The sequence below is a fragment of the Homarus americanus genome, unplaced genomic scaffold (assembly GCF_018991925.1).
Source record: "Homarus americanus isolate GMGI-L3 unplaced genomic scaffold, GMGI_Hamer_2.0 scaffold594, whole genome shotgun sequence".
NCBI lineage: Eukaryota > Metazoa > Arthropoda > Malacostraca > Decapoda > Nephropidae > Homarus > Homarus americanus.
In genome coordinates this window covers 1-51,490 of record NW_024717891.1, presented here as the reverse complement: position 1 = coordinate 51,490, position 51,490 = coordinate 1, and the positions used below count along the sequence as shown (strand labels likewise).

Here is a 51,490-nt window from a genome sequence, read left to right as displayed (position 1 = left end):
AAATAACAACATATGCTGAACAATATAATCCAATTATTATGTGTTCTAATCATATCAGTTATGTTACAGTGAAATGTTAGCCTAAGCAGATTAAGGGATTGCATTACTCTACTGTACCATATTACAATCCGTGTGGCATTAAGAAAATTATCATTCACACTTACGAGAACATTTGTCTACACATTACAATAAATTATTAGGTTACCGAAAGACTAATAAAAAGACGTTGTATATATGAATAATTTTGAGGGATGAAAATCAGCGCCTCTAGTGGTGAAGGGCGCAAACTACCACAGACCACAGTAAACACTCACCAACAATTCACTTTACCAGCTAACATTTGCTGTGTTGCGATGCTGAACAAGAACACAGTAGGTACAGGAGGTTTGTTGATACAGGACAAACTTAATGCCTTGTACTGAGAGATAGTATATTTATTTGACATATATTTACCAAGAAAACAATAGGGGATTTTTATGACCTGCCAGCAGTACCTACACGTGTTATTGATTGGTACCCCTGTTTATCATGCATGGCCTTCCCATGTAACCCAAGTTTGTTTATTTCTCTGTTGTATCATGAAGACATTCCCTAATGCAAGACCCTTTCCAATGAGGTGTATTTGACGTGTGTATGTCGAGTCGTATATTAGGGATCATACATACTGATAACACAGCTTTCTGTGTGTATATTTGTGTTATGTACTAAGTATGTTATCTGGCGAACTCTAGGTTAAATATGCTTCGGGTTCATGAGTCTGAATCTCGGGGTTTGTGGAACAGCAGGAAAGGGAATTTTGGCCACGTCTGTATATTGGTTAAACATGGGTGTTTCATACGACCGCTAGATCGTATTCCATTCAACAGTTTCATTAATTATAATAAATCAAGAATTTAACTATGAAACACATCGATGGAGAATAAGATAATTGCTACTGCCACAAACTCTGTAAAATACATCTCCTGGGTGTCTATAACTAGGAATTTAATTATATATATATATATATATATATATATATATATATATATATATATATATATATATATATATATATATATATATATATATATATATATATATATATATATATATATATATATATATATATGTACAGGATAAGACTGCTAGAATTTGTTGTTGATATTATGCCATCATGATTTTAAGGTGTAATCGTCGTATTAAGAGCAAACTTACCACGATAAGTTAGTGGAGAGAACTGATATGGATTAACCTCTGTAAGTAATAAAGAGTGCAGAGGTCTTATTGCAACTATATCTTGCGCTAGTCAGGCCGCACCTCGATTATGCGGTTCAGTTTTGGTGCCCTTATTATAGAATGGATATAAATTCACTAGAGTCGATGCAGCGAAGAATGACGAAAATGATTCCGGGACTTAGAAACCTTCCATATCAGGATAGGTTAAAGAAACTAAACTTGTATTCCCTAGAAAGACGAAGAGTGCGGGGAGATATGATGGAAGTATTCAAGTGGGTGAAAGGAATCAATAAAGGTGATATAGATAAAGTTCTTATAATATCCGAGCAGGATAGGACTCGGAACAACGGATTCAAGTGGGATAAGTTTAGGTTTAGGAGGGAGATAGGAAGGAACTGGTTTACAAATAGGGTGGTGGACGAGTGGAACAAGCTTAGCAACTTTGTAGTAAGTGCTGGAACGCTGGAAAGTTTCAAAGGGAGGCTGGATAGATTCATGGATGATAGAGAGTGGTAGTAACTCTCGACAGGAGCTGCCATGCACAGACCAACCGGCCTATTGTAGACTCCTTATTTTCTTATGTTCTTATGTTCTTAATTACACAAACCACCTGAACACCCGATCCTATCCTAACAGATAAATATGGTGTTCACTATTCTCTTATGTTCCTGGACGATCCCTAATGCCATCAACAATCATAAATACTCCTAAAATAATTTCTTCACAATCAATTTTTACGTCAGGTCAACAAATGAATCAGGTCGACAAACTGCCATAGTCTTTTCCATATTACAGTAAAATACGTTATATAAACACACACAGTTGCCAATGGTTGTGATAATATTAATATCCTTAGGTCGTCAAAAATATATATTTATGACCTGTTAAATTATGACTTTCTAAACATGTCCAATTTGTGCCAATAATTTTCCTCTAATTTATTAAATATTTATTACTTCAAAGATATATGACACCGGATAGATTTTTTTCATCCATCTATTTATATTTATTTTTTTAATATTCTTTCTTTATATACTACAGCGAAACACAAACTTGTGGTGATAAAATAAGTAAAAGGTTGAAGAATTTAGCAAGACAACGAGAGTTCCCTGAGTGTTGACCAGTCACCAGCCAGTGCCGGGCAGACGACACCATTTACTGCCTCCCACCATGAACTGATTCCCACGACAACTTTATAAAATATTGCTAGAATAATGGCGCTACAAACAATAAGATCAAACCTGTGATTAATGGCGCTACAAACATCTAAGATAAAACCTGTGGTGTGGAAAGGTGAGAAAGTGTTAAGTGTTATGCCAAGATCAACAGCTGTGATGTAAACAAACTTTTCTCAGACGTATTGAAGAATTATTGGTAAAACTATCGATAATACTGATCACTGCTTCAGTGTGTTGCGTCATAATATTTAATGAATGTTTGTGTGACTTAAGTGATTATTAGTGGTCTTGGTTAAGTGAAAATTCGTGACCTCAATCAAGTGAAGGTAATACTGGAGCAGATGGCTAACACCAGAAGGTCATGCTCGATTTCGTTCATTCTTTCCACAGATGTTCTTTCGATGATCGTAAGTAATAAAAACTATATGACAATGCACAGAACCTAATAAAACCTGACCTAACCAGTCAAAAATATCTACCTAACTTCATAGCTATGGGACCCCGCCCCTGGACCTTCGCCTTAGTAAACAGAAAGTTCATACTTTAATATCTGTTAGCAATGAAAGCAAATTTCTTGAAGCATCATGGTGTAATTTTACTTTTTTTTTTTTGGACATGAGAGTCTGTTCGGACCGAGTAGGTCGGTTGTTGCACAGAAATAAAGAGCAGACAACAACACGCGTGGAGAAGGCAGATTTTTCGGAGGAATATTTATGGTAAATAATTTATTTCTTCTTGTAAAAAGCGTATAGAGACATCATTTTCATGTCATATGATTAGATCATCACCGTGTTTTAACCATCAATTTCCTTCACCCTTCATACCCTGCCCTCTACGGGTGAGTTATGATTACAGGTAGAGAAAATCTAAAAGGAAAATACTAATATTTAAAATAAAAAGTTGCCATATCGTTTTTATTACTTGCTGTCATCCAAAAATAATCTGTGGAAAAATGAACGAAGTCGAACAACTTCTGGTGTAGACGCCTGTTCCAGAATTGCCAGTGAAAATTGGTGATCTCGGTTAAATTAAGTGAAAAATAATTAAATTATCTTTAAATGATACTTAGTGATCTCACTTAAGTGATAATTAGTGATCTCGGTTAAGTAAAAATTAATGATCTCTGTAAATGAAAATAAGTGATCTTGCTTAAATGCTTAAGTGAAAATGTTTGATCATACATAAGTGATAATTTGTGTTCTTGGTTAAATGAAAATTAGTGATATCGGTTAAGTGATAATCAGTGACCTCAAGATGACACCAGCAGCAAGACCACCAGTGAGTATTTTGACTCATTTTGGTAATATTCAAGATGTTGTTACAGCCTTAGCAGCTGCCTGACGAAATTTCTCTATAGAAGATAAAAGTTTTCTTACCTCAAGAAACAAACATAAAATGCAGGAGGAATACTTTATTGTGACATCAGTTTTGATTTATTTAATGTGCGGAGGAAGATGGCCGCCACTAATGTCAGGTTTACACTGTAGGAATGGTTCTTTTCTCAGAGTGGAATTCTAATCTATTTCGGTAGAATAAAATAGGAAATAATTGTAGTATTTTATGTGAGGTCTGGTAAGTTATGACATTACAGACTGTGAGACTATTTGGTATAAAGGTGGAGGAGAATGTTAGCTCCAGAAATCACTTATGGAATTGAACCAAAATTTCTGGAGTTAATATGTGTGTGATTCTCAACACGAAAATGGAAGAAAGAATGCACAGAACCTATTAGAACCTTACCTAACCTTACCTAATATACTTAATCTCACCTAACTTCACCCAATCTACCTAACCTCACCTAATCTACCTAACCTCAACCTATTTCCTAACATCGCCTAACTTCCTAACTTGTGCATTTTTTTTTTTTCGATTTTCTTATTGACTGTACTATCATCCAAACAACATCTCTAGAAAAAAATGATGTGTATTAAATAAGACTTTGTGGTAGAATGAGAAATCAAAGAATTTTGGACAATATGTATTCTCAGGTAATATTTTGGATTTTATATATCCGCAAGTTGAATAAATATCATAAAAAAAACATGTGTGTAAGAATGCAAGTTGGTGCTGCACATGAGGTAGAGTGTAGTGGTGGCTGATGTACAACTACCCGTCTGGCTGCCTATATTAAAAGATAAGGACGAGTTTTCCTGTCTTTTGTCTGTTCTGTGTTCAGCCTTAGCTCCAAAATGGAAGCAGTTAGATATCTGGAACTTTACTTGCTTATTACATGGGTCTCAAGGTTGTGCATCTTGGTATTACTATTGTCTATGGAGCCCCGGGTGGTCCATACAAAAGGCAAAAATGTTCCCCAACTGAAATGATTGTAGGATATGGTTACCCGCATCAGGGAGGCCAAACTGTGACTGTCAAGGTTTGGTTTGGTTAGGTTGAGGTGGTTTACCGGTGTCAGGAAGGTTAAGTTAGATTATGTTAGGTTAGGTAAGGTTATGCTTGGTTAGATTAGGTTGAGTTGGTTACCCATGTTAGGAAGGTTAAGTTAGGTTAGGTTGAGGTTGTTACCTGTGTAAGGGAGAGGAAATTATGATGGTCAAGGTGAATCAGTATATACAATACCTTCCCCTAGTCGAATATTTTTGCTTCTTATTTTGTAGGTCTATCATTTGCATTAATAGTTGCCTGTTAATTTATGTAAATATTTGATATAACAATACAAAGCTATGATCACTAAATACTTTCTCAATTCAATTAGTGTACTTGTAATGCTATAGAAAATCAAACTATATTTAAGCAGTGTGTTACATTTGTACATAAACTGTAGTGCTTAGCTAAGAAATAACAGTGTTGAATGGCACTATGTTTAATTAAAGCAAATTATCATTGATCTAACTTTGGGAGTAATGAACCATAATTGATAAAGTCATAATATCAGCGTTGATGGCAATGATCAGTGGTCCCTTCCTGCTAGAATCACTTTTTTTTCTAGAATGTCACCAGCACGTCGCCAGTGGTATAGGAGGAAAGGGAAAGAACATTGAGGGTTTGTTACATTAATTGGAGTCGTTGAAGGTTCCACTGAGATAAATCAAGGCTTGTAACACTGTTAGCTTTGATTTTATGTTAGGTTAGGTAACAATGCATAAGTTTAATTAAAAGTATAAGTAATACTTTCAATGAGGCTTATAAAGGTAGCTTAGTGGGGTTTTTCCTTGAAATGGAGGTAATATTCCATTTCTCATTTCATCAGCCGAATGTTTTTTTTTTTCGTAGACACAAATGTGAGGTTTTCTCGGTTTAGCACGAAAGAAAAAATAGTGTTCTTTTTGTAAGCTCAACACAGATGTATAATAATTACAGTATAATCCTCAGCTCAAAGAGGTAATCCTGTGACAGCCATGTACTAACTTTCTCAAAACAACACCTGTAGTTTTTATGATCAATACAAATAGTTAAAAATATATGCTTGAAAATTTTAGCCCCTCTTCAGGGTTTGCGCATCGATTAACAACGAACACAATACTGGTCCTGAGCACTGTCAGGGTTAAGTCTTAAAACACATTAGAATTTCTTACAACATAACGACGAGTTTTTTTTTGTATGACTTTTTGGAAGTTAGTACATATGAAGTAAGACTGACAATGTATTTTATTCAAGACATCCTATGCAGATCTTCATCAGTGTACCGAAGTCCACAGAATTTTGCCAGCTTCACCTCAGTCTACAGTATAACCTTATGTATGTTAAGCTGAGGTTTAGAGGAAAATCAAGTTATAACAAAATTATGTTCGGATGTGTATCATCAGTTTAATCTAGTCTCGAGCAGAACTTATTTAGGCTCTAGAAATTCTGAGGTTTTCAACTGGTCTCCCAAAGGTTCACATCAGTTCTGCAAGTCCTCGTTGGTTCTGTAGGTCCTCGTCACTTTCAGAAGTTCTTGTCGGTTCAACCAGTCCTCATTGGTTGATAAATTGCTTGACTTTTCATTAAGAGTTTCGAACTCAGTTGCTCCAGCGACTTGATGCCAACAATGGGTTTTCTTGTTGTTGTGGTTTTAAGTCATTCTCAAGCCAGTCCTATAAAATAAGAGTTGATATTTTCGTTCTTGTGCTTCTTCAATACTCATACATTTTTCTTCCATATAATTACAACATTATACTGTTACGAAGACTTGAAATATTTCTGTACTAGTCATGAACAAATCTTATAAGATATGTAGCCTCAACATAAAGACCGAGGTAATATGTTATCTTTACTCTTAAAACAATCCTTATAGGGGGTCCTTAGTTTTTTTTTTTTTTTTATAGGGATTAACCCACCCGGGCACAGGTCACTGACCTACATCAGGGCCTGGGGGGCGAAAATATGATGATAATAATAATAATAATTGAAAATTAAAATAAATAAAATATTGATAATAATAAAAATAACAACCATAAATAATACAAAAATATAAATTAAATCAAGAGTGTGTTATGGACAGTAAAAGAAACAACCGAGACCCTACAATTGTGTGTAAATGAGGCAGAAAATCAGATCAGCAACCTGGAACTTGGTCACAATTTTCGTGATGCCTATGGCAGCAGGGTCTACCATTAGACAACACATTATGCTTCCAATATCTTCCCAGGCGGTAGTACTTCCCTGTTTGATAGCTGCCGACTACCTAGTTGGCATGATCCCTGGAATAATACTTTCTTGGACCTTATATGCCGTATGTGTTTTAATAAAAAGTCATATATATATGTCAAGCATTAGATGGTATTGATTTCATGTAGTTATTTTGTTTTAAGTACAAGATGAAGACAGTAGTTCCCGGTTGTTTTGTGTAGTGGAGGTGGGAGGCACATGCCGGAACTCAAGGGGAGGGAGGTGCATGTTGATTCTTGTAGCTTGTGAGGCTTCCTCTTAAGTCCCAGATCCCGGCCGTCCACAACCGGTGAGTCAACTTAGCCTGGCAGCAGGTGAGACAGCCGAATCTGACAGCCGGTGGGTCAGCTTAGCCTGAGAGTTGGTGGATCAGTTTTGACTGGCAGCATGTGAGTCAGCTGAGCCTGACAGCTGGCGGGTCAGCTTAGCCTGACAGCCGGTGAGTCAGCTGAGCCCGACAGCCGGTGGGTCAGTTGATCCTGACAGTGGATGGGTCCACCATGTCAAGTTTTCTCTATTACGGTGCGTCAGTCACACCTCCTTTATTAGCCATACGATGTACTGCCATTTCCTTGTCCTAGTAAGAAGCACTACCGTCACAAGCATAAAGCTGAGGAGTTGAACCACTTATTGATATGTCTGGCTTCCTCAGGCACTCCCATCCTCTATGACTTCGTTAGTAAGACGTATCTCCCGTATGAACTTAAACTAATAGGATTTAAGCAGTTTCTCTCATTGCGGTCTAGGTAACTAAACAAGAATTCCATACTGACGGCTTTGGTTTGGACGCGGAAAATATTAAACTTCAACACCAAGAGGAATTAATGGTGTATGTCGTTGAAGTGATACTCGTACACCTGAAGGGAGGCGATAATGGGTAGAGGTGTTCTTACTGCTGATGATGTACAGGACGTAAGTATGCGTCAAATACCAGAAAGAGAGAGAGCCTTGTTGTGGGCCACTCCTTAAGATTGCCACTTGCCTGTATCGTAGGGCTTCAGCAGACGTGCCAACCTCCGCGACACTCTCCTCACAATGAGTCTGTTCAAGAAGAAACCAAAGAACTAGTTGAGGGCCTGCACAGGCACGGAGACGGGGCAATTGCTCGTTATTTCTGTGTGTTGAAGGATTACCCGCGATCTTAACACACCTATCGTCATTCAATAGTAAGTTGTGATTAACAGATTAGTTTTCATGTTAACATTGGCTGTGTAATTGAATTTACAGAGGTGTGGGTTTCAGTGTTCGTTTTTTTTTCATGATTTCAGTTTTCTACTACTTACATTAACGTTATATAAATGACGTTTTATTCAACTCAACTTATTAACGTCAGTAATAAAGTAACTGTTAGAATAAATATGTAAATGAGAGTAAACAGCGGCGCTTGGTGATGACCGAGACAGAACGACACATATCGACCCATTAACATACACTTCACCCTAAACACACTCACTCTAGTGACCATTAATTATCATATGTATGTAACTCACAAACTGACGATCCAACAGATATATTTCTTTGCTCCTCGGTACTACAGTTACTTCCGTATATGTGGTAAATATAGTCATTCATTCATCAACGCTGGTGGATGATACAGTGAAATACTCGTGTGTAAACCTGTAGTGTATATTGTATACTTGCTTTGTCTATATACATGCTAAACCAATGTAAACTTATCTACATCTTGATATAGCAAATGTTATCCCAGTTACCGGGAACATGTAGTCCACAGTACATACCTGAGTATAGCTGTAGACGCAGGGGTTAAGTCAGAGGATGTTGCAACCTCCGCCTCTGCTTAAACTCCCCTCCCACCTTGTCCCTCCTACCCTACCCTATCTGTCATAACCTTATCCACCCCCTACCCCACCCAATATCCCCCACCTACCCACCCACCTTCCCCCACCCACCCCTTACCCACATACCCACCCACCATACCCCACCCCCTACCCACCCCACCACACCCCAGCCAGACACAAATATGCGTGCCTTGTTGACCGGGGTGTCAGGGTCAAACTGTTGTGGATCCCCTCTCACATAGGCCTCATAAAACATGACAGAGTTGATGCCTCGCCAAACTCGCGTCTAACAAAGACACCGTTGAATACAATTTGGGTCTGTCAAAAGAACCCTTAAAACTGTAATTAGGAAAGAACTTATTGATGAGTTTGACGCAAGTAGACAAGTGCAAACAGGCACTAGTCGATCCATAGTTTACCATGATGAGATGTATCAAGTGAAACATGTATATGGAGCAAGTAACAAGATCACTAGATTACAAGATGTTGTAACCGCTAGATTAAGGTTAGGATATAAGTACCTTTGGCAGTATGTTCCTCAAGCAGATGTAAACAAAACTAAATGTAAAGTGTGTGGCCATACATATGGCCACACTTGAACACTACGTCCTCGACCTGTGTGAAGATAGAACCTTTTAGGGACAGGTCCAAGCACACTGTGTGTGAAATGGCACAACACTTCATCTCTAATGGCAAGATAGCCGACATATTAAGATTGTATCCACTTTTTTGCACTTAGTAACTATATCAATTCTCATGTACAGAACCAAATACGCAATGTGCTTGAATACCTCCCACGTAAATGTGAATAACAAAGTGTGAGGCCAGACATACTGCCTCACACGCCTGTTCTCACGCATTTGTGAATAAGTTACCCTTTATGTATAGAACTAAACAAATAATGTAAATGAAATACTGTGTAACTTTCAGTGCCATAATATCCTGACAACCGGGGTTAATTATTATGACCCTTTGTAAACCCTACTCTGTAATCCTTTTGCGCTACCGCTCACAGGATGAGTGTGGGGTGCACAATAAAGTAGCCGCTGCAAGCGGCAAAATAAAAAATCAAAATCAACCCCAGCATTATGTCAGAATTATGTCAGCATTGTGTCATCATTTTTATTTAGCATTGTGCCAGCATTTTGTTAGCATTGTGTCATCATTGCGTCAGCATTGTATCAAAAGTGTGTCAGCATTGTGTTAGCAAGTGCTTAGTATTGTGTCATCATTGGGTGAATATTGTATCAGCATTTTATTTAGCATTGTATCGGCATTGTCAGATTTGTGTCAGCATTGTGATTGTGTCATCATTGTATCAGCATTGTGTCAGACAGTGTATATACATCATACACACAGTGGTTAAAACATAAAGGTCCAGTAATCAAGTCTCTCTCAAGGTGTTCGAAATCAGTGTGTCTTAATTTTGTTGCAAGATCAATAATAAAAAAAAACAATATTGACCGTACGCCGTGAAATGTTACCCATCCTATCAACAGTGAGTAAAGGCTAAGGGGATACTACTGTTGAGGTGAGTGAGGTGATGTGTGTGTGTTTACTCTTGTGTTTTTTTGTGTGTATGTGTTTGCTGTTTGTGTATACTTGATGATGTCACTTTCACATGTCTGTAGTTCATGTGTGCAGAAACGTACGAGCAATTTTGACAATGGTACAATTTAACAGTCAGGGAATAACATGTTTTTGCTAGACACAGGATAATTATGAATCCTTTCAAAAAAATTCATCACAGCACAATTTCAGGATTTTTTTTATACATACATTAAAGTTTATTACAATTATGGTTTACATGTAATTTATCAATGAGGATTAAGAAACTGCATTAATATAACTGATTAAACACAGTAACTAAGGTGAATCTCATACTGTAGAGGAAATGAGGCAGACTGCATCTACGTGGGCGTGGGTGTGCGTGGTGTTGGTACTGTGTGGGCGGTGGGCGGCGGGTGGGTGTGTGGCTGAGGGCGACACCACCGTCCACAGGTCACAGGGAGACGCTGTCATCACCCAGCTGTTGCCCCTCCACCACGGACCACAGTGTGACCAGGTCAGTATCACAACTACCACCTGCCTTGTTAACCTCGTCAGGAGTTCTATTGTGGTATATTTTTAACATCGATCTTACCTCCTTAACCCCAGGGCGATAATCAGTGACCTGCGTAGTGCCTCTCTACACTGTCTTCATCAATCAATTAAAGTAACTATCGACTCTTGTGCGATGGTTCATGAACAATGGCTCCTTTACCCATCAATATAGTCACCATACTGGATCTAACGAGGGTCCCCGAACCAGCTACAGTTAGGACAGAGGGCGAGTGTTGTGTACAAGTGACGCCCTGAAACTGGAGAGTAAGGAAATGGTTTGTCTACGTGTGTATCTGAGGTACGAAGGACTCCATAGCGTAAGTCCTGTTGCTAACGACACTTTCTTTGGCATTTTGGCTGTAAGAATGTAAGTAGAATCTTGATGATAATAAAACTGACTTTAAACAATCATGAAAAATTTCCCTTCACAGGCAACCCTCGTGGGATGCCGGATAAAATAGCACAAGCTTCCTTAATCGAAATGTATTGAAAATTTATAATAAAAGGACTAATATGTTCGTCTCAATTGTGTAAAACTAGTTATTATACAATGTAATTATAATCTGATAAAGTGGTTTCCTGCAGCTGGGGCTGACGGAGGTGCAAGTGTTGGAGGCGACCAAGATGGCCGTCCAAAGAGTCAACAAACTGGGCCTCATCCCCGGCGTTACGCTAGGTGAGCATCTCTCTCTGTCTCTCTCCCTCTCCCTCTCTTACACATGTATTATGAAAGGCTATCACTTAAGGTGAAGATGTAGCCTGTAATGTGTCTCGGGAAATGGAATCAGCATCTTTGCGCATCATCAGTGGATTAAGATCAGCTTAGGTTAATATTGTATCAGATTAGGATTGGATTAGGTCAGAATTACGTCAAGTTTATATTACATCGGATTAGGATTGAATTAAGTTAGAATATAACAAGGTTAGGATTAGGGCCCATTTGATGAGTGACCAAAGTAAAACACAGGTAAATGGCCCACAGGTTTACGGGTGGTGGACACTTGTTCCAACCCTCACCTCACCCTCACCAAGGCTCTCTCTGCCTGGGCCGATGACGCCTACCACTGTCCCGAGCCTGCCTTCACCCTCGGCTACCTCGGTGAGTTATTGTGGAGTAGTGAGTATTGAGGGAATCGGTTATCATACTTCACATATGACCTTATTAACCGCTGAGTTAAATAAGAACTACTACAGAGAATATAATAAGGGAAAGTGGTTTGTGATAATTCAGGAACAAGGACAAGTACTATAGCAAGAGGCTGTACTTCCACTCGAAACTAATACATATACAAACCTAATCAAGTATTTTCTCAAAACCTTAACAAAACCATTTGTATTGAGAGATTGAGAGGTGAAGCTCATATTTTCATCGTAATTATTATCTGCTTTTGGTAATATTAATGTGACTGTCCACGGTACAGGTCCGGGAGACACAGCAGCAGCAACAGCAGTGGGAAGTGCAACACAGTCCCTGGGTACACCAGTGGTGGCTTATACTCCCCGTCTTGCACGTGCCCCTCACACAGTTGACTTTCTAACTCCTGCACCACAACGCTCAGCTCAGGTATTAAGAACTTGTGTGTGTGTGATTTTTTAAACATTAAGCTTAGTATTCAGTAACTAGTTAACACATTTTCACCAATGAACTTAGTTTTCAAAAATCTTCCTCTCCTTGCAGGCAGCAGTGCATGTGCTGAGTGGGGTCGGTGTGGATGCCATTAATATCGTGCATACAGCAGACATAGAAGGTGTGACTCTCACTGAACACTTCATAACAGCGGCTGAGTATGTTTATATTTGTGTAGAGAAGGTGTTAGAGGAAGGAGACACCGTGGGGCTGACCCAGGTGCTGGAGGATGGCCCTGGTACACTGGTCATCCTTGGCACCAGACACAAAGTGCAGAGCCTGGCTTTGGCGTTGGGCACTGTTGACGGCCCTGTTGATCTCCTGCTACTGGTAGAGAGCGGAGGTCCTGTTCCTCAGGTGGAACTGGCTGGTCTGGAGGTACCTGCTCTTATCATGACACGCATCGTCCCAAGTCTTTCCGAGTTTGTTTCTTTCTTAGAGCGGGACCTGGAGAGTGATGATGACCCTCGAAGGCACTACTTGGCCGCCCTCTCTGAGTGTGAGTCCTGTGGTGAAGTAAGCTTTGGTTACGTGGCTGATGCCAATTCTGCTATTGCCTCAGTGTTGGTGTATGCTGAGGCATTAAAGGAGGCACAAGACGCACACTGCGGGGGTGAGGCAGGACTGTGTCACGAGGTGAAAACTTTAGACATTTCTACATGGAATGAATTACTGTCCTCTGCCTCCTTGGTAACGTCAGCAACTAAAGCCTTCCCTGGTCTACTGAACGACAACCTTGCACCTGGCAGTGAGGACAAACCTCGCTACACCGTCCAAGTTCTGGCACATGGCAGCCTCACTCAAGTCAGTACTGTACACACCTTTCTAAGTCACCAGTGTATAAGTGTACATATATCACACACTTTAATACTTTTTCATTTGTTTTCCTGTCAGTGTAACTTATTCTTAACATTCGCCAATAACATTACACATCAAAAGGTGGTGTCTGTGATAGTGTCCACGCTTCTGACCCATACATCAGTCCTTGCCACATAAAGCCTTTCAGCAGCTTCTTTCTCCAATTGAAGTTAATGTCCCTTTTCATTAGAGCTTTTAGATTATTAGACGCTGTTTTTGCTTGCTCTAATCTTGGTATAATTTCTTTCCCACTCCGACCATCACAGCGTATGTCACTTCCCAAATACACAAAATTTTCCACCTGTTGCCTACATAAATTTTTATTTTAGGATTTATTTTCGATTTGGAAGCACCCATTACTTTCGTCTTTATCCGTAAATGTAAAATAAAACTCGCAAATTTTCACATGTTGAGTGAACTACAAGTGACAGAACAGGTTTTGAGTGGGCTGAGTGATATAGAGTGAAATATTGAGGTTGTAAAATAAACGTCGAATAAAACAGTGGTGGTCTCATTGTGCAGGTGGGCCAGGCAGAGGAGTCTTCGGCAGTGCTGGGGATGCTCGAGTTGCCGGAGCCCAACTGTGGTACTCAATGCCCCTGTAGCCTCCCGCCTCCAGCCCTCACGCTACCTCCTGTCCGCAACGTCACACACGCATCTTCAGGTGAGGGATAATATTACTGTCTTCAAGTTACTAGTTGTCCCCACCACCGTGTTGTTCTCACCACCGTGTTGTTCTACTCACCGTGTTGTCCTCACCACCGTGTTGTCCTCACCACCAGGGTTCGACATCATGGGTGGAGCCGAGTGGTGGAACTGGGAGGCGCCTAACCCAGGTAAGATGAGCAAGAGGGAACTGGCTGTTTATTTCACCGCCTTCACCCTCCTAGTCCTCATCTTCATCACTTCCTGTGGGGTCTGCCTTTACAGTTTAAACAAGACTCCCAGCAGAAGTTAAGCCGTGTCATCTGGGGGCAAAAGATAAGAAACCAGTGTGTTTCTAATATGATCTACCATGAACAAGTAACTTAAATTACTTGTTGCAGAAGGTATTCATATTTTGGTAAAGATATGATCATGTAATTGGTTGTACATGTACAGTTGCGGACATAATTTCCTGGACACTTGAGGATCCTGAAGTGAGGTGTGATTGGAATTCTAACATAATTTTTCAAATTCTATTCGCATTAAGGATTATTTTATCCATTTTGTGATTCCTGCATAATATGTAATGAATAAGCAACGCTATTAGACATAAATTAATTAAATACAGTTTATAAAGCTGAAGTAGATGCCAGATATTGACAACTGTCCTGGGAATTTTGTCCGTAACTGTACATTAACTTGTATTTTTTTTTATTATGCTTTTATTATTTTATCAAAGTGTATAGATTTTTATATATATACAAGATCCACAAATTACAACGTAGGAAATCTCTCCAGTTTTTCAGCATAAACAGACGACTTTCCTGATGTAATGATTATCGAAATGTGGGGTGTTTAGGTACAAGAATCCAAATTTAATGTCACAAACCTATTTTCTCTTTCAAAATGGCACATATATCACTATAGGCATTTTCACGTATTATAAACAGCTAAATGTGATGTTTTTTTTTAAGGGGGGGGGGCTGTAAGTGCTGGTTGTTAAGTAAAGGCTACAAGAGGTGCTACTCTGAGGTATTGATTAAAGATTTACTGTTATCTTAAGACTCTTGCCTTCAACCTTACCTGTGTCGTGTCTGTGGTGTGTTTGATGTCTTTACTTACCGTTGCTATCTGTGTGTCTGTCTGTCTGTCTGTCTGTCTGTCTGTCTGTTGTTTAAGAGAATCCATATATTGTGTTTTTGGTCAAGTTTATATTTTTTTTTTCATTTTTTTTTTTTAGATTTTTTCCCTCAGAATTTAGTTAATTTTATTTAGCTCATCGTCATTCTACTTGTCTTTATTCACCTTATTATTTACTTCTTTCTGTCTCGTCTTGACATTCTTATCACATTTCTATCTCAACTTTAAGTGTGGATCTCTTTAATACATTCCTCTTTACTTGAATGTTTATCTGGTCAGTATAATTCCTTTGTTTTTTTGTTCGAGTTAACTTTTATTGTGTCACCCAGATGAATATTTCACGAACTTGTTTTAATTCATCATATAATGTGACGTCACAATAGAGGGGTTCATTATTTTAACAAGTTACCATCACTGATACACGTAATTCAATCCTTTTTCTACGTCTTTTTCTTTAATACTTCTATGTAAAATTCTTAATCTGTTTTTAATTATCTTTTCCTGAACCTTATAATCCTTTGTCTCATCTGTTTTTCTTAGCATCATAGACACTTGGTCAATCCTGCTCAAGTCTTCCTCCTGGCCAGACATTACTGACAGTTTTCAATATTTGTCTTGTGATTTTTTTTTTTTACGATTTTTCCATAAGACAAATATACCATAAAAAAGCTTAAACCTTGTTCTTTTCATTATCATAAATCACAGCCAAATCATATAAAAAATAACAAGTTTTTATAGATAGATTATATGAAAAACTATTACACAAAGATCCATTTTATTATATTTCAAAATTACATGACTACAATTGACAAGTTACTTTCAGATAACATATTTAACGTTAGAACAAAAGTAGGAATAGTTAGTGAACAGTTTATGAAGTATTATACCGTCAGATAAAATGAGAAATATATTTTACTACATCCCAAACGGTAAACAATATTGCAATTTAGTGAGCATGAAATTAATTACAGGAAATGGGGTGAGGATTTTGTGTACACCGGCTTTGTACATTTTATACCTACACTCTATATACTGTACTGTACACTCTCAATTAATGTACAGTTGCATGGTGATTTTTCTTTATTATATATGTACATCCAACTCTACCTCTTCCACCCTCCTTAAAATAGAGTTAAGTATTTGTCCGGTCACGAATCTTTACTTGTTTCTGTTGATATTACCGTCACACACTGATACTTCACCGCCAGACCGTTTTACGTCCCCTAATACTCTCCAGACTCTCCCATTCCCACTTATACTCTCCTTATATACTTATCTTCCTGGGCACGATTATCCGTAATTCACCCAATCCGAACTCTTTTATGTTGTCTTTGTACTCAAGATTGATTTAGTTACTGGTAAAGAAATGACTCGTTTTCTATGAAACTTAAATCACAAAAAACGACTAAATATATGGTAAACTAAAAATATTCTTAAGTAATGAAGGCTATAGTGATTTATGGTAGGTTCAGTAAAAGTAATTTATAAATAATTACCGCTAATGACACATAAATTATTAGTAATTCTTATTTCCTCTTTAGTCCTTATGACATAGTTCAAAAGGACTGATGGCAACAAGGTGAAAGAAATAGGATACAACAGACCATCAAGTATATCTGTCTGTATTGGCGTACGTGTGTATGTACACAGTATATTTGAGTTTATGTTTGTTAGGTAACCTGAAGTTCTCGAACCATTGTGATTAGAAAGTAAATCAAGCTATTAAGCTTCCTCGTTTGGGTTCTGTCACCCCGTCTGGTCCCCAGAGATATTTTAGACTGTCAATCGACTGAAAAATTCGAAGGAAGGCCACCAGACTGGTGCCTCCACTATGGCACCTCAGTTACTCCGATATTTTGGAACACCTGCAGTTGCATGGCTTATACTACAGACGAGTAGGGGTTAATTAATAGAAGTCTATAAACATCTCGGAGAACATTACACAGTCGAGTGTTCATACTTGGAACTGAGGGGTGCCCGTCCCACTTGGAGTCACAGCTTAAGATTGAAGAAGCCACAAGTTCAGAATTCTTGGAACCGCCTGCCAGAGAACTCAATCAAGACCTGACGTAGGTATACATGCCAATACATGGGCAGTACTTGCCAACAGTGCGTAACCGACAGACCAAGCGGCTAACGTAAAGTAAAGAATCGCCAAGAATAGTTTACTGGGAGTAAGTTTTTTAATAATAGTTAGCCCAAATAGTTTTGTTTTCTGTTTTGTCTTTTAGTAATAATAGAAAACGAAGTTTATGGGTAACAAGGCTAATACATATAAACCAATTTCTCATAAGCTCCCAATATTAACTCGTGATTAGTTTTATTGTTTATGGGTTTTTATTTACGCCCCTCATTTAGGGACGGCTGTCCTCTGTAGACTGCTCGTGGGTGTAAGTTATTACCAAGGAATGAAACAGTGGAGTAGAGGTTCTATAGGGGGGCAGGTATTTTCATATGGTATGAAATATAGATACAGCGGTAGTGTGTCCAAGATATTGGCGATTAAGATGAATTTACAGACTTCGTAAAAGGATTTGTTTGGTGGCAGTAAGAAACAAATTGGCTGACACTCGGAATATTGTGTTTCCTATTTTCACAACAATTCGACATTGAGTAAGATCAAAGGAATGCTTTCTCAAGAATACCCAACATGGCCCACAGAGTGTTGCGACGGCACCGAGTGTGGGCTCATTGAAGACCAGACTTGACCAACACTGGAGCAGGTACAGATACATTCTGGAGCCAATACATGCCCATTACTTGCCAACAGTGTATGACAGAGACGTAACGTAACCGACCGCCCAAACGGCAAACGAGCCGATCCATGGTGAAGAGGATAAAGTAAAGGCAGTAGCCAAGTCTGATCCTGGCGGCAACTGCTTCACTGAGCCGAGTTCATTTGTTCCGGCCATATTGATATTTTGTCACAGTATTTAACTTAGTGGCTAACACTGGCACCTCGCTGTTCACTACGTTCTTCCTTTATGGTATGAGGAGCGTCTCGACTCGACCAACATTTCTAAGGTTACCGAGGGTGGAGGCGGATTTGGCGAGGTACTCTACGTAGTCGTGTTTGTAAACTTGTGATAACGAAATAACAAAATCAATGGTACGGCCATAATAGCAGATACCTAGAATTAATTGCCTGACGATATGCTTATAAATTTCACTTATTATCGTTATCTCACATTACTGATGCGGAAATTTCTAAACAAAACATTCGTTGTCATTGGTAAAAATGGATAGAATTACTGAATATTTCCTCACTAAATACTGCAGATAATTGGCTGTGGGGTTATAGTTCAGTTTTGAGAATTATTTTTATTTTTTAGGGGGGGGGGGGGTTCACGCGTTTTGACAATTTATGAGAGACTGTAGGAGAATAAATAGGGTTTAGTCAGTAGTTTGTTTCAATGATATCTAGACGTCTGTTTCTTCTCAAATATTGTTTCAAAAATGTCAGTTTGTTTCACTATCGTCTTCGTTCTGAAGTGTTGTTAGTGACGAGGCTTCACCAGGAAGTCGATTATCTACCTCGTATATATGGGTGAAGGGGCCGGGCTGCCTCCTCTTCATGCTGTAGTCACCTTGGAAAGTTCGTGTCCTCGGCAATCAGAATGAACTACTGGGGTGAACCCTGTGAGTCCTCTGGTTCAGTGCTCTTTAAGAAAGTCTCCTAACAGTTGGAGCACATCACGCCTGGCGACTTTATACATAAGCTCTTTAACTATATTTATATGTTCCTCACTGGATATAATTTTATTACAACAATACCTTTTTTTTTGTCTAATCCACAACATTATTACACTGTGTAGTCATACCAGTCTTTGTGTTGCTACTGACGTCATTTATTTTCTTATTTGAGGTGTGTATACAAGCAACGCCATCTGTGGGTAACCTGAGACAATATCAAGGCCCCTTTAGTTTAAAACCTCGTAGCCAGAGGGCAGACAGTCGGCCGTAGTTCCAAGGCTCGGTTTCGGATTCAGAATCAACAGTTCACAATGTTTATATCATAGAGGCACCGCGGCTACACTGAGGGCTGGACCGTCGGATACTGCTGGCTTATGGCTCAGTCCCGACAGAATAGGTAATGATCTCTTTTTCTTTAAGTTAAATTCCAAATACCTCATAGTATATATTAATGTTTACATATACAGGTGCTTTTACCGTAACTTAAACACACAGACGCCAACCATGTGCTGGGGAGAAGTTCCACACCTTCACTAAATACTGTGTGTGTGTGTGTGATGGTTTTCTTGTTTGTTTGGTTGATGTCTAGGAATCACACTTAACCTAACCTAACCATTAACACCAAGGACCCTAACCTAACCTATCCCAACAACACTGGAATCCCACATGACTCGAGAACCCCCAAATGAAACCAGATTATAATAAGTTAATCCCCCCAGATCTTTTTAATCTCTCTCCCATGATGAACTTAAATCCTGATAAACAAAAAACAAAAATAGATCCCCCTAAAAAATCATCTGGTGTACCTATCCTGCCGATATTCTTTCCTGTATCGCCATAAAGTTTTCCGATATCCCGCCACCAAACTAAATTTATTTTCCAATACCTCACTAGTTTCTGTCTTCTGCTTCCTACATGACCATATTTACTGGAGAATATTTTTGTTTTATTTTATTTGCCAATTTATCATTATTTTTTTTACAATAGCTGGAAAATAGTTGTCCTGTGGTTGAAACGTGTGAGTGTGTTTTTTTTTTAATGGGGGAGGAGTTATTTCTGGGTCAAAGGTCAAAGGTTAAATATGGTATAATCTATAACCACCTGATATTACTGTATTGGTCATATATTTGTTATGCCACCCATTGCTTATTAAGAAGGGGGTTAATAGTGATCTGATCTTGTTCCGTTTGTTTATCTGTACCAATCGTCCCTTATTTGTGTTTGTTAGTAGTATGGTATAGTTACTCTCAACCCCAAACACACACACACACACACACACACTATACAGACACACATTATACATACAGAGATACAGACAGAAGAACACACGCACGCACGCACGCAGAAGAAGGACAGTAGACCAGATCACTGTCAAGAAATATGTGGTTACTTTAGTGTGACAAAACAGAACCTCTGAAGTATTGACGTCGTCCTGACCAGTGTGACACCTCTCTCTCTCTCTCTCTCTCTCTCTCTCTCTCTCTCTCTCTCTCTCTCTCTCTCCAAGAAAAATATTCAGTAAAGCAAATCATAAAATATTCACAGTACGACTCTGATAATACTGTAAAGGGGATGTGGTCATAGGGCAACACACACACACAAACAAACACACACACACACACACACACACACACATGCTACGCCCTAACAGGTGACTACCGAATGTTCCTCAGTCTTTGTAGGTTACGGTCTTAATAGGTCACGGTCTTAATAGGTCAAAGTCGTAATAGGTCACACACAGTCTTAATAGGTCACAGTCTTAATGGGTCACAGTCTTAATGGGTCACAGTCTTAATAGGTAACAGCCTCATTCTAAAAACCAATTAGAGCCATAATGGTCCCTGGTCTATGTTGGCCTCACCGTCTAAATTGGGAACTAGACCGAATAGGAACCACCCAATCCATATGAGGTCCCAATCGTAATGAACACTGTGGTTGGTGGTTCAATTGGGTTAAGGCACGGAAGGAATTAGAGCCTATTATAATTTACGGTCCATTAGGCATTGACCTATTACAATACTCAGTGTTTCAGTGAACGACAAGTAACAGGTACATTTACGATAACATGAATCTGTCTAAGTAACAAGATACCTACAAGTAAAAGAACATTTACAAGTAACAAGATACCTACAAGTGACAAGAACATGTACAAGTAACAAGAATATTTACAAGTAACAAAAATTTATATCAGTAACAAGAGTAGCTACAAGTAACAGGAACATTAACAACTATTATTATGTTTACGATGTGATCGGGTCAGGGGTGCAGTGTCCAGCTTGTGGCGTGAGCGGGTCAGGGGTGCAGTGTCCAGCTTGTGGCGTGAGCGGGTCAGGGGTGCAGTGTCCAGCTTGTGGCGTGAGCGGGTCAGGGGTGCAGTGTTCAGCTTGTGGCGTGAGCGGGTCAGGGGTGCAGTGTCCAGCTTGTGGCGTGAGCGGGTCAGGGGTGCAGTGTCCAGCTTGTGGCGTGAGCGGGTCAGGGGTGCAGTGTTCAGCTTGTGGCGTGAGCGGGTCAGGGGTGCAGTGTTCAGCTTGTGGCGTGAGCGGGTCAGGGGTGCAGTGTCCAGCTTGTGGCGTGAGCGGGTCAGGGGTGCAGTGTCCAGCTTGTGGCGTGAGCGGGTCAGATACACGGGAGAGTCAGGGAAAACAAGTGGTAAGGCTGAACTGAGAAAAAGTAAACGACCAATCAACAGAGTAAGGAAAAATCTCTCTCAGTCTGTCAGTCAGTTGATGATCGGTGAAGGTCTGCATTTTGGAGATCTACGAAACAAGATGGCCGTCGTATTGTTTATCACCAAGAGAGGCAATGAGGGCAGAATGGCTCTCTCTCTCTCTCTCTCTCTCTCTCTCTCTCTCTCTCTCTCTCTCTCTCGACAATTCACCTGCGAGTTTCCCTTCCCATCTCTCTATATTTGTTTAACTTTCTTTTTCTATTCCTTCTCTCTGTCTGTCTCTCTCTCACATTTACAGATGCAAATTCAATTACAAACTAACTCGAAAGGTCAACTGTCCCCTCCAAACCTTTTATCTCTCTCTCTCTCTCTCTCTCTCTCTCTCTCTCTCTAACAAGTGGAACAATAATCCTACAGTAACTAGAAAAATATTAACAATGTACAAAGTAAGAAAAATAATAGCCTTTGATCATGTAATTACGTATGACAGGATAATGGTAGAAATATTAATGGGTAAGACTAAGGGTAGACAGGCAAAGGAAAGTAGACATTGTGATAGATAGTTGAACTTCAAAGCTGAGTGTCAAGTGATGTGCAAAATCTGGGAGTGCAAAATCTGGTAGTGCAAAATCTGGGAGTGCAAAATCTGGGAGTGCAAAATCTGGGAGTGCAAAATCTGGTAGTGCAAAATCTGGGTTGGTTGACGACCACGGAGCCCTAACATTATTGAAGCTGTAGTATACGTTTTCTGTTATGCTTTAAGAACAAAGCTTCAAACCAGAATTAATGAAGCTCTTTGTAAACATTATTAGTTGACTAGTTTACCAAAGTTTACTGTTAATATTAATGGTAAATATTTTAAACAAAGATAAATGGGACTACCTGAAGAGTTAGGCACCTCAGCTTGCTTTACCTGAAGAGTAAACACCCGGTTAGGTTAGGTTAGGTTAGGTTAGGTTAGGTTAGGTTAGGTTAGGTTAGGTTAGGTTAGGTTAGGTTAGGGTGTTGAATTATATATCAGGTGAAAGGAGCTAGGTGCCTAATGATCACGTTATGCATATAGTATTCAGATTAACCTGAACAGCACTTTATACATTATATTAATAATCTATACAACATTTCCTCATACAACAACACCATCGTTCACAGTATTCAAATAACCTGTCTCCGTGTCCATGCATTAATACTTAACTGAATTATTTAAATGCTTTATAAATAATAGTCATTTATTCTATAACTTGAATCTAAGGAGTTTTTTTTTTTAATTAACCACTGTTTGTGTGAACGTCAATGGTTGTTAATTATCAGGTGATATAAACTTAATGGCCTATGATCGGTGATAGGTTGGGTTAGTGTTGTGGCGTCTCCTGGTGAGAACGGAAGGACGTACGGGTTATTTTCTGGCAACCTATTAGAATCTTTTCGCCCCCTTAGGCTTACGGCCATAGTTTTTATCATCCTGTTTTGTTACCGTAAGTCATCCTGTCGGCAACCATAGTTTTAAACGCCCGCACTCCAACGTTTGATGGGGAGGTGGCGGCGAAAAATCGAACTACTGTAATAATATTGGAATTTGAAGAGGTGACAAGTATATCCTCATCTTCACCCCTATTGTATTTGTTTTATTAATTTTATTGGATCTTTATAATAAATACGATTACTGAACAAAGTCAAGCGTAATAGTAATTTCACTTCTTTTTTTTTTCTTCTTCTTTACGTTAGTGTTTTCTGGTCTTGTTGGGGTCGTCATCCAGCCAGCATGTTATTGAAGTGTCTCTACAAATATGGCGATATATTTTATAATAGTAATAATATTCAGAAAATCGTCATACAGGTTTACAATTGGCTTAGCATGTATAGAGAGAACACATGTATATAGAAAATTTTGTATCATTTGGATCTTTACCTGATACTAAAAGAGAACTGTGAATACAAGACTTTAGTCACGTCGAGAGATTTTATAGCAGTTTTTTAAGTGAGTTTTCATCTGAACGGTATTAGCTGATAAGTAAGGCGTGAGCGTCTGTAAGCAAATGCATCTTCGTCATACCAACCACACGAGTCAAACGATCCATAATGCATCAGCGGAAGTGGACAGGCTTACAAACCTTACCCTCGATGGGGAAGAGGTTCGAGCGATTAAAACTACGGCTCAATGAAACGACTCTTACTTGTGGGTTCTTTGTGGAAGGAGGAAGGTGCGTCCATGAGTGCGTGCGTGCGTAATATTTCCACATGTTTCCTTAACTTCCCTGTCAATTTCCACATTTGTCTTTCAGTACTGTCTCTCTCTCCTTCCATTATTCTTTAAAGTTTTCTGTACCCTTCATCCACCCTATACCAAAGAATAGAAAAGATAAATAAAAGATAAATAAATGCAAATATAAAGAGAGGATACTAAACATACAATTAGAGTATTGGGGGGAAAAATATCGTCAAAGAGAGACAGACAGGCAGGGAACGCTTAACATACCGTGACGCCCCCTGTAATGGAAACAATATGTAAAATATATGCAGCTCTTTGTATGTTAATGGTACCACGAGCTCGACAGTAGGATACAGCGGGAAATTTAAAGGTAAAATATGGAAGAGATGTGTGTTTATAGATACAAGTGTGTGTGTGTGTGTGTGTGTCTCTCTCTCTCTCTCTCTCTCTCTCTCTCTCTCTCTCTCTCTCTCTCTCTCTCTCTCTCTCTCTCCACACCTCAGTATCTCACAGGTAAAAGCAGTTGGCTGTGAGCTCCGTCGTAAAACACTTCACAATGTCAACATCATCTCTGCACTAATGATAACTTGTGCCATAATACGACGCCTGAGGGAGGGAAGGAGGGAGGGATCGAGAGAAAGAAGGAGGGAAGGGGAGGAGTGGAGAATGGGAGAGAGGGAAGGTGGTGGGAAGGGCAAGGATGGAAAGTGGTAGTGAGGAAGAGAAGGAGGAAGGGAGTTAGTGATGGAAGGATGGATGGAGTGAAAGAGGGTATGAAGGAATGAATAAAGGGATGGAAGGAAAGGGGATGTGAGGTAGGGATGGAAGAAGGGAGTGAAAGGAGGAGGGAAAGACTGTGGGATGGGGAGGGGAAGGGAGTTGAGAAATGATGATGGGAAACAGTGAGGGACTTATACAAAGCACCGCCCACTATGTACACTATGCTTGTAACTGGTGCTGTAAGGTTGCAACATTCTATTTTCTAAGCCAAGGAGAGAGAGAGAGAGAGAGACTAAGAGAACCTGGTACAATGCCAACCTCCTCGTCGTGTTTGGACATGTTTTATTAATCCTTGGGAGACAGAAGAGAGAAAAGTCGTGTTCTTTGAGTCTTGAGTCTACAACACACTCAGCTTCCCTTGTGTTTATCAGTCGTATTCAACAAAAAGTATTTTCCTATTTTTGTCTCCCGTCAGGCCAAGGGCAAGTGGCTGGGGACGGAGGGGGGGGGGGGAATACTACCCGTCCGTTCTACCTTCTGTCCGTCTGTCTGTGTTTGTCTATGGGACGGTTACTCAAACAAGGCAAATGAGTTCAAGAAATAAATTCATTCCCTGTAAAAAATTAATAGTTAGGGGCATAGTATGTACTGTGGCTCTTTCACTGTTTAAGCATCATTAGTGTAAACTGTGGCACCTTAACCATATTACCAATCCCCTGAACTTTGGTATAAATGATGTTATAGCTAAAGAAAGATAATGATGAAGGTGTTTGATGGTGATGTTGGAGGGGTATTTATTTGTCACTAAATTCATGATCGAGGAAGTAGACTCACAGCAGTAAGTGGAACCAAACATTGTAAGGATATCCAATGCGACTTTGTACATGTGATGGGAACTAGCTGAGATACCTTCTAGGTTTACAGTTACTTGCCATTTGGATTCATACAGCACATACCCATTTGAATGTGTGTTTTTGCTTCGTCTGAAAACTTGGAAACGTTGACGATCAGGAAAGATTCTGAGTGAAAGACTACCACTACCAATAAGACTATGTAAGGGAAGGGGGAGGTAAGGGTTATATTAGGGGAGGGTTAAGTTAAGTTAGGTTAGGTTAAGTTAAGTTAGGTTAAGTTAAGTTAAGTTACGTTAGGTTAAGTTAGGTTAAGTTAAGTTAGGTTAAGTATGGCTAAGTTAAGTTAGGTTAAGTTAGGTTAAGTTAAGTTAAGTTAAGTTAGGTAAAGTTAGGTTAAGTTAAGTTAGGTTAAGTTAGGTTAAGTTAAGTTAGGTTAAGTTAGGTTAAGTTAAGTTAGGTTAGATTCTTCAATTTTGTTGTTGTTGTTTACTATGGTAACTTTTATGGCTTCATGATAAATATAATCAACTTGTAACTTTATTTCGATTTATTCTCCGTTAAACATCGTAATTAAACTCTTCCTGTTGTCTTTACACCATTAATGAATAACATGATTTATTTTCCCTTGGTAATGTATTTAGCGTAAATCTTCCCCCAGTCGTCCAGATATTCAGGGAAACGAATATTGCTCGGGTTTTTTTTCTTCCGGTTTGATGATTAATTAAAGTCAACATTGCCAGAAGAGGGAGAGGAAGATGATAAGGAGGAAGAGGAGGAAGAGGAGGAGGAGGAGGAGGAGGAGGAGGAAGAGGAGAAGGAGGAGGAAGTGTCTTAATAATCTTACTGCGATCTGTTCTGGAGTTATGTAGAAACACTCAGACAGACAGACAGACGGTGACACTCAGACAGACAGACAGACAGACAGACGGTGACACTCAGACAGACACTCAGACAGACAGACAGACGGTGACACTGGATTCTCTTTTTTTTTTGCCACCCTGTTGTCGTCATCGTTGTCATTATCGGCGTCAATCGTCAAGCAAAAATTCCTAAAAGAATATAAATAAAAGAACATCTCTAACTCCCCACCCACACACACACACACACACACACACACACACACATACATATACACACATACACACATTGGTAACAACAGTTGTATAGGACGAGAGCCAATCTGACCATGGAAAATTTAATTTAATTTTAGGGGTAACAACAATGGCTGGCGTTATTAGGGTAATATTTTGTTGACAAACCTCACTGTTGGTGCAGGACTCATACTCTGCAAAAAGTTATGTGTCGATATTATACCTCACTTGTGTCCCAGTTCTACTACGCCACAACCTAACCTAACTCACGCAAATATATCTCGACCTAACCAAACTTAACCTAACCTGACCTAACTCAAATTAACCTAACCCAACCAAATATATCTTTACCTTACCTAACTTAACTATTTGTGTTACCTGTTACCTTTAAAAAATTCATTTAAAGGTCAACAGTTAACGTGGCTCAGATACTCACAATAGCGTGACTTAATATGTACACTGGCTATAAAAAGTATTTGTAATATTTTTTTACTAGACAATATGACACAATGGACGAAGGATTTTGACAACACTACCGAGACAACAGGAGTGGCAGTGTTCATTTTGACTTCCATCGGACACCCGCCTTGCAGATACTGTTCTTAGGTTAGGTTAGGTGTGTGTGTGTGTGTGTGTGTGTGTGTGTGTGTGTGTGTGTATGTGTTCTAAGTCACGTTAAGTCTTACCCGGCACCACATTAATCACCTTCTCCGAGACATATAGTTGATTCAAGTTGTAAATATATAAAAGGTCTTGTGTTTCATCGTGTTAACTGTTGTTTATTTTGTCCTGATCACGTGACGGCGTTGTGGTGACAAGTCATTATTATTATTATCACTATCGAAATCGGGGTTTCAGAAGCACGTCAAGGAATTAGCTCCGAAGGCCAAGGAGATTCATTGCATGATCCATTGCTTCGTACAGGCGTCGCAAATCCTCATTGTTCTCTTTGAAGCAGTGAGCAAATATGTCAACTCTGTGAATGTAGGATTTCTGAATTCATGTTTAAAGATAATATGCAATGACATGGATTCCCAGCACTACGCTCTATTCTTTTAGACACAGGAATGTCAGGAATGGAGTGTTTGAACTTCGGGGAGAGCTAAAGTTGTCTTTGGAATAACAAGGCAAGCGCGATCTCCTCAGTAACTTGAACGAGGAGTTGAGAGAGCCACGTCTTGCATACTGAGCAGATATATTCGAGCAGCCGAACAGACTGAATCACAAGCTACAAGGCAAAGGAACGGATATGTTTCACCTCATGGATCTGTCTTCACGTTTTCCTTGACAAGCTTCAGAATTAGGAAAATTCAGAAATATCACCATTTTTGAGAAGCTTTCATCTGCTCTCAAAGCCGACATCTCTCAGCGCCTGGAATCCTTGAAACACGAGCTCAAATGTACAGTTCTTCTTGATGTTCGAGGAGGAGGAGGAAGAGAACTTGGTGAGGAATCCGTTCTCTGGTATTCTTGATGTTGTTAATATTCCTGATGATGTTCACGACGTATTCCTTGATCCCCGGAACAAAATTACTGCTAAAAATCTCGACAAAGGAAATTCGCTGACTGAATTCTCATCTGTAATTTGCCGGTCGTATCCTGGAAGATGTGAACTCGATACTTTAAAGAAACATCAATGGATACTAAATAACTAAAGGTGTCAGGCTCTTTCAGTTGTCAGTATTTGGTGTCAAGAATTATGGTCCCCTGGAGTTTGGTGCGACACGACGGAGGATAACCAGTGTTTTGTCATTTTTATTTTGAGGATTATGTCACCTTGGACTTTACTGTGGAGCGGGGAAGTAATTAACCAACTTTACTGGCAAAACCTTACCTAGTATACTGACGTTACAGGGAGAGAGACGGGAGACATTTGTATGAGACCACTTAGGTACGATTAAACAATTAAGTAAATTACTCCAAATTGTAAACATTAGCAAAGCAACTTCTCCTAATTCACTTCCACTGTGTTGTAACTTTTCTCTATTCCACCAAAAGCTGAAACTTGAAATTAAAAGAGAAAGTCTTATATCATAACATATATATATATATACTTTTCTAAACCTCTCATTTATAACACAACCTGGAAATTAAGAACAAAATTAACTTTTTTTCTGGTTCTTTCCTACTGTTTGTCCGGTCATCTCTCATCTACTGCCCCCTCCCCCCCTCCTCATAAAAAATTGAGTAGGAGCCCCCGGAGTTATTCATCATCATCATTAGCCACACATAATGGGTCTGAGCACGGCGATGATGGCTCCATTAGCGCCGTTAATGACTCTCTCAACTGAACATTTTTCTCCATTAGTTTGTCATTATGAGACACGACCAGGCAGCTTCTCTTTCCCTCTCGGTTCATTTATCTGTCAGTCTGCCTCGGTCAATCTTTCTCACAGTCCGTCTCTATGTCTGTCTTTTTCTCCGCGTCTGCCAGAAAAAGACACAATTATGCTGATCATATCCTAGACAGAGGAAACTGATTGGCCGCCCTGCACCATCTGTAGGCTCCAGGGGTCAGTGCAGTACAGGTGTGTTTTCTTCATAGTGTACCTTGATAATCACACTCACACACACACAGGTGAAAGTTGCATCCCCGGTTCTGCTAACGATGATAATATTTGTTTTCGTTGCTGTTGGAGAGATATAACCCAGATAATAATTCACTGGGGGATCAATTAGGTTTATAATGCTGTTAATACCAAGATCTGACTTAATGCGCTTTAATTTATTGCAACTCAATCCAGTCATTTGATCAGGGTGTTGTGGCTGAGTGGATACAGTCTTCAGTGTTGCCGGTTCGATCCCAGGCCACCAGATTGTAAACGGGCACTTAATTTTACAGTTAAGGGAGTGAAGACAGTCGAGTGAAGTACCGCCCATGCTGCCTCCTTATATGATGAAGGTTTTGTATTCTGTGTGTTGTATTGACACCTCGTGGGCTGTCATGGCTATGGGACCTACAGTACTGTCATCTGTGAGAAAGTTAAGAGTGCAAGAGTAGAGAATTGATTTACGAGTTAGTGTCAGTGAGTGTTCGTGTCAGTGAGTGTTCGTGTCAGTGAGTGTTCGTGTCAGTGAGTGTTCGTGTCAGTGAGTATTCCTGTCAGTGAGTGTTCGTGTCAGTGAGTGTTCGTGTCAGTGAGTGTTCGTGTCAGTGAGTGTTCGTGTCAGTGAGTGTTCGTGTCAGTAAAGCTATATTCTCCGTCAGTTAATGAGTCAGTCAGTAAAGTTATAATAATTCTTCGTACTGTATATGAAAGAATAAAAGAGAGAAAGATAAGGAGTGATGTGAGGTGAGGTGATGTGAGGTGATGTGAGGTGAGGTGAGGTGTGGTGAGGTGAGGTAGGACCGACTGATGAATACAACTGTTGCCTCCACTAGCAATATTACACACCACCTGCAAACTCTGAACAGTAAGGAACCATAATATTGGGTGAGAGAGCTGGGGGGGGTGTGTGTGGAGGGTCCAGGTGTATGTGGGGGGGGGGGGGGGGTGGAGGGTCCAGCTGTGTGTGTGGGGGGTGTGTGGAGGGTCCAGGTGTGTGTGTGTGGGGGTGTGGGGTGTGAGGGTCCAGGTGTATGTGGGGATCCTCAGACGGTTGATGCCTATTGATAAGCCACAACCTAACCTAACCTAACCCAACCAAACCCAAGCTGATTCTTTAACTTGACCCAGCCAACCAATCTTACCAAACCTAACTTTCATTTATCTTAACCTAATATAATTAAACCTAACCAACTTAAACGAATTTAACTTAACGTAACCCAACTATCCTACCCAACCTAATCTATCCTACCCTAACCTAATCTATCCTACCCTAACCTAATCTATCCTACTCCAACCCAATCCAACCTATTCTATGATTGTCTCCTGTGTGTGTGTGTGGTAGACTTCTATAAGAGACAGACAGACAGACAGGTAGAGGTATAGAGAGAGAGAGAGGAAGAGAGAGGAGAGAGATTAAGGCCATCACTACACACCCTGGGGGGTTGTGAACAGGTCTCAGCTGATATCTGAAGCTCGTCCACAACCAAATTCTTAATTGCCCGATCACCTTGACGAGCAGAGATCACCCGAAATGACCACCACCATCACCGCCTCTCTCTCTCTCTCTCTCTCTCTCTCTCTCTCGTCATGGCGGTAATGGAGGAACTAACCTCTGGTGTTTAATCAAGGATAGGTCGACCTTGTGTCTTGCATCACAGCCACGTTGTAATGAGTGCGGGAACAAGACTGCCTTCGTCATCATATAGAACAGTACAGTACACGAGACATTATTAAAGTGACCCCCACACGCTCGTTGACTCGCTGGGGGTGCGACTTGATATTTAATTACGTTTTTATAATTGATATGGAATGGAGGTTTCACATCAGAGACCAATAATAATAATAATAATAATAATAATAATAATAATAATAATAATAATAATAAAATACCCATAGATATCTAACAATAGGTTTAATAGGCCCAATTTTAATAGACCTTAATCCAACCTAACCAATGACCATCAGGGTAGGTCGTCTTTATCCCACTAGAACTTAACCAATCACGTCAGTTTGCATGTTAATCTCCCAAGGTCAGTGAGTCTGTACCCAAATATCCATAAGGTTAAAGCCAAATTGAGTGTCGCCGAGTATATTAAAATTATTAAAAAAAAATTCAATGTTCCGTGATTTAATTATCTGGGGACATGGCTAAAGTAACTCTCAGTGAGGTGAACGAAACCTCAATATTTATACTAAAACAGTGGATTTATTTTAGGTCAGGTTAGGTTAGAATATTTAACCATCCAACAATTAATAACGTTTACTAAGGCACCAAACCATCACACAAAAAGTATTCATATCACTAAAGACTTTTTTTCTGGAATATTTTCGAATTACTTGTCACCATATCCGTATGTCCGTACCGTCCGTGGCTATGTCCTACTGTACGTATAAGGAAGCAAAGGTCGTGTCGTAGTGTAAAGAATTCAACCATATTCCTTCTCACCTCACCAGGGGTTCGCAGGCCAGACAAGGTTTCATCAGTGGAGTGGGAACACGCCCCTGACGGAACTAATCACACGGCTTACCTAATATATTACAGGTAGATTGTGGGGTGATAGAGGGGGGGGGCTGCTGCAGACAGATTGGGGGCACACCTTTATTAGCTAGTACTTTCGATATATGGTGATGATAGTGATGATAATGATAGTGATGATGATGATGATAGTGATGATGATAGTGATGATAGTGATGATGATGATAGTGATGATGATGATGGTGATAGTGATGATGATGATGATGATAGTGATGATGATAGTGATGGTGATAGTGATGATGATAGTGATGATGATGGTGATAGTGATGATGATGATAGTGATGATAGTGATGATGATGATGGTGATAAAAATATGCAATGGAATAATAATATATCCTTATAATAATAATAATAATAATAATAATAATAATAATAATAATAATAGCACCTTAATTACCACCACCTAAATATAATCAAACTTAAAGTCTGGTAACTTCTGCCTCCTGAGAAATGCAATTTGGCGGAGACATGAGGGAGGAGGTTCTTAAGAGACACCGTGTGTAATGATGATGAGAAGTCGCCCTACTGTCTACTTGTGTGTGTGTGTGGGCTGGGGGTGAGTGTGTGTGTGCGTGGGGGGTGAGTGTGTGTGTGTGGGGGTGGTGTGTGTGTGGGGGTGAGGTGTGTGTGTGTGGGGGTGAGTGTGTGTGTGGGGTGTGAGTGTGTGTGTGGGGTGGGCTGGGGTGCGTGTGTGTGGGGGTGAGTGTGTGTGTGGGGGGTGGTGTGTGTGTGTGTGTGGGGGGTGAGTGTGTGTGTGGGGGGGGTGAGTGTGTGTGTGTGGGGGGTGGTGTGTGTGGGGGTGAGTGTGTGTGTGTGTGTGGGGAGTGGGTGTGTGCGTGGGGGTGAGTGTGTGTGTGGGGTGGGTGGGCTGGGGGTGAGTGTGTGTGTGTGGGGAGTGCGTGTGTGTGGTTGGATGGGTGGGTGTTGGAGGGTGCGTGTGTGTGTGTGTGAGGGTGGGGTGCGTGTGTGTGTGTGTGTGTGGGGGGGGTGCGTGTGTGGTTGGATGGGTGGGTGTTGGAGGGTGCGTGTGTGTGTGTATGTATGTTGAAAAATGCTGAACTGAACGACCAAAAGTTATATATATATCTTTTTGAAGACGATATGGACCGTAAAAGATTACCATATTTACTAACCTAACCTAACCTAACCTAACCTAATCCCAAGTGCATTTAGTCTAGAAATTCAGGTCTGGTTCCTCTTCGTATTCGGTGATGGGTTTGACTCCGTGTGGGATATGCCCTTGTTGCCCGACCCCGGTAAAACAACACCACTGCCTTTCTCTATTGCTAATTGTATTTTCTTGTCCTGTTTCCTGAGCACCAACGACCTACTGACCCAGGGTTTAAGTGGGTCTCTCTCTCTCTCTCTCTCTCTCTCTCTCCCTCTCTCTCTTTCTCTCTTTTACTTTATTCTCTCTCTTTTTTTTCTCTCTCTCTCTCTCTCTCTCTCTCCACTTTGTTCTCTCTCTTTCTGCCTCTCTCTCTCTCTCTCTCTCTCTCTCTCTCTCTCTCTCTCTCTCTCTCTCTCTCTCTCTCTCTCGCAGTATCTAAACAAGAGAACGTACTATTAGGGAGCGATGGCGAGCGAAAACTTATAAGACATTTGACTTGAACGAAAATTAAAGGAAACTTCACCTGTGATCTATGAGACAATCCATATTCATCACACATCTGGTTTCGAAATTTTCCTTTAATTAGTGTTTCTTTTTTTTTCGAATTTATGACCTTAATATATAATGTATTTTTTTGTATAGTTTTGATCAGGTCAGGTTAGGTTAGGTTAGGTCAGGTTAGGTTAGGTTTAGGTTAGATCCTGATTCAGGTCAGGTTGGGTTGAATCAGGTTAGGTTAGGTTAGATCAGGTCAGGTTAGATTGAGTTAGGTCCAGGTCAGGTTGGGAGTTTGGTTGATCCCAGATCAGGTCAGGTTAGGTTAGATCCAGGTCAGGTCAGGTCAGGTCAGGTTAGGTTAGGTTGGGTGGTCAGGTCAGAGTTAGGTTGGTCAGGTCAGGTTAGGTTAGGTTAGGTTAGGTTAGATCAGGTCAGGTTAGGTTAGATCAGGTCAGGTTAGGTTAGGTTAGGTTAGATCAGGTCAGGTTAGGTTAGGTTAGGTTTAAGGGAAGCAGTGGCTGAATGGATAAATTACCCTCCTCTGCACTAAGAACACCAGGGTGGGATCTCCAAGTCAACCCACGATGTCTGCAGTGTGGGTCTGACGTGACGTACCACACAGGGGTTGAATGATGGCCCTTTAAAATAAAATATTAGGACAGGATGAGTTTAATAAGGGTCTAATAACCTCGGAACAAGTACAGAGTTTAGTACGTGTGTGTGTGTGTGTGTGTGTACAGAAAAAAGAGTGTTGATTACAAGCACATCGGAACAGAGAGAGAGAGAGAGAGAGAGAGAGAGAGAGAGAGAGGGGATGGCAGTATGCAATTAGGAAAGTGTAGATGAAAGAGAAAATATATGAAAAACGTGATGAAATTTAAGAGAAAGTAATAGAATATGAGAGGATTATAAAGAAAGAGGAAATAAGAGAGAAATGTGATGAAAGAGGATGATGAAGAGAAAACGTGATGGATGGAGAAATAATAAAATAGAAGAAAGAAAGAGGAACAGGATAGAAGAGGAAGTATTGAGATAAACGTGATAGGGAGAGATAATGAATGAATGTAAGAGAGAGAAAGAAAAATGATGATTGCCAATTAAGGGGAACTGAAGAGAAGAAGAAGAAGAAGAACAAGAACAAGAAGATAGGAGAATGGTGTAAGGAGAGAGAAGAATAACGAGGATTGAAGGAGGGGTCAGTCTCTCTCTCTCTCTCTCTCTCTCTCTCTCTCTCTCTCTCTCTCTCTCTCTCTCTCTGACAACAAAACACACAAATATTTACCCTCACTCGTTCCTTTTCTCAGCGAAGCAATTGTGAGTTCAGGGAAACACAGCAAACCAATATTCTTCAGGATAGGTTAGGTTAGGTTAGGTACGTTGGCTCAGTGTTATAGATAGGTATTGTAAAGTGATATTTGGGTGGACGTACGAGTATGTATGTACTGAATGTATGGTTACCTCACCTCCTAGCCCTCCCTACCTCACCTCCTATCCCTCCCTACCTCACCTCCTATCCCTCCCTACCTCACCTCCTAGCCCTCCCTACCTCACCTCCTATCCCTCCCTACCTCACCTCCTAGCCCTCCCTACCTCACCTCCTAGCCCTCCCTACCTCACCTCCTAGCCCTCCCTACCTCACCTCCTATCCCTCCCTACCTCACCTCCCATCCCTCCTACCTCACCTCCCTCACCTGCTACACTTAAAACATGTGACCTTCAAGACGTGATTTGTGGGACACCTTATTAAAATGTAACGTAGTGGAGATATATCTTTAACACACACACACACACACACACACACACACACACACACACACACACACACATATATTATTGGTTATATAATCTAGAGTCAGTGAGACGGTCAAAAGAAGATCAGTTGTAATAATATAAAACCTTTAATATATTCTTTATTCATTATGACGATGGTGATTATAATGAGGAAAATCATTATCACTCCAATATTACATACCTTAGGTTAGGATAGTCTAGGTTAGGTTAGGTTAGGTTAGGTTAGGTTAGTCTAGGTTAGGTTAGGTTAGGTTAGGATAGTCTAGGTTAGGTTAGGTTAGGTTAGGTTTCCTTTACCAGAAGTATGGACATTTCCCACCAGGATCATTGACCATCAGGTACAGTCGGCCCGTGATGACCCACAGGGGGAATACCACGAGTGCTTACCTGTGCACCTGAGAGTCAGCCTTAATGACCTCATCACAACATACCTGAACACACTTTGTTGTCCGACACTGCCTCTAGTGGTGCATTTAGGCATTATATATTAATGCGTCAGGCCATGCGTCTGAGTTTGCGTCCGTCTGTGCGTCCGTCCTGGAGTTTTGAATACCTACCCATATCCAGATTTACTGTACCCCTAACCTAACCTACCCCTACCTTCTCCTACTCTACGTCAAATTCAATCTACCTTTAGCTGACCAAATTAATGGTTTATGTACTAACACCTGTGTCCTAACCTAACCTAACCTAACCTAACCTAGTAGGCCCCAATCTAACAGGGCCAAGATCTCATAGACCTTAGACTATAGACCTCATTTCTAATAGTCCTCAATTCTAATAGGCCCATGTCCTAATAGACACTACCCAAATTTTAACTTTCGGAATCCAGACTTATTGGCCTACAGTTTTAAATGGCCCGTCCTAGTGTTAGAGGGACCTATTAGAACAGGGTACCAAAGGCCCTCTTAACACGATGGTCACTTTGTCTTGGTGAGAGGAGTAGAAAGAGACCCCTTCCCACACCCCTTCCCTACCCACCTCCCCCCACCCCTCCTCTTCCTACACTCCCTCCTCCCCCCCAAATAACACTCAGTATCCCCTAAGTACACACACAGGCCATAAAGGCAATACATTACCTTAAACAAAGAAAAACAACAACGTATTTCCAGACCCGTCCAGAGTATTGCTGTTGGGAACCTTAAGGGACGAGTCGCGACAAGGGAGAGAGAGAGAGAGAGAGAGAGAGACTAAATTATGCTGTCTCTTATTATCGGTACAATGTTAAAACACTATTTAATCTATTCATTATTCTTCTGTTAATTCACTCGACTTACTCCTTCATTGTATAATATCGATACATTGTTGAAACACCATAATATTGTTTGTGTTATATTCACCATACTCACGCGTCACAGTGGTTTACAATTCACCCTCAACCTCACGTCTCGCTGCTCTAAGGCTTGGCATCAGTACATACAAACAACTAACCTTGTCTAACTATCGTTCCTCGTAGCTCTCATTAACTTCCTAATCAGATTATTGTTTACATCTATCTGAATCACCTTAGGATTAGATACCCCAGATTTTTTTTACATGAAGATTAATCACCTTAATGCTACCTGGGTGGGCTTAGGTTAGGTTAGGTTAGGTTAGGTTAGGTTAGGTTAGGTTAGGTTAGGTTAGGTTAGGTTAGGTTAGGTTAGGTTTGGTTAGGTTCAGGTTAGGTTAGGTTAGGTTAGGTTCAGGTTAGGTTAAGTTGAAATAAACCAAGGGGGGCTAATCTTCATGTGATCATCTACCAAAACACAATAACAAATACACAAACAGATAAACAAATCGTAAATAACAGCAACAAATAAACACAGGTTCAAGTGAATGATACTTTCCCCCTTTACACCTGTTGATATAAATAGAGATAACAAAGACAAAAAATCACTTAATACGTGGAATTAAGTTATGTTATCCTGGACACAAGAACAATAACAGCGAAAAGAACGCGTCAGTGTTAGTTAATCACCAGAGACACCTTAACCCGCTTTGTAGTGTAAGACGCTGTAGAAGTTATCCTCCAGTGGTGTTGTGGTGTTGGAGGGTAGTGTGGTGTTGGAGGGTAGTGTGGTGTTGGAGGGTAGTGTGGTGTTGGAGGGTAGTGTGGTGCTGGAGGGTAGTGTGGTGTTGGAGGGTAGTGTGGTGTTGGAGGGTAGTGTGGTGTTGGAGGGTAGTGTGGTGCTGGAGGGTAGTGTGGTGTTGGAGGTAGTGTGGTGTTGGAGGGTAGTGTGGTGCTGGAGGTAGTGTGGTGTTGGAGGTAGTGTGGTGCTTGGAGGGGTAGTGGTGCTGGAGGGTAGTGGTGTTGGAGGGTAGTGTGGTGTTGGAGGGTAGTGTGGTGTTGGAGGGTAGGTGTGGAGGGTGTGGTGTTGGAGGGTAGTGTGGTGTTGGAGGGTAGTGTGGTGCTGGAGGGTAGTGTGGTGTTGGAGGGTAGTGTGGTGTTGGAGGGTAGTGTGGTGTTGGAGGGTAGTGTGGTGCTGGAGGGTAGTGTGATGTTGGAGGTAATGTAATGCTGGAGTCAAATTTCTATAATATATCAAGTAATCAAATCTTTCCTCAACTACATCACTGAATTAGTCTTCCAGCTTGACCAGTTTTCCTACTTACCTTACGACGAGGTTACCTTTTTCACTTAACCTGTACCTGTCTTAGGATTAGCGTCCAGTCACCACCCACCTGTTGTCTCTCTCAGGTGGACAAAGGAACGAGACTTTAAGCTGCTTCTTAGTATGGATTGCTCCCCCCCCCCTCACCACCTTCAAAGCATGATATATTGCTTTCTCTACTAGCATGATCTATTGTACTCAGCAGGAGAAAGATACCAGGCTTGCCCTTCAGGATTAATGTGCCCTTGTGCCCTGAGGAAGATGGATCACCTGCCCTCTTGCCAAAGCCGAAGTGAATTTGCGTGTTAGGGGAGAGTGAAGTTTCTTTTCGCCGTCCAGAAATACTTAAAATTTGTATGACCTTGTAATTTGATTGTTCTTCTACTTTGTGATTGGTGTAACAAACTTAATCTACTTTACTGCCACTCTAACCTACCTTAACCATAACCTAACCTACCCCTAGCTTACCCTACCCCTAACCTAACCTAACACTAATCTATCTTACCATAACCTACCTTAGTCTAAACTATCCCTAACCGAACTTTCCCCTAGTTTAACCTGCTCATAATCTAACCAGCCTATAAGATAACCTACTTGTAACTTAACCTATCTGTAACTTAACCTCGCCATTACCTAAGTTAACACAATTTAACTAAACCTAATTAGTATTGATAATGGTTAAGGGGGCTGTCTCTTCCCTTATAAACAATAGTTAAGGGGGCTGGGTATTAGGACTGTAACCCTTATTTTCCCTCAACCCCTACACGTCAGCACCTCACACCCTACCCCTACACACTTGCCTTCCTGTCGATCAGTGGAGCTGGTGATAGGTCGAGGGGCTTATCTCATCCTCTGTGTGAGCCAACATGACCTTCCATCACCACTACAACCCACACACACACACACAACCAAGGGAACATCTCTGTTTGTCTCTCTCTCTCTGTCTTTTTAACTATTGTTCTTTTGGTTTGTCTGTTTATCTGTCTGTTGCTTCTCTCTGTCTGTCTTTCTAGCTTTTTTGAGAGTGGGGGTGGAAGGGGGATCGTCTGTCTCTTTGTCTGTTGTTATAATAGTATATTTATCTGTGTCTGTTTTGTGTCTGTCTGTGTAAATACATTCACTGCAGGATAGTACCTTTAGCTGTGACCTCAGTGAGCAGATTGGCTGTAGTCGTGAAGTCGTTATGAAAAACTGGTTCTTGAATCATGGGGTCGTCATGAAAAGTATAGAGGTCGTAGGGTCGTCATGAAAAGTATTTCCTGATATCAAGAAAATATATAGATACGGGAGAGTGGAGAAAGTCGTGGGGTCGTTGTCGTGAAATAATGAGGAAGTTGTCAATTTCTTTTCTGGATTTCTTATGAAGTTCACCGGACGTTCAAGTAGATTTATTCCTGTAAAGAGCAATAAATATTCACTGACTTGTACTGATATATCCATTAATATCTCTCTCTCTCTCTCTCTTTCTCTCTCTCTCTCGTGACTGGTGAAACTAATCCGGGAACACAGATAAAAGAAGAATTATCTTGGTAGTAGAGTGGAGACAGACATATCAAAATGAACCCCTACAATCAAGGTGTCACAGTCGCTTAACGCAGGATAAGATTTGTCCTGCAAGAAAGGAATTAATCTTGCAAGAAAAAGTTTATCTCGTAAGAAAGAAAAAGGACCTCAGTTGGTCAGTGGTGATATATTCGTCGGTATGTAGGGATCTAAAGTTTCTTTCTGTAGTCAAAAAAATTGTGAAATCAACTCATCCAACAATTTTGAACAGATTTTTCACGAAATTTGGTATGCATGAAGTGTATGGATGTGTGACGTGCAGTGCCATGCCAGTGTCACTCCGATGATTTTTTTTTGGGGGGGGGGACAGACACCATCTTCTTTTTTATCTCAAACTTTTGTCTAATAATCTTTTGCATATGAATTTATGTCTGTCAGTCGGGTAATGAAACTCTCTTTTATTTATACAAAACATATTTATTTACATATAAAAATACGGTAAGAGGAGCGAGGTGGTGACTGTAGTGATGAGGACAGCGGTCACCAGTAGTGCCCACACGCGACGACCAGCACAGGTCACTGACGATCCTCCTTGCATCGCTGCCGGGTACTCTCCTGCTGGGGGGGGGAGGAAGTACTGTTAATGAGAACCATGTCAGAGTGTGAGTTATATAGGGTCCTGCAGGTCATCAGGTCCCAGCCAGAGGAGAACTCAGTCCTAGTGGGCCCCAACTATAAGCCAAATATAGAAACGGGGCCCAATTAGGACTAGGCCCTAATTCTTGTGGCTTGGGAAGGTTTGAGTTAAGAAGGAATGGGGAGTAACAGGACTTGGAGCCTATTGGTTAGTTGTTATGTACTGAAATAACGTGAGGGACAACAAAATGGAAGGAGTGAGAGGAGGAGAATGATGAGAAGAGTAGGATGATGATGAGGAGGGAGAGGATAAGAAGGTGTGGTGGATGAGGAACAGAAAGAGGAGGTGGATGATGAGAACAAAAAGGATGTATAGGAAATGAAAGGGGAGGATGATGAAGAAAGAGGAGATGGATGATGAGGAGGAGAAGAAAGCTGGTGATGATGATGAGGAGGAGGAGGAAGAGGGATAGCAGGCATTAGAGGGTTGTGTCGTGGTGTAGAATTAATGTTGATCTTTTTGAGGTGGGTGTTGAAAAGAGCCCCAGGACTTAAATAGACCCCAGCCCTGCCCTAAGAAAACCCTAAGCTAATTTGGTCTAACCTAACCACTATAGCGTTGGGACCCCAGGTCTTATTGGGTCTCAATACTAATGGACCTTGGTGATAATCGTCATTTGAGGATGCCCCACTAACCTAATTTACAGTAATCTAATCTAACCTGACTTAACAAATCCTAAACAAACTTAGCCTTACCTAAATTAAGGTAAATTAACTAAACTAAACCTAACCTATCCTGACCAAGCTTAATTTTAATCATGCCAAATTTGTGACGTTAACCTATTCCAACTTAACCTAACCTACTTAACCTAATTTAGCTTACTTAACCTAACCTCGCCCCTTTTAACTCATCCGTGGACCTAAAACACTCAACTTGAGTTACCTGTGAGGACGTGTACGGTGATGGAATGCTCGAGGGAGTGGGCTGGATTACAGGTGTAGACGCCAGAATCCCGGGGCGCCGCGTTCATCACTACCAGTTGGCTTACACTCCTGTGTCCCAGGTTCGTCTTTAGCCACACCCGCACCCCATCCTCCCGCACCATCTGCAACACACACACACACACACTTTACAACACCTACCACACCACCACACTCTACCACACCACCTCATTACCACACCATCACGCTACCACACTACTACCACACCGGTCCTTCCCTCCCCGCGGCAGACAGGCCAGGGGCAGGTAGTTACTAATAGTCCGTAACACTCCACCTTATTGATCGGCCAGTCGATGGGGTGTCGGAAACCTCACTAATATATTGTTCTGGGTGTTTATAAAGTACCTTGATGTTTGCATACAGAGTCCCTTGATGTTTGTGTTTATAGGGTCCCTTGATAGTTGTGTTTATAGGGTCCCTTGATGTTTGTGTTTATAGGGTCCTTGATGGTTGTGTTTATAGGGTCCCTTGATGTTTGTGTTTAGGGTCCCTGATGGTTGTGTTTATAGGGTCCCTTGATGTTTGTGTTTATAAGGTCCCTTGATGTTTGTGTTTATAGGGTCCCTTGATGTTTGTGTTTATAGGGTCCCTTGATGTTTGTGTTTATAAGGTCCCTGATGGTTGTGTTTACAGGTTCCTTGATGGTTGTGTTTATAGGGTCCTTGATGTTTGTGTTTATAAGGTCCCTTGATGGTTGTGTTTAGGGTCCCTGATGTTTGTGTTTATAAGGCCCTTGATGGTTGTGTTTATAGGGTCCCTTGATGTTTGTGTTTATAGGTCCCTTGATGTTTGTGTTTATAGGGTCCCTTGATGGTTGTGTTTATAGGGTCCCTTGATGGTTGTGTTTTACGTCTGTCGATGCTTCTGTATACAAAATCTCATGCTATTTGTTTTACGAGTTCTTTAATATTTCTGTTCACAAAAATCAAAATACTAAACATTAGGTACGGAAGCAGGCAGTGGGGCCGGAACTGCACTTCACTAGGTACCCATTCCCGGCTGGGGGTACTAGGGGTGTACCGGGCGCTAACCAGCAACATTTAGAATAGAAACCAAGCACTGTAGAGCCAGTCTGCCACCACCGCTTTACAGGAAACTTTATGCTTCTTAACACAGCTGTTGGTGTGTGTTGTAGGTTCAGTGAGAGTCAAGTCTTGTGGTCTTTTGTGGGAGGTCAGCAAACATGTGTCTGGCGATGATGACCAAGTTACATAGATATGGCCAGACAGAGCTTCCTGATTCTGTATGTAACGGGTGACGCCGTCTGTATCGTACAAAAGATTTACTCTGGAGAAGTATGGAAAACAGTTCCAATAAAGACTGTTTCCTTAAAGTAAAGAAACAAGAATAACCACAAACGGGTCATTGGCTACGGTAAGACCCACTTGAAAAAAAAACTTCCCTCAAAAGCTTAAAACATAATCAGTCCGGTTAGAATAAGCAAATATTCAGCTGACTAAACCCAGATAAGCAGCTTTTCCTTTCGGGATTCAGAAGCAATTTGGAAATTGAGTATCGGTTTGCGTGGTGAAGACCTGCAAGTGATTGGGTTTCCAAACGAAATTCCGGAGTTTAGAGCCGATCCGCCCTAATGCCGAAAATGGTTTGTAACCGCCTGCAGCCGTGATCACTTGTGTGGTGTAATCTAAACTTTTACACTGAATATTGGACACGAGGTTTAATTTATACATCGACCAGCGTTCAATCTTGTATCGGAGAAGAATTATTTATCTTTTTTTATAGTTTTATGTTTTTTGTTCTACGAATAGTTCAAATTTGCGCCAAAATTTGTACTCTAAATTGCCTCCTTCATCCACCCAGCGCTACTGACCTGACCGGTGTGTCTAACATTTGTTCACGCTCATGAATGTAACTCTCAACCTAACCTAACCCACCACTGTCACCATATAAGAACCCACCACTGTCACCATATAGGAACCCACCACTGTCACCATATAGGAACCCACCACTGTCACCATATAAGAACCCACCAATGCCACCATAATAAGCCTTTGTACAGTGACCCTTCCTTTGATATTGTCAGTTATAGAGAATCAATGGTGGACAGAGTCTTTGTAGGGCACCTCATAGTGGCTGAGGGAGAGAGTGAAGGAAAGTAGATATTACACAAGACAGACGGCCACCCCATTGTGGCCATGGTGGCAAGAGGTGGCCACGAGGAAGCGTATACAGTGGCCATAGTGGTAGCAGGTGGCCACGAGGACGATCATAACCAGATAAGAACAAATTAGAACCTGTCCATACAACACTTGCAACACCTGGTGGCCGAAAGAGGGGGGGGGGGGGTGGTTATTATCATGGCCGTACTAGCAGTAGATGTCCACAATTATGAATCGATTATGACCATATTGGCAGCATGTGGCCACCACGAAGAGTACATAATGGCCACATATAAACGTATAGTCTCATGGCCACGCTTGACATTATAGGTGACCACCATGAGTGACCGGAGTGAGGCAATAGCATATGGAGGTAGAGGTGGAGGTAGAGGTAGTGGTAGAGGTGAAGGTAGAGGAAGAGGTAGAGGTAGAGGAAGAGGTAGAGGTAGAGGTAGAGGTAGAGGTGAAGGTAGAGGAAGAGGTAGAGGTAGAGGAAGAGGTAGAGGTAGAGGTAGAGGTAGAGACCTGATCCATGTTTGACCACCTGACGGGACCTGCCTCTGTCTACCTGATGGCGTTCACGCTTGACTTTTGATTTTGTGCATTAAAAAAATAATCAATATGTTACATACGAGTTATAACAGTACAACAGGAAATGGTGTTATCAAATTGCCAAAGATCAGACGATACCCTCACGTAATGCCATGTCTCTCGGTAGGATAGGGCCCCATTCACTCTAGGCCCTAGTCTCAATAGGCCCTAGTCTCAATAGGCCCTAGTCTTAATATGCAATATGCCCTAGTCTCAATATGCCCTAGTCTCAATAGGCTCTAGTCTCAATAGGCCCTAGTCTCAATAGGCCCTAGTCTCAATAGGCCCTAGTCTCAAATAGGCCCTAGTCTCAATAGGCCCTAGTCTTAATATGCAATATGCCCTAGTCTCAATATGCCCTAGTCTCAATAGGCTCTAGTCTCAATAGGCCCTAGTCTCAATAGGCCCTAGTCTCAATAGGCCCTAGTCTCATTTGTTCAGTCAGCTAAGACATTACACACCCACACCGTGTATCAAAGAGCCACATGACAGACCTCACATATCATAGTGGCGACTCTGGTGTCTGAGGTATATATGACAGTCTCTGGTCAGGCCACACTAATCCCTGAAATACCACCGTCCGTATACAAACTCTGCGGGTCTTAGAGATTAGAATACGATAATTTTAGAAGTAGCAGTAAGTTCACAGACAGACTTACAAAAGAACTTAGTTGTATTTTATTATGTATCAGTCAAGCAGGTGTAATGTTCTAATGATACACACACAAGGGGGGGGGGAAAGAAAGAGGGCGTTCTGGTAATAATTATTTGGTATATTGTGATAGGATGTGGTTGCCGATTGCATGGTTACAGTACTCGTCTCTTGTTTTAAGGTCAAAGGTTCGAGTCCAGGGTACAGTACATTATTGACCACGATGCTTCCTCATGTGCTTCAAAAGGCTTAGAGTATAATGTGCGGTATTAGTATTGTATTTACTTTATCCATAACAGGTCGTGATGATGGTAGTAACAGTATGGTATGGATGGTATTTGATGGTAGTGAGAATAACCTTTACGTGGTGATAGTGTATGGTAGTGGCACTCACCCGCTCCTTATGGTACCAGTGCAGGTAGTCCGGGGGCTCGGGGGAGTAAGGTACCACACACGTCAGGTTGATTGGTGACCCCATTCCCACGTGGATATCCGGGGCTCCCAGGATCTTGGCTTGTGGTTCTATAAGGGGGTAAAGAGGTGGTCTTTAGTGGCTCTATACGAGGGGGTGGTTAGGTTAGGTTAGGTTAGGTTAGGTTAGGTTAGGTTAGGTTAGGTCAAAGGTTATGAGAACAACTTAAAAGACAATTATAAGCCTGGTGTGAATTATCAACCTCGATCGAGTGCAGTTTATTAGGTGGCACTTACCTATAACAGTAAGGTGGGTGGTACGGGCGGTGGGCGGTGCACTAGATACCTGGCAGTCGTATTGGCCAGAATCTCGCGGGTGGGCGTATTGTAACCTCAACAACCAGTCACCTTTACCCGCATGCGGCACCGCCTCAAACCTCGAGTCACTTGTGTACGTCACCGAACCCACGGAGAGTATGTGCAGGTCGCGGTGTCTTATCCACGACACCTGTAGAGGCAGATAACATAAACACAGGTACATTATGATTAAGCTTTTTGATAAGCTTGAGTAAATGAACACTGGTTAAGGTTAAACATAGTAAACTTGTTGATGTTAGAGAAAGTAGAAAGACACCCAACACCTGCCAGACACCCAACACCTGCCAGACACCCAACACCTGCCAGACACCCAACACCTGCCAGACACCCAACACCTGCCAGACACCCAACACCTGCCAGACACCCAACACCTGCCAGACAGCCAACAGGTGCTGGTGTCCCCGGTACATGCAGGTAAGAAGACGTAACACCTGGTGGGCGGACATAATTATTACTGAGAATGAAGAAAGTGCTAGAGCAGGTATGGTCCTATAAGACCCTAGGCCTAATAGGCTTTAGCTCAAATACGCTCCATTTATAATTGGCCTCATTTTAATAGGCATGATTTCTAGTAGACATTAATTTCAATGGGTCTTGTTTGGTTATGTCTCAGTCCTGTTACGGCCGAGCACAGTCCCCAGTGTAACCCACACAAAGCCTTCCCTGCCACACACACACACACACACACACACACACACACACACACACACACACACACTGACAAACCCCCTGACACCCCCACACTCCCAGTAAGTCTCTTGGATCAGTACAAGAAGAGGGATTCCAACTGGAATTGTAAATAATTCCCAGACGTGTTGCCGCTGGTTGGAATTCCTAACAAGTCGTCCTGTGATGCGAGGGAGGAAGAGGAAGAGGAAGAGGAAGAGGAAGAGGAAGGAAAGAGGGAGAGGAAGAGAAAGGAGAGAGGGAAGAAGGAAGGAGGGAAAGAAAGAGGAGGCAGGATGAGAGGAGGATGTGGAAATGGAAAAGGAAGAAAGGAAAGGGAAATGAAAGAAGAGGATGGGAGAAACGAAGGAAGAGAATAGAAGAAGAAGAGAGGTTGGGAGGCTGGAGGAGGAAGGGAGGAGAGGAGGAAGGTAGGAACAGTGAAGGAAGGTGGGAGCAGAGGAGGAAGGATTAAGGAAGAAGGAAGAGGAAGGTGAGGGAAGAGGTTACTAATGGATGTTCTTGTCCCGTGAATCACCACCACCACCACCACCACCACCACCACCACCACCACCACCACCTCACCACCACCACCACCACCACCACCACCCTCACCACCACCATCACTAGCCACCAACACCACCACCACCACCACCACCACCACCACCACCACCACCACCACCACCACCACCTACTACCACTACTATCACTACACCACTCACCACCACCACCATCACTAACCCACTACTACCACCACCACTAACACCACCACCACCACTACCATTAATAATTAACTATATTACTGAGTCATCACCAAGGTCGTGTGTGTGTGTGTGTGTGTGTGTCAAGACAGACTGACCTGACATAGAACTAACTTTGGGGGGGTCCACTTACGGAGTTGTTACCAAGGTTGTGGACGATGCAGGACAGTAACACGGTCTTGGAGGCGGTGACGGTGACGTTGGTGGGCACAAGGGGATCAAACACAGGAGGTAGAGTGGGTCCAGGTACTGTAGAAGGGGGTATGACGTGACGAGATGCCCTTGACCACGAACACACACAACCTGTAAAAATTATAAATTATGTTTGAGTTAAGTTATTTATATTCGTGTATACATATATATATATATACGTATACATACATACATAGATACACGTACACACACACACATGAACAAGCAAAATACACACACACACACACACACACACAAATACTGAGATATTGCCAGTGGGTCACCTAAGGCAGTTCGTAAGAAAAACTTGACCAATTAGACGATGATGTTGTGATCTGGTGGGTAAAGTTTTTTTTTTTAGACGAATTTTATCAATTACGCTTAAAAACTTTTTGTTATATGAAAGTTTTAAAGTTTTTTGTTTCTTGATTTGTTATTGATGTTATTATTTGGTCAGTCTTATTGTTTGTTATTTATTAAGTGCGAAAATATAGAGAGAGAGAGAGAGAGAGAGAGAGAGTAATGCTAAAGACAGACAGACAGACAGACAGACAGAGGGAAGGGATAATCATGTACTGGTAACTCATGAAGAACACAAAATAAATCTTAAAGAACAACAAATAACTCTTAAAGAACAGGACAGAGCGGGAAGAACTCACCTGGCAGGTAGACTAAGGTGGTACAAAACACAACGAGTGAGACCATCATCGGTACGGCTGGTTGGTGCATCATCTTGTCTTGTACCTGAGAAAATAACCTGTGTTAATCTCTCTCTCTCTCTCTCTCTCTCTCTCTCTCTCTGTTTCGTAGTTTCTCTCAAAAACTTAATATGGCACCAAGTTTAAGACCCTGAATTAACCCATACCATCACCAGGTATAAGAAATGAACCCAACACAAAGTAATTACATGAAACTTTACTATCCGTCGCACCTGCTTGAGTCACTAATTAAACCTTACCTTACTACACCCAGGTAAAATAACTTGTGATTACGATTTGATTGGTGGTTATGTTATTATGTATTAGTTAATGTATGTAAACTAGAAGCGATTGTTGCCTTATGGTCGAGACAGGCTCTTGAAGGCGTACTGATAGAGCATAATAATATTGTTACAAATGCTTCTTTTATTTTATTATTGTCGTTGTTGTTGTTAATGGTCCTGGTGATGCTGTTGTTGTTGTTGTTGTTGTTGTTAATGGTGCTGGTGATGCTGTTGTTGTTGTTGTTGTTGTTGCTGTTGTTGTTGTTGTTGTTATTAATGGTGCTGGTGATGCTGTTGTTGTTGTTGTTGTTAATGGTGCTGGTATGCGCCGTTGTTGTTTTGGTGTTGGTGATGCTGTTGTTGTTGTTGTTGTTGTTAATGGTGCTGGTGATGCTATTGTTGTTGTTGTTGTTGTTGTTGTTGTTGTTGTTAATGGTGCTGGTGATGCTGTTGTTGTTGTTGTTGTTGCTGTTGTTGTTGTTGTATTAAAGAACGGGAGACATAACAGATAAGTATCGTAAATATTTGACATCACCTGAAGTAACCACCACCAGTGTACCACCTGTACCTGCCTCAGTGTACCACCTGTACTCACCACCAGTGTACCACCTGTACCTCCACCACCAGTGTACCTGTACCTCCACCCAGTGTACCACCTGTACCTCCACCACCAGTGTACCACCTGTCCCTCCACCACCAGTGTACCACCTGTACCTCCACCACCAGTGCCCTTGCCTCCAAGTGTACCACCTGTACCTCCACCACCAGTTGACCACCTGTACCTCCACCAAGTGTACCACCTGCCTCCACCACCCAGTGTACCACCTGCCTCCTAGTGCCTCCACCACCAGTGTACCACCTGTACCTCCACCACCAGTGTACCACCTGTGCCTCCACCACCAGTGTACCACTGTACCTCCACCACCAGTGTACCTGTCCTCCACCACCAGTGTACCACCTGTGCCTCCACCACCAGCAGTGTACCACCTGTACCTCCACCACCAGTGCCCCTGACCTGCCACCTCCACCAGTGTACCACCTGTACCTGTACCTCCACCACCAGTGTACCACCTGTACCTCCACCACAGTGTACCACCTGTACCTCCACCACCAGTGTACCACCTGTACCTCCACCACCAGTGTCCTGTACCTCCACCACCAGTGCCACCTGTACCTCCACCACCAGTACCACACCTGCCTCCACCACCAGTTACCACCTGTACCTCCACCACAATTGCACCTGTGCCTCCACCACAGTGTACCACCTGTACCTCCACCACCAGTGTACCACCTGTACCTCCACCACCAGTGTACCACCTGTACCTCCACCACCAGTGTACCACCTGTGCCTCCTACAGTGTACCACCTGTCCTCCACCACCAGTGTACCACCTGTACCTCCACCCCAGTGTACCACCTGTACCTCCACCACCAGTGTACCACCGCCTCCACCACCAGTGTACCACCTGTACCTCCACCACCAGTGTACCACTGCCTCCACCACCAGTGTACCCTGTCCTCCACCAGTGTACCACCTGTACCTCCACCACCAGTTAGCCACCTGTACCTCCACCACCAGTGTACCACTGTACCTCCACCACCAGTGCTGTACCTCCACCACCAGTGTCCACCTGCCTCCACCAGTGTACCACCTGTACCTCCACCACCAGTGTACCACCTGTACCTGTACCTCCACCCACCAGTTGTACCACCTGTACCTCCACCACCAGTGTACCACTGTACCTCCACCACAGTGTACCACCTGTACCTGTACCTCCACCACCATGTACCACCTGTACCTCCACCCACCAGTGTACCTGTACCTCCACCACCAGTGTACCACCTGTACCTCACCACCAGTGTACCACAGCCTCCACCCAGTGTACCACCTGTCCTCCACCACCAGTGTACCACCTGTACCTCACCACCAGTGTACCACCTGTACCTCCACCACCAGTGTACCACCTGTACCTCCACCACCAGTGTACCACCTGTACCTCCACCACCAGTGTACCACCTGTACCTCCACCACAATTGACCACCTGTACCTCCACCACCAGTGTACCACCTGTACCTCCACCACCAGTGTACCTGTACCTCCACCACCAGTGTACCACCTGTACCTCCACCAGTGTACCACCTGTACCTCCACCACCAGTGTACCACCTGTACCTCCACCACCAGTGTACCACCTGTACCTCCACCACCAGTGTACCACCTGTACCTGTACCTCCAACCAGTGTACCACCTGTGCCTCCACCACCAGTGTACCACCTGCCTCCACCACCAGTGTACCACCTGTGCCTCCACCACCATTGTGCACCCGCCTGTACTCCACCACCAGTGTACCACCTGGACCTGTACCTCCACCACCAGTGTACCACCTGTACCTCCACCACCAGTGTACCACCTGTACCTCCACCACCAGTGTACCACCTGTCCACAACAACCACCACTAAAACAGATAACACAACACCACTATCATGCTAAACAACATGACAAGAACAACAACAATCTACACCTCCATTAACAACACGTGTGTGTGTGTGTGTGTGTGTAACATAGGTGAAGGCTGGAAGAAATGTTTTAAAGGCGCCAGTTTAAGTAATGCCCTCACTCAGAAAATCCACATACACACACACACACACACACGCACGCACACATATCAATACCTCAACGTTTCACATGGCCGAGCATATACCTGCGCTAGGCAATGCGTGCATGTCAACAGCAAATACACGTAAGAATATGTTGCATATGGCCACACACACACACACACACACACACACACATAGCTTGTGTGTGCTGTCGTCTTGACTGATTCTCCGTTTTTGTTTCAGGATCGGCTTAGTCAATACAGTGTGTACAAGAGGTTCATCTATCGTCCGTGATTTTTTTTTCCATAAAGGTGCCTGAACGACATCATTGTTGTTAGAGACATAATGGTATTTTGTCTTTAGTTTTTACAATACAATTTAATTTGATCATAGAAGTTAAAGTACTCACTCCATTGACTCCAGCGGGCAGGACAACACCTTCAACTGACTGGTATAATGTTGTGTTTAAATTTTATTAAGACCACTGAACACGGTCACCACCTCCTGGAGTAGAAAGTGTGGCTGCTGCAGTGTTGGTAAAACTGTTCTTTTTCTCCACTGGTCGTGACTCTTGTTCCCGGATACAATTCCTCTCTATGACTGTAATAAATAATAATGATATCTTTTCTCTCGTCATTCATTAACATTGTTGGCTGGTCGAGTTTATTATTATTTATCAAATGTCAAATGTTTATCTTTTTGATTAACAATGAAATTGATGTTTAATAAAAAAAATAGTAAGTTACATCGAGTTAATTTTAAAGCGTCACAGTTATCAGGACTTTGGCTGTGAGTCTGTTTAAGAAGAGCTGGGGAAGTTTTATTTGGAACTGAAACTTTGTTCGTTTTTAAAGCATCGCTGAATTTTTTCACGTATTTTATTTTAGCTGTGAAGACAAAAATTTCAGGCGTCTCTAGAACCTCCCCATGTCTTGATGCCATACAGCAGGGTGGGGAGGACTACTGATTGATATACGTGCAGTTTTGTAGATAATTTCAGCTCCACAGCTGAAGACATGAGTCAGGTCTGCCAAAGGCTTGAGATGCACATCTGATCCGATTTTGAATCTCTTCATCGATGTCCGCGTTGGTGAACAGGTGGGAGCCGAGATACCGAAAGTGGGTAACATTATAGAGGGTAGTGCCGTTAAGATGGATCTATGGTGGAGGTGTGGCTGAACCAGGGGCAGGCTGAAAGAGAATCTGAGTCTTATGTACATTCACCTCAAGGCCGAAGTGTGCATACGCATCTGTGTAGGTGTTCAGGATCTCCTGTAGGTCGCGTTCAGTGTGAGCGACAAGGGTGAGGTCGTCTGTATACTGAAGTTCAGTAATGGAAGCTGTCGACACCTTTGTTCCTGCCTGGAGTCGTATGTTAGAAAGTCCTTCATCCGTGTTACGAACCTCCACCCAGCACTACGAACCACATCTATTGTCTGATCTACCTACCCAGCACCCCGAGCAACGCCATCTAGGGACGAGACACGAGTATGACTCGTCTTGGTTACCACTCCGA

The 51,490-nt window shown here is 41.8% G+C and overlaps 2 protein-coding genes across 2 annotated transcripts; one reads left to right on the top strand and one right to left on the bottom strand.

Moving 5' to 3' along the window:
- Positions 1 to 7,997: 7,997 nt before the first annotated feature.
- On the top strand, positions 7,998 to 15,848 carry LOC121859053. The gene is made up of 8 exons (XM_042355712.1): positions 7,998 to 8,167; positions 10,690 to 10,865; positions 11,489 to 11,579; positions 11,886 to 12,002; positions 12,325 to 12,467; positions 12,582 to 13,334; positions 13,911 to 14,052; positions 14,171 to 15,848. Exons 2-8 carry the CDS (start codon positions 10,695 to 10,697, stop codon positions 14,344 to 14,346), a joined length of 1,593 nt encoding a protein of 530 aa, XP_042211646.1. The 5' UTR covers positions 7,998 to 8,167; positions 10,690 to 10,694; the 3' UTR covers positions 14,347 to 15,848.
- A 5,239-nt stretch (positions 15,849 to 21,087) lies between these two features.
- On the bottom strand, positions 21,088 to 47,145 carry LOC121859054. The gene is made up of 7 exons (XM_042355713.1): positions 47,056 to 47,145; positions 46,338 to 46,507; positions 44,697 to 44,907; positions 44,383 to 44,510; positions 40,567 to 40,729; positions 39,485 to 39,605; positions 21,088 to 21,526 (listed from the first exon to the last, which is right to left on the bottom strand). The coding sequence occupies exons 1-7, from the start codon at positions 47,126 to 47,128 to the stop codon at positions 21,088 to 21,090; spliced, it is 1,305 nt and encodes a 434-aa protein (XP_042211647.1). The 5' UTR covers positions 47,129 to 47,145.
- Positions 47,146 to 51,490: the final 4,345 nt, after the last annotated feature.

Excerpts from the sequence above, each read along its gene's own strand:
- LOC121859053 (XM_042355712.1), top strand. The coding sequence starts at position 10,695 with ATGAGGCAGACTGCATCTACGTGGGCGTGGGTGTGCGTGGTGTTGGTA. Across the intron at positions 10,866-11,488 it reads ACGGACCACAGTGTGACCAG|CTGGGGCTGACGGAGGTGCA; the intron begins GTCAGTATCACA and ends GGTTTCCTGCAG. Across the intron at positions 13,335-13,910 it reads CACATGGCAGCCTCACTCAA|GTGGGCCAGGCAGAGGAGTC; the intron begins GTCAGTACTGTA and ends CTCATTGTGCAG.
- LOC121859054 (XM_042355713.1), bottom strand. The coding sequence starts at position 47,128 with ATGATGCACCAACCAGCCGTACCGATGATGGTCTCACTCGTTGTGTTT. Across the intron at positions 44,511-44,696 it reads CACCCACCTTACTGTTATAG|AACCACAAGCCAAGATCCTG; the intron begins GTAAGTGCCACC and ends ACCCCCTTATAG. Across the intron at positions 40,730-44,382 it reads ACTGGTACCATAAGGAGCGG|ATGGTGCGGGAGGATGGGGT; the intron begins GTGAGTGCCACT and ends TGTGTGTTGCAG.